The sequence below is a fragment of the Vulpes vulpes genome, chromosome 4, assembly GCF_048418805.1.
Source record: "Vulpes vulpes isolate BD-2025 chromosome 4, VulVul3, whole genome shotgun sequence".
Lineage (NCBI taxonomy): Eukaryota > Metazoa > Chordata > Mammalia > Carnivora > Canidae > Vulpes > Vulpes vulpes.
The window spans coordinates 80,434,084-80,499,721 of record NC_132783.1 but is presented as its reverse complement, the minus strand read 5'-3'; the positions used below and the strand labels follow the sequence as shown (position 1 = coordinate 80,499,721).

The following is a 65,638-nucleotide window of genomic DNA, read 5'->3' as shown; positions in this document are numbered from 1 at the left end:
TCAGAGAGGTTAGTGGCTTTTTCAATGCTGAAGAGCTAGGCATGGAGAGCTGGGGTTCACACCCAGGGGCTCCTGCCCCATTGAAAAGGCCATTGTCACCTCTCAAGGCGTGGGGGCAGGCCTGCAGCTCATCCATCTTGGGTCCTTTGCTGTGCATTGCATGGTGTCCTGCAGATAGAGGCATCCAGAGATTTTCAGTGTTGGAATGACTTTGTCTCTAGTAGGGCAGAGAGGAAGGTAGGAGCGAGCTGACACTTTTTGCAGCCTGAGCTACGTTTCCCCACCACGATCAGTGGCATGACGTGGCACTCTCCTCCAGGACCTCACGTGGCTGGGTGCAGCTGCGTGGAGACCATAACTTCTCCTCGTGACCTCATTTCACCAGAACCCTTTCCCACCCGACACAACCATCCTCATCACGGCAGCTAACAATTGCTTGGAGCCAAGTTTGTGTCAGGTCCCACGTGGAGCCCCATAAGGTGGATGCTAGCATGTTACATGAGATGGAGGTGAAGACAGTAACTCATCCATAGTCCCATGACTGAAAAGGAGGAGAAGAGGACTACTGGGATTTGAACCCAGGGTTGCTGAAAGTCAGCTCATGCTTAAAGCTGCGGGGGGGTTAGCCTGCCTCTCCTCGGGCAGGTGCCCTGGATACCACTGCTCCTGAAGCTGGACGAGTGCTTCTCCCAACTGATGGCACAGCACTGCCCAGACCATTTCCCGCGGTGCAGGGGTCAGAGTTGGAAAAGCTCATCCTGAACGAGATAAGACGAGGTATAACGGACACATAACTTATTTCATGGAACCTTCCTCTCCAGCCTAGCAGGCGGGCTCAGGCACATTCAGTTTACAGTGGCAGAGCAGATAGACAAGTGAAGGATCTGGCTGGCAGGGCTGCCCACTGCCCCTTCACCACGGGGCCAAACAGCTGTCAGAACACAGCTCTGGGGGAAGCTCAGAAGACAAGGCCACCAGCCATGCCGGAGAGAGTCCCGGGAGATGTCTCAGAGGTGGTGACACAAAATGGGGCAGAGGAGGAGAAAGGGGGCAGCACAGCATCGAGGGGGATTGGGTGTCAGAGTCCAGCTGAGCCGGCTTTGGCCTTGTGGATGTGGGTCCTGGCAGGGCCGGCACTATTGCTGCCAGCCCGGAGGTAGCAGAGGGCCCCACACACGGGATCTCAGCCCCGAGCAGTGTCATATCCTTATTGGTGATGAATGCCAATTTGTTACAGAGCCCAGCCTGAAGGGCTCCTCCCACTTCCTCTAATCCAACAACATCCTCTATTCAGCCTTATGATTAAATAATGTTTTATCTTGAAATATTTCAGACACTCAAAGAGCTATAAACACGATGTCTTATTGGGCAAATAAAAAGGCATGAAGGATTGATACATGTTACAGCCTGGATGAACCTTGAAAACATTACACTAAATCCATAGAACCAGAGAGTAGGTTAGTGGTCGTCTGGGGCTGGGAGGGTTTATGGAGGGACACAGGGGTGATGGCTAAAAGGTGGCGGTTTCCTTTTGGGGTGATGAAATGTTCTAAACTTGATTGTGGTGATGGTTGCACGGCTCCGTGAGCAGATCGGAAACCACTGAATTGTACACTTTAAAGGGACAGACTGTACATGCAAGTGATATCTCAGTGAAACTGTTACCAAGAGATAGCACCAACCTGGCATACCTACCATCCAGCTTAAAAGTTACCAATACAAAAAAAAAAAAAAATAAAAGTTACCAATACAGGGGCGCCTGGGTGACTCCGTGGGTTAAGCATCTGACCCTGATTTCAGCTTGGGTGGTGATCTCGGGATAGTGAGATCGAACCCAGGGTTGGGCTCTGCACTCAGCGTGGGGAGGGGTCTGCTTGAGATTCTTTCTCCCCCTCCCCTGCTCCTCTCCACTCAGGCACATTCGCTAAATAAATAAATAAAATCTTTAAAAAAAAATCAGAGTCTCCAATATAGCCAGACCCTCAGGGATCCCGGCCTCGCCTTGTCCCTCCTCCCTCCAGAATGTGATGTTTCTCACTCCCACACATTTCTCTGTACACTTTTTACTTAGCCCTATATGCCCTGAATAATGTGGTCTGTTGGGTTTTTTTTTACATGTTTTTTTGACTTTATAGGGGTGAATTATATTGTACATATTTCTCTTGCAATTTGCTTTCTTCCCCTCGACAGGATGAGATTGATCTGTGCTATGGCTTGGCCAGGATGTCAAGTTCATGCACACTCCCCGTGTGCGGTATTTCATTGGTGAAACTACCGCAGTTTCACATCCCACGATGTGTCTCCTCCACTCGGCTGCGGACAAATATTTAGGTTTTCTTTGCCCTTTCCCCAAAGTGCGGACGGTGCCCCAGGGAACACCCTTTCCTCCCATATGCACGAGTGAGTGTTTCGGAAGAGGCGGCTCTGTCGGGACCCTCCCACACTTCGCCAAATACTGCCCCACTATTCCTCAAAGTCATTAAACCTCTCTTTACACGTGAGGAAACTGAGGCCCAGGGACAGGACGGTGACCTGCTCACACTCCCTCCGGGTCCGGGACCGATTCCCAGTCCACAGCTCTTCTGGCCACAGCACACTGCCTTTCCAAAAGCCTCCATTTCCTTATTTTTATTTCTCTGCAAATCCCAGCGACCACCCAGCGGAGCCTTATCAGAGCCGATCTAGGAGAAACACATTATCAGTGTTGTCCAGGAGGGCTGGGGATCTATCTGGCAGTGCTTTTGGGAGGAAAAGGAAGAAATGAACTTTGGAGAATGCCCCAGGCAGCAGAGAGGGCAGCCCTGGGAGCAGAGGCCCTTCCCATGCGGGCTCCCCGCGCCCCCACCCCCCTTCCTTACCTCTGTAAGGTAACAGCCAGCCTCCCACCAGGCGAGCCGCTTGCTTCCCTGAAACAGAGCCACAAAGGCCTGCGCTTGCAGTCCAGGGTCTGAGCTTTACTGACTGGCTGTCTGATTTCTAAAGTACAACATCCTGGCTCCCTTTACCTACCGCCTCGGCTCTAGCACATGGGTGTCACTTGGGAGACTGCTGGGCATGCAGAAGGGACGCTGGCAGGAGGGGAGGTCTGAGGGGGCAGCAGGCCACATTAGGGATTGGGACCTTCAATCTAAGGGCAAATAAAAGGACGAAGTGCTTTAAGCAGGGCTGTGCATTTGTTTTTCAAAGACCATTCAGGCTTCTGGATGAAGAAGGGATGGATCCAAAGAGGCCAGTTAGGGGCTCCTGCAGTAAGGTGAGAGATGGTGACAGCTCAAACAGGTGTGTGGGGTGGAGAGGCTGGAGGCAATCAGCTGGTGGGATCAGGGGGCTTGGTGGTGGGTGGGATATGAGGGAAAAGGCAGGGATTGGGCTGATTCCCAGGCTCCAGCCTAGGTGCTAGGTCTGTGCGGCGGTGGCGCCATTCCCCAGGACTGGGGATGCTGCCAGGTTTGGGAGAAAGACGCTGGCTTCAGCTGTGTGCACTTTGAGGATGGGTGGCTTGTGACACATCTAGGGGGAGATGTTGCAGAGGCTGCCTGGTGTGATTCAGAGGTGGGGAAAGTTCTCCCTGCCTGGAAACCCACAAAGGCTCCTCTTGCTATATAAGAGCCTTGCTGAGTTTTGTTGTCAAGCACCTGCAGAGTCTAAATCAATTGGTCAGTGATCACAGCCAAAGAGAAACCTTCACAGGTGTGTACATCCTGGTCTGTTTTCACTTCCCATTTGCAGACAAATTACTTGTCCCAGTAGGTGGTTTAGCCTGGATTATACACTGAGTGTGCACAAGGCATTATGTTAGCACGGTAACCAAATAGCAGAACCAAGGGACAAGGCTCTGGTAGGAGTAAAGGATGGAAGGAGCTTCAGGGATGCTGTAGCAGGCCTGGACGGGTTAAGAGTTTGTCAGGTAGAAACAGAACAAAGACATCGGAACAGCATGAGCGGATGTGGACGGGTGAGACACTAGTGTAGGGGCAGGGCAGGTGAGTGGTCCAGTTTTAACTGAAAGAAAAGGAATACAGCATAATAGGAGACTGGTCAGAGCCTAGGCTTGAGAGACAATGGCCTTATCACCCGGGGGGGCTGTGTGTGAGCACTAGGGAGCCATGGATGGTTTTTGAGCCGTTGAGTGGAATTGATAGGATCCTGTGAGGATGGAGCATGTGAGGGAAGGAGAAGGAGGCATTGATGCTGCCACTGGGTAGGAGCCTGGGTGTCTGGGAGGTCAGATGGGCCATGAGACGGGACTGCAAAGGCCTGAGGACGTGGGGGTGGCAGAGAGGGAAGGAAGCTGACCCAGCACAAAAGCCTGGCTGAAGCAGAAATGGGGAGCTGGAATCCAACAGGAGGGTCTCTTATCAGGCTGGCCCTCAGGGAGTGCTCTGAAGATTAGCCAGGAATGACTCAGAATTAACCCATTAGTTATTTGCATATAGAGCAGAGTTTACCCCAAAACAGTTATTTCTTTAGTGTAAATGTTCAGCCTCACATAACCATCAGCTCTGCAATCTTTTTCTCTGTTAATGATACCTGAGGACAGTTTAGTCTAAACTCTCCCTTTTCTGGGTTAGCTGAGTCTCGAATGAGGAGATCCACAGGGGAGGGGGGCCGTGGGTCTGCTCTGCTGCGGTCCAAGAGAGGTGAGGGGGGGCCCAGGCAAGGATGGAAGCTCCGGCCAGGGTCCCTGCCCACGAAAATGCCCCGAGACTGGTGGGGGTGGGGGTTGGGTCTGCCACCAGGGCAAACAGGACAAGGCTAGACAGAGAAAGGGCTTCGGAACATGCGGACACCAACTCTTAGCACCTGTGGAAAACAACCAGGCCCAGGGAGGCAGCTCTGACTTGAACACCAATCGCCAACCTTCGTCGCCGGAAGGGGCTTCTCTGCCGCTGAGCCACCCTCCGCATCCGCATCGTTGCTAGTTATTTGCTCTAGGATACAGGTTGGGTCAGTCACATCCCTGCTCCCCAATCTTCTCCGACACCACATCACCCCCCAAGGGGTAACAAAGCCAGTGCCTAGGTGTTAGTGCTGGCCATTCCTGCCCCCACGATGACCACATCTTCCACGGAGCCAGGACGGAGGCTCAGCATCTGCTGCACCCTCAGGATGAAAAGCGTTTCCCTCTCTGAAGGGGGAGACGTGGAGCTCCTCGGCCTCGCCCTTTGCTGACTTTCCCCACCCTCATTTCAGATCATGGCTCCTGTGCTCCAGCTTCCTTCAAGGGCTTACCATTCCCAAACATTCTGCTTTTTTCTTGTTCTCAGAGCCTCTGTCCACGCGGGTGCCCCAGCCTGGAGTGACCTCCATGCTGCCCCCCCCCCCCCCCAGCAAGAGGCTTGTGCCCCACAGAAGAACCTCTGCTTGGCCTCCCCTGGGACCTGGGAACCATGGACTAAGTGCTGGCCAGTGGCATACGAGCAGAAGGGATGCATGTCGGGATTTTCTTTTCCCAACATGCTAGTTTTGCTCTGAAGGGCATATAACCCCCCAGCCTCTTCGTCTTCCATGCGAGCAAGGGATGGTGCGAACAAGGCAATGGGCAGCGTCGTGCCACATGACGAGGATGGCAAGGCTGCCTTCCCAGCCCGGCACCACTGTCCTCTGACCTGCTCAGGACGAGATTTCCCCTCTGCCTTGTCGGAGTCTCTCGCTGGGAGCTCTGGTGTTACGGTGGTGAATCTCTAGCCATCTGCCCTCCTGCCAACATCTAGCCCCCCCCCCGCACCCCCGTGAGGTTCTCTCTGAGTCCCAAGCTCCTCCGGGGTCCCTGGCACTTTGTACACCTCTCATGAGCACAAAACAGTGGATGGCCATGGTCTCTCCCACAAGCAGGCCTGAGGGCAACTTCTCTCCCGATCATCCATCTTCTCTGCCGGACCTGGCTGAGGTGCTAACGCACACACCCCATAGCACCCCCTCAGCCCTGCTTCCGCAGTCCAAACCTCTTGGCCTAGTGCTCAACTAATGACTCTGGCCTACTCTTTCCCCTCGGAGATGAGGCCCTGAGTGTGAACCACCTACCCCAGCAGCTCAGCGCACCGGCTCCTCTCGTGTGAAAGCCCTCTCGCTGCCCGCCCTGCCCAGCCCCAGGGTGGCGGGCCTGAAGGAGCTGCTTCCTTGCTGGCTGGAGCCTACACTGTCCCCCGCCTCATTTGTTACTCAGAATAGGGACTGGGATGGGAGTTTCCCTAATCTTTGTGTTCTTCTCAAGTGGCCCGGGAAGTCTCACGGTGTCCGAGGCCCTCCTCCTGTCCCACCAGGCCGTGTGCTTTGCAAAGGACCCACGTTCACTCCTCCCAACTTCTGGTGGCTGCGACTGTCCTAGTGAGGCCCACCCTTCAGCATCCTGGCCCAGGCCTGCAAGTCCATCACAACCCTGGGAACCACTGCCTGTGGCCCCGGAGCGGCCAGATCTAAGCTAGTGCATGGCTATTTTGGGACAGGGAGGATCCTGGGAGGATGCTGGTGAGGTCAGAGTAGGAAGGGAAGGAGGTGGGTTTTCTGCCCATGATTATGTATCTCGAGCCCTCTGGAGTCCATCCAGGGGCCCAAGGCTGCCCTAGGAAGAACACACCCGGGGCTCCACCTTAGCCAAGCCAGCCACAGAGGCGGACTGGGGGCAGGCATGGGCTCAAGATTCTAGGCTCGGATCCCAGTGGCCACGGTCAGCAGAAAGAGTGTGTGTTTATGTGTTGTGTCCCAACAGCGGTGGCTTCGGCATCAGGCAAGATGCAGGGCAGTCTTGGGGTGGGGTGGGGTGGGGTATGTGGTGTGTGAAGGCGGGGGAGGTGTCAGAAACCAACCAGAGGGCAGCCGGAGGACCCGGGGAAAAATCCAGTCGCTCGGCAATGATAACTGATGGCAATTTATTAGAGATGCATTGAGCATCTACTATGTTATCAGATGCTGGCAAAACAAAAATGATAATACTCTGACTTTGTGGGTAGCACTCTCTAGTTGTATAAGTCCTTCTGCAAATATCAGGAACCTCAAAGTGGTTCATAAAGTGGTTTATAAACTCTGACCTTAAGGAAATAATCTGAGGTGCATCATTTAGGCCCAAGCATGAGAGTGGCCTTCCACTCCTGAGTTTGGAGATTTGCAACTATTTTAGAACATCAAAAATCCACTCTGCCTGTTTGGAGTGTTCTGGGAAAGGTCATCCATCAGTATAGAGTGCTCGGTACTGGTCCTGGCACACATCAGGGACTCGGTTAGGGGCTGTGGCCGTAAGTGCGGCCACGTGGTGGGCCGTCCTCAGTGCGGAAGGTGGCCAGAACCCTTAGGTTGGCCCAAAGGGGCAGGTGCAGGGACCTTCCCAACAGGACCTAGCCTGTCCTAGCAGATGTGTTGTACTCCGTGATTCCATCCATAGTCTGAGATGCCTCTATGTGGCCCTTCCAGTCCCTTCCTGCTGCCTCTCCAAAAAGCTGGGAGAGCATCTTAGACTTCTTCTGATTTTTGTCTCAATTTTAGGTTCTCTTATTAAACTCTCCTGGTGCTGGGAAACCTGAGTCGCTTAGTGGTCAAGTGTCCACTTTTGGCTCAGGGTGTGATCCTGGAGTCCTGGGATCAAGTCCCACATTGGGCTCCCTGCAGGGAACCTGCTTCTTCCTCTACCTGTGTTTCTCTCTGTGTGTGTCTCTCATGAATAAATAAATAAAATCTTTAAAAAATAAAAAATAAATTCTCCTGGTGCTACCCACCTGGCGCTGATCTATCATTTGAGCCAAACTGCCCTCTGGGTGATTCTTTAACACCTGGGACACTCCTCCCCGGAGCTCTTGCTCTCTCCTCCCATCTCCTGCCAGCTGCGTCCTGTCCCCACTGGTGGCTCCTCCCCACAGAGGACCTGTGTTGTCTTTGCTCCTTCCCACTGCATCCCTCCTTCCCACCACTTCTGAGCTGCACACCATGGCTTCAGGGCTTCCTCCTCCCTGTCTCAGACCCCTGGGTTGCCCACAGACTTCTAGAAGTGAAGGGAGATGAAGCAGCTTTGGAACCATCCTCCTTTCCACCACATGCCTCCCCGGCCCCCAGCCTCCCAGGACCGCCCGAGCCAGACTCTCCTCAGTGCAAACTTGACGCTTGTTGGTTAGACACCCACTTGGAAGAGGGACAGAACACATGAAGCCCAATCAGGAAGGAGAGGGAGAGGCAAGCCTCTGCCCTACCATAAGTGCGTGTCCTGCACGCCAGGACGTGGTGTTGGATCGGGATTTTTGTACATCCTTAAGTACAAGAGGAAGTGAGGAAATAATGGTAATAGCGCTTCCTAGGAATCAGGAATGGTACTAAGTGCTTTCCATGACTATCTCACTGGATCTCCACACTACACCTGCAAGGTGGCTATTATCTCCCCCTTTCCACACCAGGAAACTGAGGCAGACAGGTTACATCATTCCCTAATTATTCTGGTAATACATCAGAGCTGGACCTCAAGCCTCTATTTTCTGTGGCTCCTAATGGCCTGCCCTTCAGCAACCTTCTAGACTTTGAGCAAAAGATAATGGCAGTTTGGCTGAGAGCTATGGGGCGGTCTTATCTGAGGCGTGGGCTGCCCTAGAAGCCCTGATCCTGCAGGTGCTCTGCCAAGGCCCCACCACCCTTCCCTCACCCTCATCCCATCTCATTAACCTCAGCATTCTTCTCCCAAAAGCTTTCCCAGATGCCAGGGCTCAATCTCCTGGGCCCCGAGGGAGGGAGGAAGCTTCCCAGGACTCGGACACCCTTTTAATTAACCCGGTGACCCTCTCCCAACGGGCCAGCGGAATCCCATCATGGCCCCACCGTTTCCCGTGGCAGCACCCTGAACTGTCACTCCCACCCCAGCTCCCTCACTCTTCTGAGAATGTGGGCCCTCTGTTTCCCATATGCGCACCACCCATTGGCTTCCATTCCTGGCCTGCGGACCCTGGGTGAGGACCACCAGGGTCCTGTGGGTGTCCTGCCAGTGTCCCCTGCCCACAGAGGCTCTCAAGGGGCCTCCTTGGAGTTGGCAGTGGCCCTCTGTGATTACTCCGAAGTGCCCCCCTCCCCAAGTCCTTTCTGGGAACTTCCTTCCTCACCCCCAAAGACGGACAGCCCACCCATTCCAGTTACTCATGGGAATGGGGAGACTTGCCTCATAGGTTACCCATAATGGTCAGCAACCTACAAAAGTCCCCACGAGCTATGACTTGACACCATTATTAACAGTGGACAGTGCCGTTGAACCCAACACCCAGCAGGACGCCCAGCACAGAGCAGGAGCTCTGGGTGAGAAGCAGAGGAAAGTACTCGAACAGGCATCTTCACTAGTGATCTGGTCCATGGCAAAGTGGAATCTCAGTCCAGATGACCCCCCACGTCCCCTTGCAGCTTTAGCTTGCGCGTGTGTGTATGCGTACAGCCCGGGGGCCGTGCAGCGAACGCACAGCACCCCGAGCCATCTAGCTAGGGCAGGCAGGTTTTACAAGGGTGGACTAATCCATTTGTCCGTGTAACACTTTTAAACACCTACCATGTGTTGGGAGTTGCGGGGCCCAACAATAAACTTGAGAAACCAGGTCCCTGCCCTTACAGGTTTACATTTTCTTCAACCCTACATAATACTTAAAGATTTTCTGAACATGGCCATGCGCATCATCATATACCATTTCACAACCTGGCGCACACACCCTCATAGAAGAATTGACAAATTAATGAATACTTGAATGAGTGAATGACAAGTGGGGGGATGGGCATGCCAAGCCACTAGTAGAGGGAAGGTAAGCATCATAGATTTTGTCATTCCCGCCTTTCACATGAGAAGCAGCGCTCTGAGCAGGGGTGGCTACAGCACACCCACTAAGAGGGTCTCTGGTGTGTGTCCCCATCCTAGGCACCTACTCGCAGGGCTCCTTACCTGGCGGGCAGTGACATCCTGGAGACGTCTTCGGGAAGGCCTCCCGGCGCCTCCGAGAGTGGAGCTTCCATTTCTGCAAAAAGGAGACAGAGAAGAGGAGTCATGGAATCGTAAGGCCAAGCCCTGGGAAGGGTCTGCGGGTGGTGGGGACGGAGAGGGGGGAGGGGGCTGCCTGGGGGCTGGCAGGGGGACTGTTTCTGGATCAAAGACTGGCCACGGGCGTCTGTGTAATAAGAAGCAGATGGAGAAGGTCCCATCTAGGGAATCTCAGTGTCTGATGTCTTCGGAGTGCTCTTAAAGAAATTAACCCCAACCCCAGGGCCCTATAAACCAGTTGTGGCCTTCCTGCACCCCACAATCATGGGCACAATGACCTGTTTTTCTCGGCTCTCTGCTAATTGTTTCCTGTCTAGGTCTGGGCTCCTGATTGATCCCAGCGTCAGGGACAGTGACTATTCTCCTGATGTCCCTCACAGCCAGGCACAGGCAGGTCTGGGTAAGGGTAGGGATGGGGGCTGAGGGCCGGCCACCTGCCTCTCTATCGAACCTCTTCTTTGCAAATCACTGGACCCATCAGGAAGGCCCTAAGGAAGCGTCAACAAGTAGACCGGAGCATCTCCTGCTTTCCAGGAGCTGCCATTATCCTGGTGGCGAACGGACAGACACACGGCTGTAAGCACCAGTGCCTGGGCCCCCTGCCTTTCAAAGGGCAGTGCACTGAGCCACCCAGGGAGGGCCACGCTGGCACGGGGGCTGCAAGGGACACTTCTGGGGAGAGGCTGCCTGGGTTCATAGGCAGTTCTCAGACCCTGGGCAGATTAAAGTCCCTGCCTCACTGGGCTAACGGGGGGATTGGAAAGGTGGATGCACAGAAGGAAAAGTGCCTGACACCGGGGAGGCACACAACAGATGTTAGCTCTTGTGATACTCGTGTTACAGGTGAGGAACCCGAGGTGCAAGGCGGGGGGAGGGGTGCAGGGAGACTAACCTGGCCAGGGTCAGATGTAGGTACAACACCTCACTCTCAGGTGCTAGAGTCACAATTAGAACCTGGGAGCTCTAGGGCCAAACTGGCCATTCGATAGATTATATTTGCTTCCTACGGTGATTTTCTTTTTCCATTGAATTTCTTTCCAGCAGTTTGAAGTGAGTGATTTCACAGGTAAACCCAGTCACGGTGGGGGGTGGGAGGGGGAGCGGTCCCTCGGCTCATGGTTATTGACCTCGACCAGAATGCTGAAGTCCCTGGCATGTGCAGCGGTTAGGAGGCCAGCTTCCCCCCACGTCCCCCCTCCCCACAAATATTTCTCCATCATTGTCCTCCTCTCTGGCAGAGCCTGAATTTATAGTGACACAGACCCTTGACATTTCAATGGCTTCTCAACAGCCATAAAGCTCTAGCACCAGGTACGTGCTGGGGTGCACCATCCAGGCCTTGCCAACGGGTCTCGCTTTCATTCACCACCATGATCCCGAGGAGAGCCCAGCAGGCAGGCAGCCAGTGTCTCCCTGGCCCCGTCAGCTCAGCTCACTGCCCCTGCTTCTCCCACTTTCCACCCTCCCAACCCCAGTGCTCCTCCCCCCACGTCCCTGTCTGCTGATGGCCCTGAGAAAAAAGCAAGCAGATGAGGTCTGCCAGGGGCTCCTGCACCAGGCAAAGAGGCCATGTGACCGCACCTGCCCCTTCTCTCTGCTCCTCCCACGTGAGGCCAGCCGTCCACCTGCGCACCAGGCCTTCCCCACAGGCCTGCAGCAGCAGTGGCCTCCTCTGGACTCCGTCCTCCTCTAGGCTCGCATCAGGCTCAGTCTTCTCTCTAAAAGGCCAGCTAGTGAATATTTCAGGCCATGCGAGCCACAGGGCGACACAACCCCTCAGCTCTACCATTGGGGTGAGAGGCAGCCGCAGAAAACATGAAAACCAGGGGCGCCTGGGTGGCTCAGTCGGTGAAGCGTCTGCCTTTGGCTCAGGTCATGATCTCGGGGTCCTGGGATCGAGCCCCATGTCGGGCTCCCTGCTCAGCGGGGAGCCTGCTTCTCCCTCTGCGTCTGCTGCGTCTGCCTGCCCCCCCACCCCCCCGCTCATGCTCTCTTGCTCTTTCTCTCTCAAATAAATGAATAAAATCTTAAAAAAAAAAAAAAGAAAGAAAGACAAGAAAAAACACAAACTGAACAAGCACAGCTGTGTTCCCATAAAGACGTATTTACACAAACAGGCTTCGGGGTGGGGGGTGTAGCGGCGGCTCACCCACTCCTGACAGAGTCATGGGCAAACACGCTGGTGATCCTCCCACCATGCAGGAGAAAGGAAAAGGAAAATCCTGTCTTGATCAGGCTCTCTCCCAGGCTGACTCCTCCCGTCTCTGCGGGAGCACTCCCGCCAGGCTCTTCCCAGCCCTTGGCCAAGTGCTACCCCCCAGGTCACGGGCAACCTCGGTGTCACTAAGCCCAGGGGACAGTCCCTCTCATCTCCGCCTGGTCCCTCCTTCTCCCTGACCCACTCTCTTCACTCGGCAGCCAGGAAGCCCCTGGCTCAGTTTCCCTCGCCTTCTCCCCTGGTTCCTTTTTATCCATGCAGAGGCCGCAGGGCCCAGCCTCACCACTCTCCTCCCTGCTCTGGCTCCCGGGGCCTCTCACCCTGCCTCATGTCTTCAGCACCTTCTGTACAGGACGATGCCACCCTTCCTGCACCTCTAACCTGGATCTTCCTCCACAACCAGATGCACGGAACCAGCTGCCAGCTTGACATCTCTGCTGATAGGATCTCAAAATTAGCTCGGCCAAACCAGGCCCCTCATGTTCTGTGCCCAGAACATGTTCTATGCCTCATGTTCTGTGCCCAGTCCCCCGGGCCTGCCCCCTCTTCTGTCTTCCTCGCCACTCTTCCATCTTGCTAGACCCTCGAGACCCTCCGTGATGCCTCCTTCTCTCTCATTCCACGCCCATTTGGTCAGCAACTCCCACTCTCTACTTTCTGGACACATCCAGAAAGTCTGACTCCTTCAGATCTGACTCCTTCCCACTACCCACCTCCCCATCACACCCAGTGCAAACCTGGTCATCTCTGGCCCAGTCACGGCCACAACCTTCTGATGGGTCCCCCTGCCTTTGCCCCACAGAACATTTCCACTACGACCGCCAGGGGGCCCACACAGGCCTCCTAGATGCTCCTGCACATGCCAGGCTTCCTCCTACCTCAGGGCCTTTGAATGTGCTGGCCTGGCTGCCCAGGGTGTTCTTTCCCTGGCTAACCACTGACTCGCTCTCAGGGAGGCCTCCTCTGCCCTGGTGCCTTCCTGCAATATACTTACTATCCCTCCTCCCTGTTTTACTTTTTTCCCTCTGGATTTTGTTTTGTTGGCTCATTTATCGTGCTTACTATCCACCCCGATCTCTAGAAGGTAAGCTCCACAAGGAGATGGATATTTTGGTCTGTTTTATTCACTGCCGTATCCCCAGTGCCTAGAACAAGCCTGGCTTATGGTAGGTGCTCAATGAATGGCAGTTGCTTACAGATCAGGAGATTTCACATAAAGGTCTGGATTTCTGGTTCCTCTTGTACAAGTGGGGGGTTCTGGGAACACCGGGCCATAGTGATGCCTGGGTGGTGCTGAGTGTTGGCTGCCCCTTTTAAGTGGGCATGTACTTCCCTGGGCCACCACAGTACCATCCCCCTGGCCAGCTTCACCTACTGGGGCCACCAGCCTGGCCCCCTTAGGTGTCTGAGTTTGAGACTCCTGGTGAGACATGCCAGGCTGGGGCTCAGGGGTGGGTGGAAAACCTTCTAAGGCCCCTGCTGCGGACCCCTAGCCGCCTTCCTGCTCCACCCCTGCTGGCGGCCGGGGCCTCCTGGAATGCCCCACACGGCCAGAGCCGAAACAGCACCCGCCTGCTCTTCGCAGCTATTAAAATGCCTGTATCAGTATCAAAGAGAAAATGCCAGGCGGCTACTCACTTCCCCCAGAGAATGCAGAGAGGCCTGGCCTTGGGTTTCGGGGCCACTCCCTCCCTGTGCTTGGTCCTGGGGCTCTTAAAGGGCTCATGCTCTACCTGGGTCTCTGTAGTATGTGGGTGGGCCAAGTCCCGTTGTGGAGGATGGAGTCCAGAGCAGGTGAGCTCTGTACTCCACACTGTGACCTTGACCCCGGTACCTCCCTTCTGGGACAATCTGTAAAATGGGGCTGTTGCCCGACCGCCCCCCCCCCCCCCCCCCCCCCCCCCCCGCCAACTGCCTAAGTGTTGCTGTAGAAAGGGCCTTGGAAACCATAAAGCATTTACCAGGAGGAATTATACAATAAGTTAATGTTAATAATAGCTACACATATTGAGCAGCATATGTCAGGGACTGTGCTAAGTATTTTGGTGGAAAATGTCCTTTAATAAGTAATTTTTTAAAGAATTTTATTTGGGTTGCCTGAGTGGCTCAGTTGGCTAAGCATCTGACTCAGCTCAGTTCTTGATCACAGGGTCACAAGTTCAAGACCCATGTTGTTGGGCTCCATGCTCCATGTGGAGACTACTTAAAAAAAAAAAAAATTTTATTTATTTATTCATGAGGGACACAGAGAGAGGCAGAGACACAGGCAGAGGGAGAAGCAGGCTTCCTGTGGGGAGCCCGATGTGGGACTCGATCCCGGGATCCAGGGATCACAGCCTAAGCCGAAGGCAGACACTCAACCACTGAGCACCCAGGTGCCCCTAATAATTAATTTTCGATATTAGCATATGACTCCTATTAGAACCCACCTGCCTTTGGTGACTGTGGTAGGACTCTATCTTAGGTTAGCACAGATGGCCTCAAACTCTGCTGAGGCGTCCACTACACGCAGAGCATGGCTGTGTCAATATGGGCTTGCACTGCATTAGGGAGTGCCAGGACCTTGGGGTCTAGTTCCCAACCCTCCCACTGAGTATTGAGCAAGAGATACAATCCCTCTGGACTTCGATTTCATCATCTACAAAATGGGACTAATATTGGGTTATCCACTGGACGACACAGGATGGGATAAAATGAAATGAGATCAAAAAGCAAGAGAGAGTGTCCAGATGTGAAGAACAGTGAGCAGCTGCTATGCTAGCTTGTTTTTCATGGTGGTGGCCAGGCGAAGGCCACTTCTCTCTTGAGCTGGTGGCAGGACTGTCTCCCCACATCTGCCCCATGAGGCCTGCCAGGCCCCGGGCACTGCTGCAGAGAGGTGGTCAAATTTTCTGCTATGGCCCTGTTCCTGGGAAACTCTGAACCCCTTTCCTGGGAAGAGGGAGGGTGAGTGAGGGTCCTGCCCGCAGCCCACCCTTTGACCTTGATGACTAGAAGTGAAAGAAGGATCTACCCACTGCAATGACCCCCCTGAGCAAAGCTCTAGTCCCTACGCCAGTGTCTGGTTACAATGCCTGGCACAGAGTGGTGCTTGATCCCATCTGCTAGAGCCCTTTTCATTACCCTGGGCCATCCTGCTCCTGGGCTGGCGCCCTGGTAGAGACTGAGCCAGTTTTTGGAGGGCAGGGCCTGGTCTGCTGTTTTGATCCACACTTGAACTGAATTAATCACTTTGAGGTCTGCCTCCCAGCACCCATCCCTGTGGTGCTAAGGGGGACGTGGGCTTGGGCCTGGGCTTCACCAGCATTTGGATAGATGGAGATGGGAGAGGAGGGCATTCTGGTGAGGAGCAAAGGCGCAGACACAGGACAGAAGCTGTGGGGAGCCGGCCCATGGGCCTAATCGCAGGGATGGAAGGAAGGGGCTGGCCCCACAGATGGGCTTTGTTGAGGGGTCAGGCCCATGGGCGGCTGCACGCCCCGGAGCACAGGCAGATCAGTGTGGGGAAATCAAAACGGAGGAAATTGAGACGCTCAACCCACATCCACCCAAACTGGACTCGCCCCTTCTGCTCTGGGGGCCAGGCGGGGGTGCCATGGAGTGTGTCTGGGGAGCTGTCTTCTTCTTCCCTCCACGATTCTCTTTGTGCAACAGACCTGGCATACGATCACAGACTCCCAGGACTATGAAACAGGGGCCCGAGGGGCCGCCAGATGCCACGGGCTCCCTCTGCCCCCCTCTTTCACCGGAACCACAGAGCAGTGTTGCTCCAGGCTCTACGGATCAGAAAAAGCCAGGGGAAGGAGGTGAATGCCCCTGTGTGAGCTTCCAGCCTTCATATGAGAAATTCCCTCCTTTCAGCTACTCTCTGCCTTGCTGCTGCCTCAGGGAGTCAGGCAGGGGGGCCCTGGAACTATGTAGATGTGAGGGGGAGCCAGGTGGTCATGGGGCCTATAGCCAAAGGTCAAGGGGCCTGGGATTGTCTCCGGGTCTGGTGCAGGATGAAGCAGGGTCCCCTACACAGAGCAGGAGGGGCCGAGGTGAGAGTGCTGGAGTGGAAGCCAGGAGCCTCTTCCCTCCTTCCCTCCTTTCAGCAAGTGGCTGTTAAGCATCCTCGCATGCCAGGGCCATGCAAATGCCAGGACACACGGGACCAGATTCAGGAGCTTACTCGCCAGGCCGGCGGACAACAGTCTACAAACTGCACACAGCAACGAGAACTCTGCAGCCACTGTCATCAGGCTCTGGGCGGGCAGGGGTGAGGCTGTCCAGGCTGGTTCATTGTGGGGAAGTGACGGCAGGGCTGAGACCTGAGGGTCACCAGCAACTAACCAAGGTGAGAGCCGAGGTGCAGGGAAACAGCTGAGCCCTGACACCGTAATGAGCTTCTTATGGACAGGCAGGGGTCCAGCATCGAGGAATCCACACAGCACTCGCAGCAACTCACTCATGAATGAGGAACCCGAGACAGAGAGAGCAGGGGCTGACTTGCAGCCAGGAGGGGCAGAGGCCGGGTCTGAACCAGGAAGCCCGGTCCCTGCACTGCAAACCTGTGATGGGCGCGAGGGGATGGCTCTGGCCCTTTCCAGAAGATTGCCGTACCTATTACTAGAAGGCCGGGCTCTGCTCAAAGCACTTGTTTTACCTTTTTAAATTCTAAGAACAACACTCAATCAGAGGGAGGCACTCTTTACTATCATCACCCCATTTTTTAGAGGTACAACCCAAGGCACAGAGAGGTTAAACAACTCGCCCAACATCACATGGCCAGTAACTTAGCAGAGTGGGACTTGAACCCAGCAATCTGGCTCCAGAGCCTGTGCTCCTAGGTCTGACTGGATAGGGCCGTGTGGCTGGACTCGGAACGTAAGGGAAGGGGAGCCATGAGGCAAGAGAGGGGGGCAAGGGCTGAGCCCTTCAGGCCTCCGGGACCGCATTAAGCAATTTGGTCTCTGGCCTGAGAACAATGGGAAGTTACTGAAGACTTATAATTAGGGGGTTGTGGTGATTGTATTTAGAGCTTTTAAAAGGATCACCCCGGCTGCTGTGCAGATGCTGAAAGGGATGGGGCAGGGTGAAGGGGAGCAGGTGTGTTAGGAGGCTCCTGCCACGGCCCAGGTGACTGTGGGCTGCCCCACTGGGGTAGGGCAAGCAGTGATGGAGAGAAGGGGACAGGTCTGCAGGCAGCGGGGCCTGGAGTAGGTGCAGCCAGAGGCCAATGCCTCCTCAAATGAAGGGGTGTTGGGGAGGGGAGGGCTTCCTGCATATTGAGTTTGAGGTGCTTTCAAGACATGCTGAAGGGGTGAGATGGTGGGTGTAGAGATGGGCCTGCTGCTCTGACAAGATGAAGAACACAGCCATTGCAGCCAGAACAGTCAGCTGCAGCAGGCAGTGAGCTCCCTGTCACTGTGGGTATGTAAGCCTGAGAACTAAGGGTATTGTCAGGGCGATTCCCGGGTATAGTTCATAGCTCCCTTTCTCCCAACACTCTGGTTCTAAAGAGTGGGGAGAGGCTGGAGGTGGCAGGACCATCCTCTGACCTCCCACACACACGGAGTCTCCCTCTGCCCTTAGGAAACTGCAAATGGCAGCTCATGGGGACCAAGCTCTTCCTGGAAGAGCCCTAGCTAATGCCCCTTGAACCAGCCCCCTCTCTGCACCCTTGTCCCCAGAGGTCCCCCCTCCCATCCTGCCCCACAGGCCACCTTGCCAGAGTGTGACCTGATGCGGAACACCTCGCAGTGATGGCTTAAGAGGCACCTTCCTGGGGCATCTGCAGCAGAACAAGCACCTGCAGGACTGCAGACCCCTGGACCCTGCAACAGCCTTCTTGGGGAAGATGTGTCCTCAGGGGGCCCTAAGGCCTCCCCGTAACTTAACAGAGAGGTGTGAGCCCCGTGCAGGAGGGTGGGGTGGACAGGAGAAGGGCTGAGTGAAGGGAGACCAAGGCTGGGCCAGGGCACTGGGAAGGCCAGAGGCTGGGGTGGGCGTGGGTGGGGAGGAGAGGAAGGGAGGCTGACAAGGCCCAGGCCGCGTGGACTCTAGCCATGTGGCTTCAGGAAGACCCACAACAGGCTCTAGCACAGGAGACAGGGGCTCCGTGTGCCCCTGGAAGGCTGTGCCCAGCCTCTCAGGCAGGCAGTTCCTCCTCTTCGTGTGTGGCTTGCCCTTTGAAGGGGAGCCCCTGCTGCCAGCAGCCTGATCCCCGCCCTTTCGGCCACCAAGAATTTTCTGCAGGGAGGCCCCCACCCTGGCGCAAGGGGCATTTGGTGTGCAGATGGGTGGGGGGGGCGTGTCCACAGAGAGCTGCTGCCAGGGTCTGCCGGCGGCACAGACGACACCCAAGAGAGCCAGGGACCCCTGTCTGCCCCAGCCTTCCCAGGCCCTCCTGAGATCCTGGCCTCAGTTTCCCTTGAAGAAGCCTGCTGACTTCCTTTATTTACCGAGGACTCAACAAGCTGCTTCTGAAAGGGACATCATGCAACTAAAAGACATGAGAAGATTCCTGAGACTTCTGAAACCTTCCTCCTGGAGGGCAAACCCTCAGTTGATTTTATTTTTCAAAACCAAAACAAACTCCAAACCCCAAACCCCAAACTCCAAATCCCAAACCAATCTCCTTCTTTAAGCTCCCTACACTTTCAATCTGTGCATTGTGTGGTAGCACTTTTACGGACACCTCATTGTGACCCTCATTCCTGCCAGCACCAGCTTCTCGGCACTGTCTGGGACCCAGGTGAGGGGTCTGGGTTCAGTCGTGTGGGATGCCCCTAAAGTCTGTCTCTCTCTGTCTCAGGGGCTTCCAGCCATGCTTGTTAAACACCCCACTACAAGACCCTACCCATGGCATTCACTTCGGGATTTAGGGGAGGGGGTCAGCCTCGGTGTGCTGCTCCCAGCTGACACTCTGTAACCAGGGCCAGGTCTTCGAGAGTGTGCAGATATGAGAGTAACTTTAAAGAGTCCAGTTGTGGATGCCTGGGTAGCTCAGTCAGTTAAGCATCTGCCTGAGGCCCAGGTCACAATCCTGGGGTCCTGGGATCGAGCCACGGTTCAAGCATCCTGCTCAGCGAGGAGTCTGCTTCTCTCTCTCCAACCTGCTCATGGTCTATCACTCCCCCGCCCCTCTCTCTCTCTGTCTCTCTCAAATAAATAAATACAAATCTTTAAAGAGTTCAGTTGCTCAGAGCTTCTACCAGTTTTTCTCCAAAAAGAGACATTCAGGCGGCTGCACGGACGGGCAGCTAGACACGTATTACACCATAAAGTGGCTGCAGGTAAGGGGAACAACGAATAAGCTAGGGCAGGGTGATAAACAGGAACTGGGATTGGCGCTTAAACAGGAACTTCTGCTGGAGGACTACCCGGTATCACGGGCTGAAACCCAGATTTGGTGCTAAGCTTTAAGTGCCCGAGAGACAAGACCGGATCCATCCCTCCTGGGAAGTCAAGCATTCTGGAAATCAAGGCTGGACGGGGATTTCCCTGACTCCTCCTCACCGAGGCCTGATGTCACAAGCAGTATCCTCTGTGTCATCTTACAGCAAAGATGGTAACGCAGGCCTGATGCCAAGTCAGTTTAGTCAACGCCACCCCTGAGGGAGCTGAACCAGACTGAACAGGTCCCTAGCCCCTGGTCTTCATGACCTGCCTCAGCTGACTTAGTAGGGTTTGGCACTTTATACAGATGGTGTATACTAGTGGCTTTAGAGTGCCAGCTCTGGGGCCAGACTGCTTGGGTTCAAGGCCTGCCTCTGCTACTCACTAGCTGTGTGACCTGGGGAAAGTCTCTTAACTTCTCTGGGCCTCCATTTGTCTCTTCTGTAGGAATATAAAACATAAAATTGAAAAAAATTATAAATCTTTAACCACTTCAGAGGATCATTTTGAGAATTAAATGAATTAAAAGAAAGAAAAAAAAAATAAATGAATTAAAAGATGGTAGAAATCTTTGAACAGTGCTCCACAAATACTAGCTAATAATAAAACTTATGGGCAAGGTACAACCCCGTCTTACCTCCTCCTCTGATGCTGAGACAGGAGGTCATGATTGTAGCTGCTAATAACTGAATGATTTCATTTAATCCCGCAACCACCTGTGAGGAGGATGTTGCGGTCCTCATTTTCCAGATCAGGACGCTGAAGCTCAGGTCACACAACCAGTGAGTGGCAGAGGTTCAAGTGACATCACATGCCCTGGACTTGCCCAATTCACTGTTTTGCCCAAACCAGGAATGTGCCGGGCAGCCTGGGCAGGTGAAGAGGAAGCTCCTGACTGTGGGGAGGAGAGGATGAGAGGGGACGGGAGGGGATGGACGCCCTCAGCTGCTCTGTCCAGGCGGGAACACTGAACCAGCCCCACTCTCCCAGCCTGCCCTAGGAGGCAGCCCTGACTTAGGAGGAGTTAATCATTTCCTCTTCTGCTGGTCGCTGTGAGACACCCACCTCCAGGGCGCACCCCTGAGCAGATGCTGAGCACACCGCAGGGTCTGGGGCTGGGGGTGTGAGTAGGGCAGCCAACTGAGACGGTTTCACCAGCCTCTAGCAGAGGGACCTTAAGCCAGCGACGAAGTACTAAGGGTGGTCTACACTCTGTGCTTATGCTCAGACCACATCCTGGAGGCAGTGAGCCCTTAACCCCACCATAGGATCATGTGTGATCCATTGCAGAGACAGGATATTTAAAGGCAATGGAGAGAATTGGCTGCACAGTGCACTTGGGGCCGAGCCACGGATGGCAAATAGATGCTCCCCGCACACTGACTCTAATAGACGGGGCGTGGCAGTCTGGAGTGCTGTGTTGAGAAGGATCCTGAGGCCCACCTAGGCTCACGGGGAATGTGTTCAGGGGTTAGGAATGACTGCCGTGGTTCTGGGACAAGAGAAGGCAGCACAGACCACGTCTACACTTACTTTGCAAGTTCTGCAGGAAGTCAGAGCAGGGAGAGAGCCCATTTTGGGTTGGAGTGGTCTGAGGAAGGCTTTCCAGAGGGCACGGGGCAAGCTGAAGATGATTAGGAGTAAGGAAAAAAAGACATCTTTCTGAGAGCGTCAAATGGTGAGACGTTACTCAAGGCAGACGGCATCTTGTCTCAGATGCTTTGACTTTCCCACCACCCTCCTAGGAGGGTTGGCGACTTAATGAGGTCCTCAGTCTGGTTCGGAGCTACCTGCTAGTTTTAAGATCTTTGGAGAACCTGTAAAACATTAACAACTCTCCCTGGTATTATCTGTAATAAATATCGCTCTGTATTTTTCTTTTAACTGAGAGTCACGAAATCGCTCTTGATCTCGAACACCAACTCTCACGAGTTAGTGGTCATTTCCTGGAGAAGTGTTGAGAAGGATTCTGAAGCCACACTCGAGCTCAATGGGAAAGTGTGCCGCAATTGATTAACAATGCCTGCTGAGGCCAGGGACCTGGGAGTGGAGAGCACGCCCGCAGTGTCTTTGCCACCACTTGATCAGACAATTAATTATAGTCTGGAAGGGAGAAGGTGTGGTGTGGAACCTGGTTTCGGAGCCTCCAGACCTGTTTTCTTATCTGTAAGAGAGGGGGCTGGGATTGAGAGGCTCTGAGGATCTTCCCTCCCTTAACTCCCACAAGACCGCTCATGCACTTACTGCATGCGGAGTCAGACACAGCAGCTGGCTGCATGGCTGGCTGCATGTGAGGGCACCTGGACTCAGGGTTTGTCTGATGACCGAGGCCCAGGCTGCTGTGATCTACAGGCTACACCCCCAGGAGCACATACGTCCCCTGGAAGACCCCGCTCCTGTCCTCTTTCCAGCATTTCAACCATAGGAGACTGAGATGGGACTCCCCCATCCGGAGCCCCAGTCTTGCAGACACTGCTTTGATCTCTCCCCTGAATGCTCCTCTGGAAAAAAAACACACAATAAAAGGCCCCTGTCTACACCCTATAAATGTGAGCCATTCCTGTTACAGTGGTTGGCAGTGTTATGTTTAGGGATGAGAGAGTCTGCCTGGGGTTCCTCAACATTTTAGCCTGGAAGTTTCACCCCCTACCCCCCACCCCGCCCCCGCACCACCATCAGGAAATTCCTAGAGGTGGAAAATGCCCTTAACACCCAAAGGATCGGATCATAGAGAGCAGAGTGGGAGGGTGGGGTGGTACAGTGACATTAGTCTTCTCATCTGTAAAATGGGACAATGAGAGCGTCAGTCCCTTAGGGAGGCTGTGAGGACGGAAAGAGGCCTCGCACACAGCACCGGCTGCTGTATGTACCACATAAACACGAGCCATTCCCATTGGGGGGCCGTTACTCCGACTGTCAGGGAAGGGGAATCTGCTTGGCACCCCCCAATGCCCAACAGCTGCTGACACCGTTGCTCCCGCTTGGCCTGGATTTGGCTATTTTAACCTCCAGTCCCTTCTCTTTCACGCACACCCTCTGCCCAGCCCCGGGTGACATCTGATTTCCTCCATTTGGGACATTCCAGTTTCTTTCTTTACAGCAAGCAAACCAAGCAACAGGCAGCTGGAGCGCTCATTAAGGGTCCCAGCCCAGGAGAGAGGCACCAACAGGGGAAGAGTTGGGGCCTGAGGTCTGGAAGCCACACTGCCAGCTCCCCACAAGCTGGCGCCCCGCCCCCATGCTCCTCTCTCCCCTCTGAGCCTCCCCTCGGTGGCCAGGCCCCTCAGATCCAGGCCTTCTGCCGGCATCTGCCTCTGGCCGGCCTCCTTTCCAGCTCCTCTCCCACTGGGTTCCCTCGGCCTGGCCTTCCGCCTGCTTCTCAGATTCGTCTCTGCCCAGCAGGCCGCATTCCCCGCTGGGATGGGTGGCGTGCACGTGCCCCTGGGTTCCTGCCTCCAGCCGACACCTGGGCTGTTCCTGCAGTTCTCACCAGGACAGCCCTGTTCAATGCCCTTCCTCACCTGCTCCAAGACAGCTTGCCTGCTCCAGAGCCCAGGGAGCCCTCTGGAAGCCCTCATATGGGCCTGGGACCGGGGCAGGGCCTTTGGTGGCAGCACTTCCTAGGGCATCCTCCCATCTGCCATCTCCCCAGACTCTCCCTGTGCGCACCCAAGAGGGGGTCAGAGAAGGAGCCTGAGGTTCGGGGGGATGGCGTGGCTTGTTGAAGGCCACACGGCTGCCAAAGCCCTGCTGGCATCCTGGGTTTGGGGTGCCTGCACTCACGGGGTGCCTGTGCGCCCTTTGGAGCAGGAATTGTCTGTATGTCCATGTCACGGAATCACGCTGCTAAGGAAACCACTTCCCCGGCTCTCCTCTGCCTTTTCTTCTCACCCCCCCTGGTCCCACTTCTCGGCCTCTCCCTGTCCGCACCTTTGCCCTTTGCTCAGACCTGGACGAACACACCTTTCCTGGCCCAGAAGTAGCTCACTCCTAGGGCAGAGCTGTCCCACAGAACTTTCTCTGATGATGTGTATGCTCTATATCTGCACTGCCCAACTGGTAGCCACTAGCCTTGGGCATCTCTTGAGCACCGACCTGAAATGTGGCTAGTGCGACAGATCAACTCAATTTTCAATTTTATTTGATTTTAGTTACTGTAATGAGTCACGGTAGAACTGTACTGGACGGTGCAGCCCTTAGAGTGTCCCTCCCTGAAGCCTGGGCCCGTAGGCCCCACCCAGGGGGTGCCTTCCAGGGCCATCTCCTCACAGAGGAGGCTGCCCACCACCTCCACCCACAGGACCAGACCTCCCTCTGGCTCCAGGGCCCACTGCTACTGCCCCCAGTGACCCCCCCTGCAGCCACCGTCCCCGTTCACCCCATTCTGTCCCTCCCTGCAGCCCAGTCCCAGCCTCAGCGCCCTGTGGCCTGTGCCAGCCTCTTGTCTGGCCTTCCTGCTCTGCCCTGCTCTCCCTCCCACTCCAGGGACACAGCCGCCCCCCCTCCAGCCCTTCCGTGGCTCCCCAGTGCTCTCACATAGACCTAATGGTCTCTAAGGGGCCCTGGCTCTCTCCAGCCAGACTTTCCACCTCTCAGTTCCCCAAAGCAAACCCCTCCCTCTGGCTTCCAACCTTCAGAAGCCGTTCCCTTTGCCCCTTGGAACAAGGCCCCTCCACTCATCCCCTTCTGCCTGGAAGTCTCAGAGTCTCCCTTTAAGACTTCGCTTGAAAATCACTTTCCCAGGAAGCCACTGCTGTCAGGTACGCTGCATGTTAATACGTTCCCCAGACCTCCTCTGCTCCCATCACCCTAGCATTTTTCATATGACATGGTCACTGCCTGGTGACCTATTTGTGCCCTATTTGCCTGTGAGTGTAGGAGAGCAGAAGCGTCCCCCCACCCCTCCACACATGCACACACAGTGCCTGAACCACAGCTGGCTCTCAGGAAGCGTTTGCCGACTGACTGACTGAGGATGGACAAAGGAAGGTGGCAGGACACAGTGAAGAGCACTGGAAGTGGGGCCAGGAACTTTGGCTCTAGTTCTGGATCTTGCCATGTGACCGGGGTAACCTACTGTCCCTCCATGGGCCTTAGTTTCCCCATCTGTCAGATGGGGGTCAGTTCAGATGCTCTGGCAGATGAGAGGTCTAGAAGTCAGCTGGTGCACAGGAAGCCACAGTTTGCAGAAGAGGAATCACACTGCCCAGTCCCCAGGCCCCGCGGGCATGAGACTTGACATGGCTAAGTCTCAGGGCGAGGAAGCCATGCTCTGGGGCATGCCCTGGCCAGCAGCAGGGGACAGGGAGGGGAGAGGATGGAGAGAGGCACTGAGCTGAGCTTCCAGGGTCAGATCCTTGCCCCTCAGCAGCCAGGGCCCCTGAGATAACATGGGGGGAGCCCTCACTGCCCCGACACCATCTCCACCACCCAGCCAGCCCTGCGTGCATTCTCAGACAGCTGACAGAGGCCGCTGGCTCAGGCAGTTGAGCCCAGACACTTCCCAGGGGACTTGTGGGTGGCCTGCCAGAGTCCTGGGTCCCCTGGGTCCTGGCAGGGCATGGGAATGAGCTGCTGGCAGCAGCCATGGGTGCACATCTGGTATCAGTAAACTTGCACTGGGGCCACCCTCTCTGGTCCTGTGACCTTCATCTCCTTGACCACACCAGAGACCTTCTTTGGCGACTCTCAGCCTTCGCCTGGTAGTGGAACCGCAGAGGAGCCGGCTGTAGGGAACTGGAGCGTCGTGCCAGAATGGCCATGACCCCAAGCTGGGTTCCAATGCTTGCCACCTGCCATTTCAGGAGCTCAGAGGGGTGAGGGTATTTGCTCCAGGTCACACAGCCTCTAAGTAGCAGTATAGGGATGAAACCACCTCCCTGCTCTTTACCGTTCCACACCACCTCCCAGTAAGTAAGAGGTCCCCTCCAGTTCCCCCACAGGGAAACCCTCCATGGCCAGCCCTTTCCAGGACCTCTTCCCAGACCACTGCAGCTGTCACCTGTGGGTGCTCTCCTTCATTTGAGCCCTGCATCCCTTGTGCCGTCCAGAGCCTCCTAAGTCACCAGGAGTCACCCTCCCACTGGCAGGCTCTTCCTCTGGTGGCACCAGTGAGCCTGCAGGTCCTAAGAGTGCCATGGCTAAGAAAGGCTAATGGCTTTTAACCCACTTAGGTTCAAGGACATTTCAGATTTCAGAAGGGGGTTAAACTCAGCGTCCTTTCCCCAGAAAAAACACACAAACATAAGATGATGGGGACCATGGATAAGAAACCCGGCTTAGAAACAAGAAGGTGTTTGAGCCCAAGGACTGCTGAACCAGGGAGAGCCACACTTGGGTCCCCTAGCGGCCTGGGGCAGTGGGCAGGGACCAGGACACCAGTCTGTCCCCCTCAGCCCCTTGGATGACTCACTCCCTCACCCGCTCTTCCCGGCTGAACGTGGCAATAAAAATCAGGCAGCGCTGATCCTCAAGGGATGGATGGGGAGGGCCGCGGGGGCCCGGCAAGGCTCAGCCCGGGCCACCGGGCACACATCCCGCCGCGTGGGCGCTGGGCGGCTCTCGCACCGCCTGGCGGGGCGCCGGGAGGGGGAAGTGGGGCCGGGCAGCCTCCGCGCGCCCTGCCTTCCTCCACCTGCCCCGCGCGCCAGGCGCTCTCAGCGCGGGGCGCTGGGGCGCGGGGGCGCGGGGATGCCACGCACGCCGCCGGGGTCCGCCGGGTCCCCCGAGCGCCCGGCAGGGCAGCGTCGGTCCCCGCCCCCCGCCCCCAGCCCCGCCGGCAGGCAGCTCCTGCGGGCCCCGCGCGCACCGCACCGCCTGGAGAGCAAGCGCCCGGCCGCGCCCGGCCGCGCCCGGGGCCGCGAGTTTGGAGGCTGCGCGAGGGGGCGCCGCGGGAGGGACGCAAGCCAGCAACAAAGAGCACAGACCTCGTCCAGCAGTTGGTTGACTCGTCCCAAAATAGCCGTCTCCATTTGCTGCTCCCCACGCTCCGCTTCCAGGCGCAGCACCCGGGCCTGCAGCTCGGCCGTCCGAAAGTGGGCGAGCAGGCTGAGCGCCAGCGAGCACAGGGCCAGCGCCAGCAGCCCGCACGCCCCCGCGCTGGGCAGCCGCGCGCAGCGCTCCGCCGGCGCCACCGCCTGCGCCCCCGTCGCGGGCGCGCCCGGCTCCCCCGGGCCGCGGGCACCCGCTGCGGCCGCCTTGCGGGCGCGCTCCGCTACCATGCCCCCGCGTCTTGAGAACCAATAAATAAATAAATAGAATAAATAAAGGCTGGAGCCGCTGCCCAGAGGCGCGATCCGAGCTGCGGGCAGGGGCGGGGGGGAAACGTCCCTTCCCTTTGCTCCCGGCAGAGGATGGAAAAATGAGCGGCAGGAGGGGGAGAGCCGGGAAAAACCCGCAGCCGGCGGCAATCGGGGTACACCCAGGTGCGCAGAAAGTTCCTCCGCAGAAGGGTCCAAGTCCAGGGAGGCTGGGGAACGGGGAGGCGCTCCCTCTCCGCCCGGTCTCCCCCTGCGAGCGTCTGCAGCGTCCCGGGGCCGCGCTGCGCCCTCCGTCCTGCTCGGGGTCTCGCGTCTCGGCGGCGCGCGGGTCTCAGTCCCGGGGCGGAGGGGCGCGCGCGGAGGGCCCCATGGGCAGAGGTGGGTCGTGGCCGCGGCCGAGGAGCGTTGGGGCCGATTCCGGCGCCTCTGTAACTTGACACACGAGCTGCGGCTGAACGGATCGGATGAGCAATCCGTGCTACTTCCCAAACTAATCTCTCCCACCCCCCTCCCTCCTCCTCCTCCTCCTCCCCTCCTCTCCTCCACCTCCTGCGGGGCCGACGGCTTGGATTTATTTATTTATGCAAACTCGCCCGGGGTGGGGGGCGTGGTGTGCTGGGCCCCGCCGCCCCTGCCGGCCGGCCCGGGAGCCCCTCTCCCGCGCTCCCTGTCCCCTTTGAAGTGACACTCGGGGTTATTTATAGGCAGGAAGGGGGTGTGGAGTGGAGCGGGGGCTTTACTTCTCGCCCTTTCTCCGGATTCACACCGAGGGCCCTCTCCGCCTTCCACCCAAGTCATGGGGCCAGGCATCACTCTGCTTTCTGAAAAGTTGTTGAAAGGCGGCCTTCGGGATCCTCCGAGGAGCCTGGCTGTCTTACTGTGGGGCACCTGGATGGATCTCCAGATCCTGAGCAGGACGATCTAAATCCCTTGGGTCACTATTGCTCCCACGTCCACGTGCCTCGGTCCCCCCCCCCCTCCCTCCCATCCCAAGCCAGTTTCACCCTGGGTTCTGAACCTCCTGAGTCCTGCAGCTGCCCCCACCCCCCAGCCTTTGGTGGGGCTCATTCCGCCCACCACATCTTTAACATCTTTCTCTGGGGTGAAAAGTCAGTCCTCCAGGGGGCAGTGGAACTGGCCTTCTGTTGTTTTCTTCAGGACCCAGACCTAAGGAGGAGACTAAAACTGAGCAGAAAGGTTCATTCCAAGGTACCTGAGAGTCAGGTCCTGATCCTTCCCCTTCCTGCCCGCCACTGATCTGAGACCCCTCCCAAGCCTCTGCTGTCAGAGCAGCCGCCCAAACACCCCAGGCATCAGAGGTAAGCAATGCTGACTCCCTCCCTGTGCAAGAGTCCTTTAGAGCTAACCTCGCTCCCTCCTGCTGTCATTTCTTTGGCTCCAGTAGAGAATAACTGGTGGTCAGAGGGCATTTTGTAGTTTCCTCTCTTGTCACCTCCCCCACTTTGAGTGATATTGTATCCCAAAAGAACTTATCTCCCTGCACCTCTTGACATTCCTGCAAATGAGGTGGTGGGATTGACTTCCCGGAGAAAGCCTGTGTCCCAGTGACAGTGGGCAGGGGGTAAAAGGCTGGCCTTGGGGATGTGAAATTGCAGGTGGGGGTGACAGGAGTGTTGCAATTCCGTTTTAGAAGAACATGTGTGCCAACTTCACATTGCATATTGACTTGGTGGGGCCTGATAGCTCATAGAGTATCGGAGCACACCTAACAGTGTAGCGTGGTGACAGTAGCGTGGTGACCCAGCGCTCATACGGAATCAAGGCTGTAGCGTTGTGGCTGGGTCACTCAGCCCCATGGGGGACCACGGGGATAGAAGGTGATGCTGCGGAAAGCGCCGGTGGCCAGGGGTTCCAGGTCAGTGCCAGCCCTAGCATTTCCTTCCTGTGGGGCACCCCGAGTTTCCCCACTCCTGTTGGAGGTCTCTCCACCGGGATGTGCAGACAACCCCGGGGCGAACACGCGCGTGTGGGTGACCAGCAGGGGGCGCCAGAGAATTTCTGCACTAAGATACCAGGGATTTGGATCCAGAGATTCAGGGGCTTGGATCCTCTACCTTCTCCCCCTTCCCACTCCCCTGGCTGGTAAGAATGGAGAGACTGAACTGCGGGGCTAGTTCCATTCCTCTTGCATTCCACAGGCTGATCTTTCCCCCTTTCTGGACGTTCGGAGCCCTCAGGAATGCCAGGGTGGTGAAACCCTTGATTTGGGGCTGGAGCATCCTCTGTGGCTGGAAACAAGGAGGAGGTCCAGGGCAAGACTGACCCCAGCATCACAAACGTCATGGCTGAGTCTTGGAGGCCTCCAGGGGACTCTAGAGCCCAAGAAACCTGAGTCTAAGTTGTGTCAAGCTTGGGGGAGTGCAGGTAAAGCGCTCAACACCCCACCTGGCACCCAGCAGGCCCTCAGCAATGGTACCTACTACTTCTTTAGGATTCAGGGTTGCTAGTGCCAGCCAACATGCAGCCACTTCTAGGCTCCGGGTTGGGAAACAGAAAGAAACGTCAGTTCCAAGAGGAAGCAAATGAGTCACAGCCTCCATTTCCCACGACTGAGAGCTGAGGGTAGCCACTGAGTGGGGGACCCTATCCCCAGATGTCCCTTCCCTTCTCTGTGCATGTTCTGGGAAATTCTGCTTTCTAGGGAAGCACTGCTCACCACAGGCACAGACTAACCGGGCTTATCTAGAATGCTCTTTCCACAGAAGTGGGGACTGGGACCCAGGGGCACGGGCTGAAAAGACTACTTTCCAGGAGCTCAGAATCCAGGGGAGAAGATCGGATGTGTTTAAAAACAACTGCCACATGAGGCCCAACAGTGAGAATGCACAGAACAGGGCACGGGCCACAGGAAAGTAATTTGGGGATTCCCAGGAAGAAGGGCAGGGATCCCGTGGCTCAAGAAGAATTTCTTGTTTGTAGCAAGAAGAAGGCTTTCAACGTTAACCCAAAGAGTGTGACCTTGCTCTGCGGCCACGCTTATACTCCCGGAGAAAAACAGATATGCTGGGTATTGGGATGGAAAGCTAAGAAAAAATGCCCCTATGCAGCTGGGCCATGCAGTTCCTAAAGTATTTTCTGTGTTTTTCTGCCTCCATGTATTTGCTCCTGCTAGACTCCCTGCCAGAAAGTCCCCCCTTCCCTCACCAGCCCTCTGCACCTGAAAGTCCTGTCATTCACTCCAAGGCCGATTTTAGTGCACAAACCCCACTCCTCTTCTCACTTGTTGGCTTTGACAGCATCGACCTCTCACTTCCTGAGACCCTTATCCCCCCGGCTTCTGGGACCCCGCTGTCTCACCTGCTCCTGTCTCTCCAGCTTGCTTTTTATTCCTTCCTAAAGATCCTTTTTCCTCTCCCTGGGTGGGTCAACAATGGTGGCAGTCGCAGAGCCTCCACTGGGCTGTGCTCCCCACAGCTCTTAACCTGACTGCACATCAGAAATCACCTGTAGAGGCCATGGGAGTCTGGACACCTGTGGTTTTATCTCCTGAACTTATTCTCACTTCTCTCCATAACTATGACTTGGTTTCCCCTGGGGGATCCCTTTACTCTCTTCTCTGTCCATGTGGCTCCGATGATATTGACCCCATGCCTGGCTCTTATCTTCTAAGATCGGGAAGGACCAGCTACAGGGGATTTCTTTTTTTTTTTTTTTAAAGATTTTATTATTTATTCATGAGAGACACAGAGAGAGAGGCAGAGACACAGGCAGAGGGAGAAGCGGGCTCCACGCAGGAAGCCTGATGTAGGACTCCATCTCAGAACTCCGGGATCATGCCCCAAGCCAAAGGCAGATGCTCAACTGCTGAACCACCCAGGCATCTACAAGGAGATTTCTAAGAGAGTACCAGCCAGAGCTGCAGGAGGCATCATGCCACAATCCATAGAGATCTTGCCTAAAAATGAAGCAAGCATGGAGACGAGCCGAGACTCAGAGAAACTGAGTCCCGAAGGTGTTATTTAAACTCTTGGATCGACTGTGCCTGAAGCTTGTCCATGCCTGCATTTTTCTATTACAGGAGTTGTTGCTGCTCAAGCTAGTTTGAGTTGGGTTTCTTCTCTCGAACGTAAAAGAGCTCAGAGTCACAGATAGGGGCTCCCCACCTTAGAGAGTCAGAAGCCCTTTGTGGTCAGGGTAGGGGCACAGGAAACTCCAGGCTCCCATCCTGTTTATAGAAGTTCCCTGACACTTTGGGATGTGTGTCTGTCCGAGATAGAAAGTCACTGTGCTGAGCACTTCGCTTGGGGCAGACGTGTCCCTCCCCAGCTTTGGTTTCAGTGTCAGCTCCCAGATGATGATGACTCTCCAGCACAAACCCCTAGCCCACTCCCAGCACTACTCACCCACCTCCAGCTGCTTCCTGGCAGCTCCATGAAGAGCTCCCCTCCACCCCAGCTCACCTCATACTCAGCGTCTCCTGTTCTTCCTCCCTGTCATTCCCCTGGCATGTGGCATTGGCATCATCCTGCAGCTCAGGCTGGGTGAGTGCCTTCTCCTCCTTCATTCATTTGGGACCAAGTCCTGTTGATTCCATCTGCTTAATTTCTTTCAGATCTGTTCCTCCTTTTGGATTCTTCTGCTCCCACAGGCTGTCCCATGCCTGACATCCAAACCAATCCAACTTTCTCATATAGTAGTGAGACCGAACCCAAGGAGGCCTGGCCCAGGGCCTGCAAGGATATCCCCCACGCACTACACACTCCCTGTTCCTTATTTCTCTCCCAGACTTTATGATCACTGGCATGGACAGTGCTTCTCCTGGCTCCATTTCTGACTCTTGCATGTAGTGAGCAAAAAGATAGAAGGGGCCTGGGCCCCTGGTAGCTTTGTGGGATTGAGTTGTCAGATAAGCCTAGACTTCTTGTGAAGAAGTAACCTGTCTCATTTGAGCCATTGTTATTCAGGCCTGTGTTGTGTAGCCTACGCCATGTCCTATGACCTGTGCTATACTCTCCCCTAGGCTGTGAGTTTCTAGAGAGCAGGGGTCAACTGTGGACTGTGTATATCTCTGAATGTTCAAGCGCTTGGTGCAGCATAAATGCCCAAGAACTGTTGTTTGAGTGAAGGTGTGAATGAATGGTCAGATGAATGAACTCTTGTTCCTGCCCTCTCCCAGCTGTATTGCTAAACTGTGCTTCTACTTCTTCTTATGTAAGAGAGGTTGATGGGCAAGGAAGGGAAAGGAGAACTGGGATGTATAAAGGCCTTCCCAGCTAAATAACCCATCTATCCAGCGAATATTTATGGAGTGCTTTCTATTGTCAGGCCCCAAGCTGGTGTTGGAGACACCCCTGGGCAATACGGCAGGCTCATGGTAGAGGTGCACAAGCACAGTGCTACAATGCAGGTCATGGGGGGTGCTTGGGGAGCACAGAAGAGGAGCCCCTACCCAGCTTGGGGAGGTGGAGCCTGAAGGATGAGCAGCTAGTCAGATAACTCAGTGTTGTGAGGGCTTGCCCAACGGAAGCAAAGGCCAAGGGGTAAGAAGTAGCATGGTGCTTTGGGGAAGCACCTGAAAATCACAGTGCAGAGGAGTGAGGGCTTAGGGTGAAGAGGTGGGCAAGTGCCAGGCAAGGTAAGAGGTTTGGACTTTGTCCTCAGGGCAAAGGGAAGCAGGGTGGGGGCTGTGCCCCTGTGCCTGGTATGGGAGCTACTGACCCAGCTCCCAAAGAGCATGAACTGAGCTCAGGCTCAGGGGAGAGAGAAGGTGAGCAAGGCAGTTCTCTTGGGCTCTGGCTGTCAATCCTTTGTATAAACTTCGACTGAAGTGTTTGCCCCGATTAGAGTACAGTAGCATGCAGTGTCTCTGGGGAGAACGCTTTGGGGTTTGGGGGCCAGCCCAGGGCCCCTGCTTGGAGCTGCAGATCAGACACTTGGAAATGTCTTTTCCTGAGTCCCCACTTCCTTCCCACACAGCCACGCCAATCAGTTCACCGGCTGTGGCTGCAGAGCAGGGGATGGGGGTCAAGGGGCAGGGGCTGCAGATGTGCGGGGGCGGGCTAGCCTGCCCAGGGGGCCCCCGGGAGCCTTGTTAACTAGGGCCAAAACAAACTCTCTCATTAAGTAGAGAGCAGAGCCAGGTGCAGAGGCTGCGCTGATGACATCGCCAGGGGCCCCTTCAAGCTGGCCGAATGGTTTGGAGGCATTTGGGCACATGTGCTTTCAGACCATGATCGACTGTGTGCATGTATGGGGGGAGCGTGACCCCCAGCTGCCATCTATCTAGGCTTCTCACTGCGTGTACTCGCCTTTGTCTTCTCTTGTGTTTTGGTGCATGTGATGTCATGCTCATTTCTGCTGACATGCACCAGAGGGCACGTGTAGTGCAGTGCAAATGCCGTGGCTGACCAGAGCTGCCCCACTGTGCCGATGGGTTGTCTCCAAGCCACTCACTCTCCGTGGGTGTGTGTGGGTGTGAACCTGTGCAGGTGCCCACAGAGGGGTGTGTGGTGATCTCTATGTGCACAATCAGCTTTGGTCCAGATGTGTGTACAGGAACATGTGTGTGCTTCTGAGCAATTGGGATCCCGGCCAGGTCTCGGAGTGAGAATGGCAGTAACGGAGGACAGTACTAGAGTCATCTATAGCTGCAGAACAAACCACTCCGAAATTTACTGCCTTCAACAGAGTGATTGACTATTGCTCAGGATTCTGTGAGTTGATAGGGTTCAGCCGAGTGGTTCTTCTGTTCCATGTGGTTGTGGTTGTGTGGTGGGAGCTTGCCACAAGCTCGGTTGGGGCTGCAACATTCTGCATGGCCTCTCCTTCTCCAGGAGCCACTCTAGGTGGCTTCTCATCATTCCAAAGTCTATCCTGATCTTCACAGCACTGTGGCTGTCTTTCAAAGGGAGTTCCAATAGGACAAGCCCCAGGGAGCAAGTGCTTATGATGACTCTGCTTGTATAATACTTGCTCATGTCCCTGTGACCAAAACAAGTCACATGGTCAAGGCCAAATTCGTGTGGGAGGGACCTACCCAAGAACTTGACCCAGGATGTGTGCTCCCTTGGAAGCCACAGATATAACTGTCTCCCCCAGTCCAAGAAGAATCCTTGGTAAACCTGTCTATAAGTTCATTTGACCCTAAAAAGTAGGATTGGGTGCAAATTGCATTAGCAAAGGCTATACACAGCTGTCCACCCTAGTGCCCAGACCCTTCCTAGACCAATAGCTGGAGGCCCCATACAGCCCACATCCCTCCGGTCTCAAATGGTCCAAGAATAACTTAGCAGACGTCTCCTACCTCTTCTTATTCTGTCACTAGGCACACATAACTCTGGGACCCTGGGAGGCTATTCTGAGTGGTTTTTAGGACCTGGCTGCTCTGTTTATTAGCAGTGTGACATTGGGCAAAAAAGTAGCCTCTCTGCACTTGGGTTTCAAATCTGAAATATGGGGATAACAAGTCCTATCTTGTAGGGCCATTGTGAGGATTGGATGCAGTGGTGCATGCTAAGTGCCATGTCAGCACTCAACATGAGACCATCATTTGCAACTATAATAACTGCAGAGATTTGGGGACATATGGCAAAGACACTTTCCCTCAAACCCTGTGTTCTTGTCACTAAGAAGGAGGGATGGTAGGCCACTGATCCATCAATCAGTCCACACTGATGACTGAGCTCCTAGTAGAAGCAAAACCCAAAGTAAGTGCTCACAGAGTTTGCAATCCCATGGGGCCTCTGTAGGGGTTTACGTGCAGTGCCAGGCAACATGAGCAGAAGGCCAAAAATACAGGCAGATGAGTGACTTGGGATTTGGGGAAGAGGAGATGGATAGAGACTTGGAATTGGCGTGAAGATGCAGGAAGGCTTCCTGGAAGAGGTGAGTCCTGAGCAGGGTTCTGGAGTATGGCAGGATCCGGATTTTAAAAAGGGCTGAGAGAATAGAGCAGAACTTCCAAATTTTTGTGGTTTCTTTTTGCCAGGGATGTATCATGTGATCACCTGACCTCCAACAGTCCCAACCATCTGTCTCTTTCATTCCCTTCTCCGATGGCAGGGGCAGGTTATGTTTGTCATACATACCAACACTCCCATTCCCACACCATGGGTAGACGTCACTAATCAAGTACAGAACACAACTACACACACACACACACACACACACACACACACACTACTTAGGCTTCTCAAAGGAGGAAGCTATTATCAGCCAGTCGAGGTTAGTACTTGGGGTGAAACCATTTTGCTGACTCAGGTCAAGCTGAAATAAAGCACCATCTTTGAAACCTCCAAACTCTGAGTCCTGGCCTCTCCGTTGTGCACACAGTGTCTACCTCTCTGGATCTCAGTCTCCCTCCAGGGGCAGGGGAATAGTAAGTCCTACTCAGAGGAACCTGGGAGCCTCAAATTAGATCACGTGTGTGAGGCTCTAATACAGTCAAAAATCCAGAAGAGATGATGATGATGGGCCTGCTGCAGACAGACATCAGAAACCATGAGCAAAGGCATCCATTCGCAAAAAGTTGCAGCTTTTTGGAGTAAGTAGAGGAGTGGGAATGAGGGGCAGAGCCCCTGAACTCTCAGCTGTGGACACAGGGCTTGGAATCTGGGCCTCAGCACAGAGAGGGTGGAAGGGCATCCCAAGCATGTGCTCAGAGGAGCAGCCCAGGTTTTGGGCTCTCCCTGATGGTGTGGGTGGGTGGGGACAGAGCTGTCAGAAAGGCAGGCAACCTTGGGTTAAGAGACAGATGTTTCTGGTTGATGACAGATGGGTAAGGAAGAGCACAGTTAGTTTACTGAAGCCAATCCCCGTTTCCCAGCATCTGGGAACTGCAAGTTATGGTGTCCTGTCTCCTTGCTCTCCTGTTCCCTGCCCTCTGCCCACCCCCACCCGCCACCACGGACGTCTTTGTCTTGACCCTGGAGCTCAGTTGTCGATTCTCCCCTTAGGAGGAACTCTCCTGGTTTTGGGGTGGGGAGGATCCCTGCCCCTTGCTCAGAAGAAACTTGATAAATTCCCTCAAGCCTTCACTAGCATATGGCACCTGCAGAAGCTGCACAGAGGGGTCAGGGTGTGGTCCAAGGTCACACAGCACATGAGTGTAGGGCCAGAACTGGGCCAGGATTCTTCTCCACCAGGCATCGCACAGCCTGCGAGTCCAAGCTTAACCCGGTGTCTGGACTGCAGCTAATCGCCAGTAAATCCAGAGGACACTTTGCCCTCCCTATGCTTTGCCCTCCCATTCCTTCTCCAGCAGTAGCTGCGAAAGCAAAACTGCTTGGAACATTTGTTCCTGCAAACCTCATTTACAAAGGCCTTTTTTTCCTAAAGATTGTTGTTTGTTAAGGTTATTTCTGAAGGTGGAGAGAGAAATGCCCTGTTTGTCTTTCCTCTATCAGGAAATGAGGGGTCTTGCTTTCTTTGAGCAATCCATTCCTGATAGGAGCTCGTGGCTGACAGTCGGGTCTGCTGTGGTTGCATGAACTTTAGTCTTCCTTCAGCTCTATAAGGCTCTGGGACAACATCTGGAAACAGATGTTTGCTTGGAGATGGAGCAGGAACAGGAGGCACTGGGCCAAAAGTAAGGCCCAGCTCCCAGGGCAGGGGGCAGATGTGTTGAAGGCTGTGGCAGGCTTGTGGGTGATGGGCTAGAGGTGGAGCCTGGCACATCTGAAGGAGTGGCTCCCCCTCTGGGTTGGGCATAGGCACCTGTCACGCTGGGCCTGCCCAGAGATTAGGGACAGTGCTGCAGAGGTGCTGGACTCTGTTTGCACAACTTCCCTTGTTGTTCCCATCCTGTGGCCAAGGACTAGGAGTAGAGCTCCTTGAACATGTCACCTTTCTTGTTTCCCAGAGATGGAAAATACCTGAAAGACTAGAGACTTCATCAAATTCAAATTTCTTGAGGCTCCAAACGTGAAGTTCAGGGCTCAGCACATTACAATTCTCAGGAAAAGAGTAGTAATGGTGGTGATAGTAGTGGTGGTGGTAGTGGTGGAGGTGATGGTGGAGGTGATGGTGGAGGTAGTGGTAGTGGTGGTGGTGGAGGTGATAGTGGTGATGGTGGTGGTGGTGGTGGTGGTGGAGGTGATAGTGGTGATGGTGGTGGTGGTGGTGGAGGTGGTGGTAGAGGTGATAGTGGTGATGGTAGAAGTGATGGTGGTGGTAGTGGTAGTGGTGGTGGTGGAGGTAATTGTGGTGATGGTGGTGGTAGAGGTGATGGTGGTAGTGATGGTGATAGTGGCAGTGGTGGTGATAGTGGTGATGGTGGTGGTACAGGTGATGGTGGTGGTAAAGGTGATGGTAATGGTGGTAGTGATGGTGGTGGTGGTAGAGGTGGTGGCAGAGGTGATAGTGGTGATGGTGGTAGTGGCAGAGGTGATAATGGTGATGGTGGTGGTAGAGGTGATGGTGGTGGTGATGGTAGAGGTGGTAGAGGTGGTGGTGGTGGTGATAGTGGTGATGGCGGTGGTAGAGGTGATGGCGATGATGGTGGTGGTCATGGAGGTGATGGTGGTGATGGTGGTGGTAGAGGTGATGGTGGTGATGGTGGTGGTAGAGGTGATGGCGGTGATGGTGGTGGTGGAGGTGATGGTGGTGATGGTGGTGGAGGTATGGTGGTAATGGTGGTAGTGATGGTGATGCTGGTGAAGATGGTGGTAGTAAACTGGGTAGGTGAATATGGATACAAACCAGGATACCCACCTGCTCACCACTTTTCTCTCAGTTGCAGTGTCTATGCTCAGCACATGACCAACCTGGATCGATTGCAAGAACACATGTATCTTGCCTTCGTGACTGGCCCAAAGGATGATTGAGTAGCACCAATCAGGGACTTTGCTCAGAATTTTCCAATCTGAGGTTGGAAAATGGAAATTCTTTTACTTTGGAGTCACTATGCAGTAAGGATGTAAATCCCTGGCTCACTTGGATAGGGGTCTGTCTGCAGAAGGAGAGAATTGAGCGAATGGCAGAGAGAAGCAGGAATAAGAAATGGAGAGAAGGAAAGCCTCCTTTTGGTGTTTGGATGTTTGAGTCCTCTGGGCATAGTCATCCCTGGAATGGTCTTGCCCTTTTGATTTTAGGTGTGTGAATTCCCATCTCTCTGTCTCTTGTATTTCTCTCTCTCTTTAAGCTACTTGACTTGGGTTTCTGTCACTTGCTACCAGAGGGCTCTGACTGACCATGAGCAGAAGGTGATTGTGGAGGTGTTAAGATGATTACATGAGAGGAAGCCTAACAGTGATGACAGTAGAGATGAAAATGAAAACAGCAAAGACAACATCAGTGTTGGAAGTGGCTATGGTGACAAACTGGTGGTGCCGACATCAGAGGTAGAGGTGAACGTGGCTTACATCAGATGGTGACACTGATGGAGATGACATTGGTGATGATAGCGGTGGTCATGTGATCAATCATGAGAATCATGGTGAAGATGCCAAGGCTTTACCAGCCTAATCTGAGTATATGTCTGAGAAACACAGGTCTAAAAGATCCAAAAAGCAACCTTAAAGAAAGGATGGGTGAAGGGGAGCACATTTTTCCAGAATGGCAGGTTCTGTCCTTTTTCTTTTTAAGATTTTATTTATTTATTCATGAGAAACAGAGAGAGAGGCAGAGACACAGGCAGAGGGAGAAGCAGGCTCCATGCAGGGAGCCCAATGCGGGACTCCATCCCGGGTCTCCAGGATCACACCCTCAGCTGAAGGTGGCACTGAATCGCTGAGCCACCCAGGTTGCCCCGTCCTTTTTCTTTTTCTTTTCTTTTTTTATTTTTTTGTCCCCTGTCCTTTTTCTTAACTCAATAAATCCTATCTGGGTTCGGATCTGGAGAGGAGGGTCGCAGGTGGTACCTCACAGAACTTCATAACTATGTTAGAACCTTTTGGAACAGAAAGGCCCAGGGTCCTTTTGAGAATGCCAGGTGCCTCCAGGACTCCAGACATCAGGCAAGATGAACTTGGGCTGGGATGGCAAACATTGAAGGACACTGCATCTGGTGTTGGACCATTTATAGTTTTTTTTTTCTCTTTTATTATTTATTTATTTTACATTTCTAAAAATTTAAATTCAATTTGCCAACATAGAGTATAATACCCAGTGCTCATCCCATCAAGTGCCATTCATAGTTTTTTTTTTTTAAGACAATATTCTTTTTTTTTTTTTTTAATTTTTTATTTATTTATGATAGTCACAGAGAGAGAGAGAGAGGCAGAGACACAGGCGGAGGGAGAAGCAGGCTCCATGCACCGGGAGCCCGATGTGGGATTCGATCCCGGGTCTCCAGGATCGCGCCCTGGGCCAAAGGCAGGCGCCAAACCGCTGCGCCACCCAGGGATCCCTTAATATGACATTTTTTAAAAGCAGTGTAGAAGAGTCCAAATTCCCAGTCTCAAGTATGACCTGAACAATTTTCTCTATTTCTTTGAGCATCAATTTCTTCATCTACAAAATGAAGATAATACCTACATCTTGTAATGTTGTAGAGAGGACTAGCAGTAATTTGGACACAATGCCTAGTACGCTATCTGGTGTGCAATAGGCACTTTATAAATACTATGTATACTGAGAACGTAAGTTGCATATCTAGAAAATAAGCTTATAAGGGATTAGGAGTTTTTGTTCAATTGTGCAGTGCTTTTCTTTTTCTTTTTTAAACAAGAAGGGATAAGTAAACCATCATTTGTATTCAATTACTACGCATCTGTCATTAATGTATGCACCATGGCCAAGTATCTATTTAAATTTAAATTTAAATTTTGATGGCTGAGAGTAAGTAATTGGAAAGGGAGAAAAGCATTTTCATTACATAACATATAACACACTGCACCTAAATTAAAAAGTAACTATTCTCTTGAGCATTAAATGGGAATATGCTAAAAGCACCAGGTTTTTAAAGAACGGTAAGGATTCCTGGCTTACTGTGAAAAATTCCCATTCACTTTTAAAGCTTTTAAAAAAAACTCCAAAATGGCTGACAGTAGGTAAAGAGAATATAAAAGCAGATGGTTCGGACAGCCTGAATACAAAAAAGCAGGTCTTAGCAAAACAGAAGCATTTGCCAGTTTGCCAACAGGGACAAAGTGAAGTTCTGTGGATCCCATGGACCAAGCAACCTGCTTTAGAGGGCTGTCTGGTGGTGCCATTTCCCATGTAGGGAGGAGCTCTGATGGAGCAGGGCTGGGTTATTGGGAAGATGCCACCTCTTCTTGGGTTTAGTTTCTTCTCCAAATAGAAGGCTCTTGCCAACAGTAGTGAGCTCTACTTTTTTGCCTGAGGCATAAGACTGTGGCTTTGGGGGTCAGACCTTGGGGTATGTAATACTCACTTCACCACTTTGGGCTGGTAACTACTCCTCTGAGACTTGATTTTCCTTCTTGTAAGGGGTAGACAATAACCCTTATTTCCCATGGTTATAGGGAGCATTCAGCGTGTAAAGCGCCTAGCCCAGTGCCTGGCATACAGTAAGCACTCAATAAATGTCTGCCGGTTCTTATACCGATATTTCAATTCCCTGGACTTCAGTTTTCTTCTTTGGCATTCTCCTCCTCACTCATGAGCAAGATTCCTGTGGCCCAAAAAGCCCAGGCCTAACTTTAATACAAGAGGGTCAGTACTGGCCCTGGAGCCATCGCCCTCACTGAGAAATTATAGATTCCTGTAGCTGTGCTTTTAAAAATAAACACATGCCATTTCCACAATGGAAAATTTTCTTTAAAAAATAAAGATAAAAAAGAAAGTACAACACTCTCCTGTCATTTCCCTTGGCCAAGCAGAACTTCAGAAAGATAAATGAAGCCTTTTGCACAGACGTAGCAGGTTCCAGGTCTGGCCCCGACCCTGACGTGGTTGGCGTTTTGTTGGAGGCTACAGCAGGCTCAGGAGGGAGCACCCATCCTCAGTGCCCCCAGGGGGCCTTTGAGGGGTTCTGCAGAGGTTATATCCTCTTTAGGGGGAGGAGGAATGGGTCACTCCTTTCTAGTTTTCTTCCCCTTCTCAGCAATGCCCCCTGCAGGCAGCCAGAGCCACTGCACTGGTGCACTCGTTCACCCTATCCAGTTAGCACCGGTGACCACGTGTCAGGAACCCCACATAGAAGCCTGGTCAGATGAAAATACTGGTCCCAGATCACCCAGCCAGTAAACGACAGAGCGAGAGCTAGAAGGAAGGCTCTGATACCCTGATCTAACTTCCTCCCCTACCTGCTGCCACTCTCTGACCTCTCGAAGCACCAACTCCACAAACTCTGACATCAATTTGTTGGTCTGGGTGTAGTAAGGAGACTTGAATCTGTAGTTAGAAGTCACAGGCTCTCTTGGGTAGCACTTTCCACCCTCCACATCCCCCCCTCTACAGGTTACTACCCGCCGGATTCTCTGATTCTCCGTCATCTTTTCTGCTGAAAGGGGAAAGGCGGCCCTACCACTTGGGGTTGTTGCTTGAAGGTCCCAGTACATAGCAAGGACTCAATACATATTTTCAAATGCACACTCAAGAAACCATCATTGTTTCACATGGAAGGATTTGGGGGTATGAATGGATCTTCCTATTCTGAATTTTCCACTTTTTTTTAGTAATGAACATATATTGCTTCTCTAAAAAAAGTGTTTTTAATAAAATGCAAACAAGATGTCTGTGCTTTCCCACTACATTTCCTTTCCTAGCACTATTATATGGACACTTCCCACTGGCTGGCCAGCCAGACTTGGAAGCAGCTCAAAAATATTTTGGTGAATCAGTTAGAATGCTTTGGGTTGCAAATAATAGACAGTCTCACCTATGGGGTAATGTAACCCATCCCAGAGAAGCTGGCCTGAGCCCCAGGGAGAGGTCACTTTTCTTTGTCAAGGGTAGGCACCTTGGAATGGGTTTACACCTAGAGTGGGGGGAGGCTTAGGGAATGTTGCACCCAAATTGAGCAGAACAATAAAGTTGACTCACATAATTGAAAAATCCATAGGTAGGTCTGAAGGTGATGCTTGATCTAGAGTTTAACAGTGTCACCAAGGACTCCGTTTCTTTCTTTCCTCTTTCCCTCCTTCCCTCCCTCCATTTCTTCCCCTCTCTCCTTCTCTCTCTTCTTCCTTCCCTCTATCCCTTTTTTTCTCCCTCTCTTCCTTTTCTCTTTCTCCCTTCCACCCCTACCCCTGCTTCTTCTGCTCTGGTGCCCTCAACTTCACTTTCCTTGTGGTCCTAAGATGCGTGCCCACAGCTCCTAGGGCTACATGCTTTCCCATTCATATCCTGCCAAAAGGAAAGAGCATCTTACCTTAGCATTATCAGCAAGAGTCCTGAGGTCCATTCTAACTGGACTAGCTCAGGTCACATGCTCATCTTTGACCAAGTCCCGGTGGGCAGGAGGATGGCAGGTGCTAACTCCAAGTGTGGAGCAAGGATGGAGTCCACTTTCCTGAATCACTATCCCCAAACAGGGCTACTAGGAGGAACAACTGGGTCCTGGGAGGCAAACAACATGTGTTCACATGGTTCATGGTCTGGATCCCACAACCTGTTTATCATTTTTTAAAAAACTAAATAATAGCAAACTAAGGTTTGTGATTCTCACAACTGATGTAGAGATGTGGGTGTTTCTAGGACTATTCTCTCACATAACAAGGATTATGGGCTGGCTATTGCTCCCTTCTCTCTTTAGTTGTATGATGGATACTTGTTTTTATTACAGCTCATGATATCTTTACCCTATGCATGACCAGCACCCCAGATTTCCTTTGGGCAACAATCTGTTTTTTCCCACTCTCTGTTCATGTGATTTGGATGGGATATGTGACCCAGATTGACCTGGTGGGACCATGTGACCTAGAATTAGCAGAGTAGCGCAGTGCCACCTTCTTGGCTTCAAGTGATTGGCTCAAAGATAGACAGATGACCCAACCTGGGCCAGCGATAGCTAGGCTGAGGAGCTGGTTTCCCACAATTAGGGGAGGAAAAGCTCCTTTTTTCTGTTGAGTTTGTAGCTAGGAGCATGTCTCCTGGTGCCAACAGCCATCTTACCACAACTTGGAGCCTGAGAACAAAAACAATGAGAAAATGGTAAGTCTAAGAAATGGAAGTGGACCACACCTGCTTCTTAGTGACAATTTGAAACCCTGGAACAAGCTGCACCTGAAGCTGGAGCTCTCTTGGATTTTTCAGGAATATGTTCCAAATCTTCTTTTTTTTTGCTCAAGGCTAATGTGTTGGGTTTTCTGTCACTGGGACCCCAAAGTGTCCTAACTGGTAGAGCACGTGTTTGACTTTCCCCACCCCTACCGACCTTGGGCTAAAAGCCTCTGGTTTATTTTGTGCAGAACCCAGACTTTCAATGAGGAAACTGTTTCCTTGCCAAACGCTTCCTTCTGGGGGTGTCGAAACATGAGGTTTGTTACAAAGAAAAAATATTTGTCTACAGTGGGTCAAAGTCATGTGGTCAGACCACCATTGCTGTGGTCACTACTGTGAAGTGTTGAAGAGAGAGGTACTCCAGAGGGAGCAGAAGAGAGGCAGGCACAGGCCACCCTGACAAAGGCATTGCTGGGGCAACTATAGGCCACTCCCTGGGGAAATTAAGCCTGGCTGTTAAGGAATGTTTCCCAAGAGAATGTGCCTGGCTTTGCTGCAAATTCCTACACAAGCCCTTCCTCAAATGGCTAAATAATCTGAAGAGCTTTGCTATGTATTTTTCATTCCACGTACTATTTGCTCTGCCTGCCTGTCCCAAGCAGCCAAGTTTAACCCGATGGAGACTTCCTTCTTGCAGAATTCAAGTTAATGGACTCTCATAACTAGAGGGACTGTGTGTCCATTGTCCCTCTGTGTAGTTTTGATTGTGTCCAATTTAGCAGATGTCCCCGAGCATCTTCCCCTGCCAGGACTGGGTTTGGTGGGGTCCTCCATGAGCACTGGTGTGAGTTAGATGCAACCCCTGTGCCTCAGAGAGCTCAAAGCCGGGGAAGGGAGGACATGTGGGCAGCAAGACCAGCTATTACGCCAGGCTGAAAGAAATAAGGGCACATGAGGGCTGGGGTTGAATCATGGGAATGTTTTTTTGGGGGGAGAGGGTGGATGCAGGCATGGCAGGATTCATAGCCTCTGCCTTGGCACTTACCCTGCAATGGTGGGAGAGCCTCATTCCAGGGAGAGCGGGGAGGCTCTCCAGGCCAAGGGAACAGTGGAGCAGAGACACAAATAATGTGAAGCCACATGTTCATCCTTCTTCCCATCGTCCTTAGGCTGTGTTTCTGCATCTAAAGCTCAAAGGAGGTTATGAAAATATCATGCCCAAGGGGTTAACTGTCAAAACTGAGACTTCACGGTCACATTATGGCTCCTATCCTTAATTAAGTTCTTGCTGTTTTGGCCAGGATTCTCCTTTCTTTGAGCCAATCTGACAAGCTCAAAGCAAAGCCAAGAATTGTATGTCTTATGGCATCATGGTGGTTTCTAAACCCAGACTACTGCATGAGAACCCACTGGCAGATATTATGGCTCCTACCTCTGTCTGTCACAAATTTGGCCACATGAGATCATGAGCTGGTGGTGGTGGTGGCGGTGGTGGTTACCATTTCTGCGCTGTAGGGGGTTGGCTTTTGAGCACAAAGGATTTGAGAAGAGGGAAGGACCGAATCTGCTTCCAAAAGGTGAAGATGGGGTAGGGATGGGAGCATGGGCTGAATGAAGATGTGGCCCAGAAAGAAGAAGGGGAGCTGAGAGGGTGGGGCAGATATCTGGGAGCCCTATCTGGAAGCATAGACCCTGACGATTTATTGGAGTTTAGTAGCCCTACTTTGGGGCTTGGGAACACCATTCAACTTCCCTGTGCCTCCCTTAGGAACGATAAAAACAATTGGGGGGTGCCTGGGTGGTTCTGTCGGTCAAGCATCTGACTCTTGGTTTTGGCTTGGATCATGTTTTCAGGGTCCCCACGTCCAGCACCACACTCAGTGGGGAGTCTGCTTGGGATTCTCTCTCTCCTTCTCCCTCTGCCCCTCCCCCCTCTCATGTGGTCTTTCTCAAATAATAAATAAAATCTTTAAAAAATAATTGGAACTTTTGACAGTGAGAAATGATGTATCAGTGATCAAATACTGCATAACAAATCGTGTAAAACTTAGTGGTTTAAGACAGCAAAAACTGATGATCTCTGACAGTGTCTGTGGTTCCAGAATTCAGGAGTGGCTTGGCTAGGCAGGTCTAACTTGGGGTCTCTGGTGAGGTCACAGTCAGATGTTGGTCGGGGTTGTACTCATCTGAAAGCTTGAGGATCCACTTCCAAGGTATTAATGGCTTTTGGTGGCAGTACTCAGCTCCTCTCCATGTGGCATCTCCATGAGGCTGCTACAGTATCCACATGGCATGGCTGCTGGCTTCCCCCAGTGTAAGGGATCCAAGAGACCAAGACGGAAGCTGTAGTGCCTTTTACGATCTACCCTTAGAAGTCACATACTGTCACTTCTGCTGTGTTCTATTTGCCTCACAAGTCAGTCCTAATTCCATGGGGGGAGGGGCCTATCAAAGGAATCGAGAGGCTAGCTGGCATGGTGTTCTCACCACCCTCATGATGCATGACCCCCCCACATGCAAAAGTAACTCACCCCTTCCCAGCACCCCTCAAAGCATCAGCTCAAAGTCCAGAATCTCATCATCTAAAGCAAATACAGGTGTGGTTAAGGCTCGTCGGGTATAGTTCTGCATTCAGTTTAGTTGATGATGAAGGGACTTGAGGAGCCAGGAGGGACCTGGAGTATGGTGGGGAGGGGAACAAAGGATGCAGTAATTATAGTCAAAGGAGCAAGGGAAGGGCTAGAGGGGGGAAAACACTGGTTGATATTTCAGAACATTAACCTGAGGTAAATGTCAAGGGTCCCCCGAAATTTGGAGAGGTTTGAGTGACCTGTAAAGGTGATGTCACTGGGCACAGACAGATCCAAAATGAGAATCTGGAACCTCTTTCTGATCCAAATACAGTATTTGGTCATGCTTAGGGATGGTGAGAAAACTTGTGTAACTGCCAGTTTGGTTGGACCATCCTGGGAGAGGAAGAACACAAGACTTTCCATCACTTGCCCACAAGCTGCCTGGCATGCTTCTAAGCACTTTGAGAACAAATCTGCTGGCCCAGGTCACAGCTGACTCTTGAGAAGCATTATTTTCTTGGAGGAAATTTGGAGAAGGTGGCTCTGGTGAGAGGTCAGAGAACATTGCCATATGAGATAGGGTGAAGAAACAAAGATTTCTTCTAGAAGAGAAACATCTCTGAAAGCTGTTGGGGAGTGGCGGGGAGGGGGAACACTTTTCTAGGACTCCCTTTGGGACTCAGGGAAGGCAGGGAGTTGGACTTCATATCTGCTGGAGGGAAGGCCTAAGGGTTTGTCTGAAGATGAAAGACTCTTCCTAAAGGTGGTGAGTTCCCCGTCAGTGTGATGATGAAGAGAGGATGGATGAACCTTTGAGAGTAAGACAGACCCTTGGATAGAACATCCAGTGAGACCTTGAAGGTGCCTTCCCACTACTCCCTACCCCAAGATGTCATGATTCTTCACTCCCACCGACTTCTGGTACCTTCCATTTTCATCCACTAATCCATACCTCGTGGTAAATAGATAGGTGCTGTCTGAAGACATCAGCAACTATGGAAAATGAGAGCTAGAACACAAAACTAGATCACAAGAGAGGGGCCTGCCTATGAGAGCAGGCTGTTTCTAAGCCTTCCTTCATATGTAAGCTATCACCCTGGTAATTGACATCATTGTTCACTCCCCGCTCGTTGTTCACCAAGACCTTGCCTCCCAGTCTTCCTGAGAAAATTGAGGCCATCAAGTATGAGTTCTCAATTCCCAGGCATCCTCACCCCCAGCCCTTGCACCAGCCAGACTCATCCTGTTTTCCTCATTGCAGTCTCAGAGGATGAGTTATCTTTCTGTTCAAAGCCAACCTCCCCACCTGTGTCTTTGACCTCTGATTCTCCTGCCTCTTCTGAGAGGCTACCCCATCAGTCATCCTTTCCTCTCTTGGATCTTTACATATTCCAGCCGCTGGCTGCTCCTCTTCTGCCTAAAAATATACTCAGGCCTCTCATATGCCAAAATCCCCTAAACCCTGCCGTATGCTTTGCTAGCTTCTGTCTAAATCTCTCCTCTCCCCTTCTCATCCAACCTTCTCGAAAAAGTAGTCCACACTGGCTGTTTTTCCATTACACAGTACCCATATCACACTTCAGTCCACTGCCAACTGGTCAATTGAAGTTGCCCTTAATTACTCTTCATATTTTAATGACCCCTGATTGATCAATCAAATGGACATTTCTTGATCCTTAACTATCAAACACTACTCTTCTGGAACTTTCTACCTTGGCCTCTGTGATGTCACCTCGTATCTCTTGCTGTCTTATCTCTTTCAAGAGCTCTATGGTAGCCTGTGTCCAAGATGGCCCCCAGAGAGTCCCACTGCCTGAAATTTATCTTGCAGAGTCACCTCTCCCATTGGACCAGAGTTGGACAGCATGACTAATAGAATACAACTGAAGTGATGCTCCCTTCAAGATTAGGTCACAAAAAACTGTGTGGCTTCCATTTTGGTCTTTCTCTCATTCTCTGTCTTGTCTCTCATTCTCTGTCTCATTCTCTGTCTCTCATTCTCTTGTCTTAACTTTGAAAAAATCCAGTGACCATATACTGAGGCCCCTCAGATAGCCTGTGGAGAAGCCCAGTTGGCAAGGAACTGAGGATCCAACCAACAGCCATATAATTGAGTCTTCCTGGAAGCAAATCCTCCAGCCCAAACCAAGGCTCTAGATAATGCAGATCTAGCCAACAGCTTGACTGCAGCCTCATGAGAAATCTTAAGTCAGAACCACCCAGCTAAGCTGTTCCCAGGTTCCTGACCCTCAGAAACTATGAGAAAATAAATGTTTGTTTCTTTAAGCTACAAAGTTTTAGGGAAACTTGCTACTCAGAAATTAATAAGAGTCCTTTTCTTTGACCCCATAATGGAACTCCATGAAATGTTGATGTTCTGTGGGATTCCACTCTGGATGACCTCATTTCATCAGCCCTGCTGGGGTGGGGCAAACACTATGGGTTGCCTATCTGGCAGTCAATTCCACACCCCCTACTTCTTTCCTGCTGGCAGACTCCATTTCCCATAATTGGTGTTGAAAACACCAGAGACTTGCTTTACCAGCCTCCCTTGCAGCTAGAGTATGGGTACAAGATCCAAGCTTAGGGACCTGAGGAATAGTCTGCTGTGTGCTCTGAGAAAGGTTTCTCTTCCTAATAAAAAGAGGGAAATTAACAAGAGGCTCTCCTCTAGCCTTACAGCTTTTAAATGTCATGTGAAGCATGATGCTTGGAGCTATAACATCTGCTATTCTGGGAAGTGCATTTTTCCCATTATTCTCCTTGGCTACATCGACAGCAAGCAGTGAAGAAGATGCCCTCCTTGGGGGCTAAGCAGTTTTATTAGTCTGTTTCCTCCCTGCAGAATTTTGCAAGCCCAAGAGTTCAACCATGAATAGTCATAGACATTTTAAGTCCAGGACTGTTGTTGTTATTGTTGTTTCCAGTACCAATCACATAAAGATGTAGCAATCTTTTTATTAGATTCTGGACAACATCATGTACCAATAGCCACATCATAAATTTTTATTCTAGATATTCATTTAAAATTTGCTGAATTTCTTTCCTCTCTTGTCCCCATTGGCCCCATTTCCTTGGAGTCATTAAGTTTGAGGGTAATTTGGTAAGTCGAGTTTGGCAGACTTAGAATAAAAGAGCCCTCCTTCCAGTCTCTTCCCCTGAGTCATATTGTCCAGTTCAAAAGTTGGCCTTTTAGTCTCTTCAGAGCTTCAACAATGGAGATGCAGCCATGCCATCCATTTGAGAGTTGCTGGGACTACGATTTTTCTCTGGCTGCATATAAGGGGATTATTGCCTCGTGATCAGTTTTAGCAATTTGATCGTGATGTGCCTTGGTGTGGTTTTCTTTGTGTTTATCCTGATTGAAATTCACTGAATTTCTTGAATCTGTGGGTTTTTATTTTTCATCAAAGTTGGAAACTAGTTGGTCATTAATTTTTTTCAAATACCCACACTCTTCTCCTGGGACTCTTACTACATGTGTGTATGACCACTTGTCCAACAGGTCATTGAAGCTCTGTTAATGCTTTTCTCAGATTTTTTTTCTCTGTGTGCTTCAATCTATCCTGTCTTCAGGTTTCATTGACCTTTTTTCTGTCATGTCTAATTTGCTTTGTAGTCCATCTGGTGAATTTTTCACTTCATATATTGTATGTGTTAGCATTCTCCAGAGAGAAAGCACCAACAGAATCTCTCTATATATAGATATCCATCAATCTAGAATGAGATTTATTAAAAGGAATTGGCTCACACAATTATGGATGCTGACAAGTCCTATGATCTGCCATCTGCAAGCTTGGAAAACCCACTGGCCTGAGAACCAGGAGTGCTGATAGTAGAAGCCTCAGTCCAAACACGGGAAAAGACCAATGTCTTAGCTTAAGCAGTCAGGTGGTGAGAGACAATTCAATGATTTTTCATCTTTTTGCTCTATTGGGGCTCTCAATGGATTGGATGATGCCCCACCCACCTTGGGGGGGGCAATCTGCTTTACTCAATTCATGAATTCAAATACTAATCTCTTCTGGAAACACACCCACACTAACATACACAGAAGTAATGTTTAGTGAGACATCCGACCACCTTCTGGCCTCTATAAAGTTGACACATAAAATTTACCCTCACCCTGTATTTTTCAGTTCTAAAGTTGCATTTGGTGTTTCTTAAAAATATGTTCATTTATTTTCTCATTATTTTCAAATTTTCCTTTACATACTTGAATCTATTTATAATGGCTATTTAAAATCTTGTCTGCTAATTTTATCATGTCTGTCATGGCTGAGTTCATTTTTTTTTTCTTTTGGTTGTGAGTGTCATTTCTTTCCCTCTTATATCTAGTGATTTTTGATTGGAAGATAAACATTTTGAACACTACCTTCTCGAGTGCTGAATTTTGCTATCATTCTTTAAAAAGTGTTGAGCTTTATTCTCACAGTTCACTTGGGGATCAGCTTGATCCTTTCAAAGCTTGTCTGTAAGCTTTATTAGGATGGGTCTGTAATATGTCTTCACTCTAGGGCTTGCTAATTTAGCTTTATTCCTTAGGTGTGACCTTTTGGCAGTTTCCACTAAATACCTTGGGTGCTTAATGAGGTTTCTCCACCTTGGTTGGCCTGAACCTGAACATCTCCCAACTCTGAGCCCAGACAGTTGTTTAGTTTACAACACCCTGGAAATTATTCTTTCTCTGAAGTTTGTTCTTGACCAAACTCACGGAGACTCATAGTAGATGTGCGGAGTGTAGTATTTAACCAAAGACTCCAAATGACTCCTATGCAACCTTCTGAAGGTCTTGCTCTGTATAGCTTCCTCCTCTCTAGTATTCTGCTCTGAAAATCCCAGCTGCATCTGTCAGAAAACAGAAAACTTCTGATCTCTGTCTTTCCAAAACAGTGAGATTTCTGTGCTCCACTAGGGCTTCCCCTCCCAAGCCCTGGTTTGGTAAATGCCTCTAGGCAGAAAGTTAGATTGATCATAGAGTTTATCTTATTTGTTTTCCTTCCCTCAAGGAATACAGTCTTGTTCTGATTGTTATCCGGTGTCTGGAAACAGATGTTTCATGTATTTTATCCATTTTTCTACTTGTTTATGGTGGGCAGGGGTTACTCCAGAATCTGTGACTCCATCATCGCCCAGAGCAGAAGTCCACACAGGGTAAGTTTTCATCAGCCTTGCTGACTGAAAGCATTTCTCAATTTTACATTTTACTATGTAGGGTTGAGAAACCGTTGCCTTTTCCAACCCCACAAGCACTAATTAGTGGACATTTAATTCCCTCTCATTCCTGCTAGTCAACCAGCCAGTTCTTTCCTGAGTCTATTCCTTTCTGTCTCCTGCCAATCACAGCCAAAGGCAAGCATCACATCACTAACCAAGTGTTTTCTATACTCTGTCCTGAGGGTTGCAAGTCCTTTGGATACCGCCTCTATCTTCATGTTATTGCAGGGCATGCAGTTACACATGATGGAAGTGGCAGAGCTAAAATACATAAAGATCTGGGTCCTTGATAACATACTGAGATGACAAAGGAGCCCGGGACTTATGAAGTGAAATAAATAGATGCTCTATTTGTCTTAGGCATCTTTAAATGTGCATTCTGTTCCCTGCAGCCTAGGGCTGATGGACATAGGTTGGTCCCACCTCCTTCCATGGTTTCTAAGCTCATGTCCTCAGGCCACTGTTGCCAGCGCAGATCTTCCCCCATAGGGGCAAGCTCAGACATCCACCTGCCTGTGGTCCTCTCCACAGGACAAAATGCCCTGCTCTTTAAACTCAACATCTAAAATTAATCTGATTTTCCTCTCCTAAACTGTCTTCCCTCAGGATTCTCATCTGCTTTGTAACGCCATCTGTAAGCCTGGCTGTCATTCTGGAATTCCCCTTTCCCTCTCCTGTTGATATCCATAAATCATCAGGTCCTACTAATTTTGTTCTCTAAGCATTTCTCAGATACATCCCCTCCTCTCCATTTTTCCTACTGCTACTGAGGACAGGCCCCTGGCATCTGTCTCCTGGGCTACTCCCAGCCACTCCCCTGTTTCCAGTACATCCTCTGCCTTCCATCTGTCTTTCTGAAACTTGAATTTATCTGTATCACTCTCTTGTTTGGGACCTTTTAATGCCCCTCCCCTTATTTATACGATGAAATACAAACCCTTATCAAGGCTCCAGGTTCTGGCCTCTGCTGACTTCTTCTGTCCCATCTTGCCACTCCCTGTCTTCATGTTACATCCCAGTAACACTAATTTGTGGCTGGTCTCCCTAGTCACCCTGCTTCTTCTCCGCTGTGAGATTTTGTGCATGCTGTGCCCTCTCTGAGATGCCCCCTGCCAATTCTACCTACCCCATCCCCCAGCTTTTTCCTTGCAAGCACCTGTTTATCCTACTGAGTAAGGAGTCCCCTTTTCCTTCATCTAGAATCTTCCCTGGTGACACGAACCTCCAATCTTGTACAGTTACCCTTTTCTGTGTCCCAGTAATCTTCATACACATCATTCCTACCATGCCTGCCACTTTGCTTTGTAACGTGGAAGTGTGTCTATCTCTTCCTCCAGACTGAGTACCTTGAAGACAGACACTTAGTCTTGAGCCCCCAGGCTGTGGCCTATAGGAGCTGGGCAATAAATGTTTAACAACTAAGTGAATCATTCAATAAATCCCTTACAGCAGGTCTCCTACAGACCATCTCTGTGGAATGCTTGGTGGTTAGCTCACTCAAGTAAGTAGATTAACTTAAAAATAATAAAACTGTGTTCCCTTAAAATCATTTTTCCACCAGCACTTTCCTTAATTAGTACAATCAGGAACAAGAGTGTATTTGTGGTGAAGTTTCCATAGCACTTCTCTCGGAAGGAGTATTATGTTTCCAGAAGCAAAGAATCATGGCTTAGGAAGAAAAAAAGATGTGAACAGAGATGGAATGGATCTGAGAAGCTGCTGGAAAGCTTTTCTAGGCCATGGAAATCAGGATGTGCCTTGAGCATCCATAAGGGGGAGTGACTGTGGATGTGGGCAACTTGGTGGGTGTCAGACTGTCCCTTTCTGCCAGTTGCCACACTTAACCAAAATTCCACCATTAGATAGTCACCCCTTTTGACTATCCATCACCTCTCTGGTGAAACTCTTACAAGCCAAACTTCCTGTGGAAGGAAGTCTCTCTCTCTCCTTACTTTCTTCTGCCTGGAAAGCTTTCACCTCCTCCTCTGTCTACCCTGGTTTTCCCTGTTTTTAAAATGTAGATTCAATCCCTTGCCTCCCACAAAGCCTCTCCAGATCTTTCTTTTAAGATTGTGAGTGCCTCAAGAACAGAAATCATTCAACGTCTCCTGGGTGCCTGTTACAGAGCCTAGCACATGGTAGATGTTGAATAGAGGAGGAGTGAATTACTCTGAACCCATTCATACAGTCATTTTTCCATCTTTGTGCCTACACCCTGGGGACTTCTATCAATGCTGGTTTTCTGGCACTCTGGTGATCACTTATGCCTCATGGAAGGTCTTCTTGTCTTCTAATGAGACATTCTTTTTGAGGTGGCTTTTTAAAAATAACACTTCCTGAATATAGGCTAGTTTTCTCACCTGGGCTCTCTCTGTGGGTAGGGACTGAGGGCCCCTTGTTTCCCAGCTTAGAGAAGATGGTGAGGAGAACACTTCTCTTCTGGCATATAGTATGTGGGATATCATTTGTACTCCTATTCTAGACCCCCAAAATCATGGGATACCTGCTTGTGGGTCCATTGGGGAAGGTGGTGAGAATTTTCATACAGGATCATCAGACAGGGGCTCAGCAAAGTTCAGTGGCCTGAGTGGCTGCTCCTCTTTGGCCTGATGATTAAAGAGAAGTCTTGGGTCAAATAGTATCCGCCTGTGTACACGTGATGGGAATTTCTTGCTCTTGGGTCAGCGGATGGAGACTCAGAGCCCTTGTGGCTCCTAGGCCCTCAAACATGACTCTTCCATGAGGGTCTCTTGCTAGGGTGGCTCACTTGACTCTTCTTGGGCCCCATTTCCACACTCTGGTCCCATACCTCATCTCATCTATACCTTTCCCCTCACCTCATCCCAGACTTTGAGGAAGACTCTCACACCTTCACCCTCCTGGTCTTAGACCTTATTTCTTTCAGGTTCTTTCACCTAATGACCCATTCAAGCTCCCAGCAACTGAGAAACCAGCTTCCTTTGCCTGATGATAGGGAGGGCTTCATATTCAAATCTCTAATCCTCAAATAAGGAAGGGAGAGGAAATATTTGTACCTAATCTTTTCCAGGGTGATGGAGAACAAGGGAGAAAAGAACAGCTTACCTTCCAGATTAAAGAAGCTGAGTCTTGGTGCAGCCACTGTGGAAAAACAGTATGGAGGCCCCTCAAAGAATTAAAAATAGAACTACTATGTGATCCAATGATCGTGCTTCTGGGCATATATCTGAAGGAGAAAAAAAAAAACACTATGTGGAAGAGAGATCTTCACCCGCACGTTCACTGCAGCATTGTTGACAATAGCCAACATGTGGATGCAGCCCACATGTCCACCAATAGATGAATGGATGAAGAAGACGAGGTATGTATATACACCAGAATATCATTCAGCCACAAAAAAGAAGGAAATCCTGCCATTTACAACAATGCGGGTAGACTCTGAGGGCATTATGCTAAGAGATAAGTCAGACAGAGAAAGACAAATATTGTATAATCTGACTTATTTGTGGATTATCTAAAAAAAAAAAAAAAAACCCTAGTCATAAAAAACCAAACTCAGAAAAAGTGATCAGATTTGTGGTGACCAGAGGCAGGGGGCTGAGGGGGGGTGGAAATTGGAGGAAGGTGGTCAAAGGGTACAAACTTCCAGCCGTAAGATAAATAAGTACTGGGGATACAATGTACAATGTGATGACTATTATTAAAAAAAAAAAAAAAGGCTGAATCATTCTTGTGTCGGATTGGATGATAAACCTCCATTCTCCACTCCTTTTGGCAGCCATGCCTTGTCATGGCCCCATTACAATTGAGTGTGTTTCTCTGCCTCTTTCCTCCAGGCTAAGCCATATGACAATGGCCTAGGGCAGAACTGAAAATGCACCTGCTCCTTAGGAGACCGCATGTGTTTCTGCTTCCCCCTTGTGCTTCTGTCACAACCATGTGGGGAACATGCCCTGGCTACCCCCTTGTCCTGAGAGGATAAGAAAGATAAGGAGTAGAACCTCTCCAACTTACCCACAGACCTGTGATGAGAGGTAGCGCAAGGCAGAGCCCTTGGTCTAGCCCAGCCTGGATATCCGCTGAGCCTCAGCCTATCTCCCTGAGCATAAAGGATTATTGTGTTAAGCCACTGAGTTTTGGGGTCTTTTGTTATACACCATCATTGTGGCAGTAACTAACCGATATAGATCTTTTGCTAGAAAGCCAGGGTAGACCAATAAGCACTTAGTATGAACGCTTAGTATTTCATTATCAGTTGAGCCTCGATAGCAGGCCTCAGAACAGAACGTGAGAACATCAGACCTGGAAGAGCCATTTAAGGAGCTCTGGATGGAGAAACAAGATCGAGTGGAGCCATGACTTGCCCAATATCACACAGGGAATCGTGGCTGATCTTGGGCAGCACACAGGGCCAGAGCTCCCCAACATAGTGAGCTGACTCCCTAGCTTCCTGTGGGCCAGCCCGATGGGCGTTGTGGCTTCATCCTGCTTCTTCCTTGGCCTCTCATGTGAGCTTCATGTCGTTGTGCTGGGATTTTGATGAATGGGAAGTGGCGGCGAGGGAGAAGAGGCAGGAAGAATGTCCAGCCAGAGACAAGACTCCGGATGCAAGCAGGGATGTTCCATCTGCACCCTGTCTCTCTCTGGTGCCAAATGCCCTGAGATGGGACCCCCAGCCCAGACCCCAGGCTGTGGGCCAGCTTTCACAGCCTGGTCTCAGGAGACACACTTGCTCTCAGGTGCTAGGGGCCAGATGACTGGCTCACCTGTCATCATTAACCTCTGGCCCCCCCTGAGGCCCCCTGCGAGCCCAGTACAGACAGCCACAGGGATGAGCCAGAGAGAGTCTGGGAAGGAGTGGGAACCAGGGTTCCAGGCGGGAGCCTGCTGTTCTTGCTGTTGTGTCCCAAGGCTGTCGCTCCAGCTCCAGGGCCTGGAGAGGCACCTCTGCATACTCCAGGCCCAGTGGCTCGGAGTGGGACCAGCTTCTGAGACTCTTGCTGGGGGACAGCCCATTAACCTCCCTGTGTGCAGTTGCTGGAAAAGGGAGCCCTGGGTCAGGCATTTCGGGGGCTCCCATGAGTTCACTCCACTAAAAAAGCTGAGCAAAAGAGAGCGAAAACTGTACCAGTTGGGGAATCAGAGACTGGGGTTTGGGCTTCAACTTTGCATCTCATCAGAACCCTATGTGACCTTAGGCAAGTCACTTCCCCTATCTGTCAAATGACTGTGTTGGAAGAACCGGCTTAGAGGGTGCCCTCAGCCCTACTATCCTGTGATAGTGTTGGGGTTGAAGTGGCTCCTCCATTCCTTTGGAATAATAATAGGAATAACGCACATTCATCACATCCTCAACATGTGCAAGACACTGAACCAAGCACTTGCATGTGGTAGCTCGGTTCAGGCTCACAGTGATCCTATGAGGCAGGTATTCTTACTTTCTCCATTTTACAGATGGGGAAACTGAGGCTCTTCAAGGCTCAGTCATTCATTTACATCCACCTTGCTCATTCATGCAGAGCTTGAGCCCGGGCTACCTGACTCCAGAGCTGTGCTTCCTGCCTCCCTGCTGCGTCTCTGCTGATAGATACAACTCTTCCCCTGGTCTTTCCTTCAAGATCGCCTCTTCCTCCCAAGGCCCTCTCCTTGTACACTTTCACAGTCAGAGAACTCTGGGATCCAGTCTGGAAGAGTCCAGGGTGCCTGAAAGAAATCCCTTCAACCACAGGGTGAATGCAATGTAACCATCACCCTCTCCGTGCTGCCTCTGCCACGAGGCCAGCCCTGCCCTGGTGCAGGTGCCAGGAGAAATGCAGGCCCTGCCGTCGGGATGAGGTACGGAAACTGGCCTGTGACCTAAGATTGACTCAGGGCAACCTGCTGCCTGCTTCTTTCCTGCACCACTGGGGCCTAACACAGTGCCTGGTGTGCAGGAGACACAGTGAGTGCTTGCTGATTGCACGCTGGGGTGATGGAGTCAGCAGCACGGGCTACCGCAGGTGGAGGCTCAGAGCTGCTCTGTTGCTGTCCCTGAGCTCCCATAACCTAGGAGGCAGGGAGGTGCCGAGACACAGAAGATGAAATATCTCTGGGCCTCCAACTCACTGGAGGTTAACACTCAGGGGTGCAGGGGGCACAAATCTACCCACCAGCACATACCCTCCCTGGAAAGTCCTCTGCTTACCTCTCCCTTGAGGCCACAGGCCCTTGCACTGATAGCCCCTTAATGAGCCAGCCACAGAGTCTGAAGGTTTGGGTGTGCAACACTAAAATGACTGCTCAGGAAAGAGGCACAGCATGGAGATGCTGACCCGTCTCTGGGGCTCCTGCCCTGAAACGCCCTGTGATTCCAAGGGCCGTGCTTGGTGGGGCTGGTGCAGAGACCAGCCCCCGCTCCGTGTGATGGCTGGAGTGGAGGCCTGAGTCACAGCATCAGCTCCGCTGCTGATGAGATGAATAGCCTCTCAGAGCTGCAGTGAGAGGTGGGCACAGTAAGCCTGGCCCCCACATCGCTCCCAGGGAGGCCCCAAACGCACATGTGACAAAATGTGGGAAAGTGCTTGGGAAAGTCTCGGGCTGCAGAAAGGCTGGAGAGTGGGGCGAGGGTTCTGAGGAGGGTTGCCCTGAGAGTCCTAATCCCTTGGGCAACCATGGAGCTTCCCTAAGCCCCAGTTCCCCTTCTTTTATTCACCAGTTCAGGGCCATCCGTGACCCTGGTACCCACGCAAGCAGAGGGCAGACTGCAGGACTGACCAGGGCTGATACTTTGCCTGCTGTGTGATCTTGGTCAGGTCATTTCCCATCTCCAAGCCTTAGGGCCTCTGGCCTTGCAGGTCAGTAATATCTCGAGCCTGGGAATCGGCCCGGCTGTGTCACACACAGCCTGCTGCAGGGGGCCGCAGGGGGCTGCAGGACGGCAGGAGGGGCAAGCCCACTGCACACCGGTAGATGTGACTCCACCCCAGCTCTGCCCTGCTCCAGCTGCTTCTCTAACCCATAGGCTGGGTCGTCCTGGCCTCACAAATGTGTCGTGAGGGTTACATGACATACCACAGCTGTGGGACTCGGCGTGTGCCGAGGAACAGGTACTTGGTAGGTGTGAGCTCTGCCTTTCTCAAAATTCACCATCCATGAGAAAATAGACTTTCTGAACTCCGATTTATCATGACCTTGCAAAGCTTTCATTTTATTCAGGGAGGTATTGGTCCCACCTGGAGGTACAAGGCTGCGAAGACTTTCTCCAGCAACTCATCCACCTTTTCTGGGTCTTTCCCTGTCACATGACTCTGTAGCCCCCATGAAAGTCATGTCCTTTCTCTTTGAAACCCAGCATTCTCATGCTCTTTCCCCCATCCTATCCAAACCCTGCCGTTGGAAATGGGCCAGAAGACTCATTTATATTAAAGTGTAAATGACTGACATGCCTGGGGTTTTGCCTCTTGTCAGGGGTTGCAGTGGGGAAGGAAGCAAAGCCATCTGTGGGCTGAGTGATTAGAAGGTCCTTGGGGCGTCAATGTACACATGAAAGAGTTATTTGTGGGTTGGAGGGACCTCCCCGGAGGGGGCCTAGGATTCTGCTAACACCAAGGCTCTTCTGCTCTTTGAGCAAATCGGTTCCACAGGGTGCCCGGGCTCTGGGGTCTTAGATCCTCTTTCTGGTAGCACATCTGGACCCCAAGAGGCAGCTGTTTCCGGGACTCCCAAGGACCCCCCACAGACCCCCCCCCCCCCGACTCCCAGCCGGACTCTCACCCCAGCTGGCCTTGCAGACCGTTTGTCCCTCTGCTCGGATCCCAGCTTCCAGGGAGACACACTCGTCCTGGGGTTTGGGAACAAGACGGCCTGATTCATGCCAGGCCTCTTTTGTTTACATTCCTCTGGTCTTTCTCCTCCTTAAAAAAGAAAAGAAAGGAGAAGGAAGGAAAAGAAGAGAAAAGAAAAAAGAAAAGGAAAGAAGAAAGGAAGCAAGGAAAGGAAGGGAGGGAGGGAGGAAGGGAAAAAAAAAAAAAAAGCTTTGGCCAAAAGAGTTTAAAATGGAGTTTTGCCTCTTTCTTTCTTCTCCTTCCTTTTTCCCCCAGCAGCAAGTGAGCAGACTCTGAAAGGAAAGGGTAGGGGTGCCTCTGGCTGTCGGAAGGGAGCCGCAGGCCAGCCGTGCCCAGGGCCTCCGACAGGCCCCAGCCTCCTGCCCTCCCAGGAGCGCGCTGCGGCTGGTTTAGAGGTGTGGACACGGCCCAGGGAGGTCACCTGCCCCCTGCCCCCAGCATTTTCACAACCTTCCTGCCACCTCTCACTTGTCATTCCCTGCTGCCTTAAAATCAGAGGAGGGAGAGGACAGCGAGCTTGGCGGTCCCCAGCACCGCCCCAGGTACCGGCCCATTTTCTTGCTGTCGTGCCCTGTTCTCTGAGCTCGTCTTGTAGGTTTACTGCTGTGTCACCACGGGACCGGGAGTTTCCTGAAAGAAGAAATGGGTCTTTCTGGTTCACGGGACTAGGTAGACGGAAGGAGCGGGGAGGAAGCCAGCTCACCCCATGCCCCTCAGCCTGTTGCTGCCGACACCTACCCTGGAAGTTCTGGTGTCCAGACCTCTCCCCACACATGTTCACACACACGTGCTTATGCACACACTCAGGTGAGCACACACATGTGCATGCGCACACACATATGCTTGTGCACACACACCCTCACACAGACTCCGATGAGCACACACACAAGCATGCACGCCCACAAGCACACACTGATGCACCTGCATGGAGACGGTCTCCCTTCCTCAGAACCTCTGGGCTGTGGAGGGGGCAGCAGGTTTCTCTGCACCTTGGGAACGACCCTGAGGCCAGAGCCCACTGTGCCAGGCCTTCGCCTGAGGAAGAGGAAGGCAAGTCCGTTGCGTCTCCCTTGGGCTCCCTTAGCTCAAGGACAGAGGTGCGGAGCCACCTGAGCTGCTGGGCACCCTCTTCTGAGAAGCTGACAGGCCGAAGGCCGAGCTAGTGTGGGGGGTGCATAAATCCACCCCACTTCGCAAACGGCAAGCCCTTGGCGCGGAGGCTGAGGATGTACCCAAACGTGGAGAGCTGGGGAAGGGCAGGCAGGAGCCAGGAAGTCTCCCTGGCGCTGTCAGCTCCCTGGCCTACCTCTTGCTGCCCTTGGCTGGGAGAATGACATTGTTCAGAGAAGAAAACAGGGTCTCTGCCAGAACCCGTCTGGCCCGGGCCCCCGGGAGCACCCCGCCAAGAGGTGTCTGGGCGGCTGCCAGCTTTCACCATGAGGGTGCTGGGGAGACTGCACACGCCCTGCCCCCTGCTCCCCGGCCCTGTTCCCAGCCGTCCTCTGTTCCCTCCCGGGCGGGTCCAACCACAGCCCGCTGTCCCGCGGTCCAGGGCCTCTACCTTAGCTCAGGCTCCCTGAGTGTCCATTGCACCAGGGAGAGATTTCAAATCTCCCCAATGGGAGTGAGAAGCGTGTTTTACCGACAGGGAAGCTGAGACTTAGGGATGTTATATCATGTCCAGAGCTAGGGAACGATGGGGTCAGGAGTCAAACCTGAGCTGGTGATGCCCCTGGGTCTGTCCTCCTCCTGCATAAATGCCCCTGCCCCTGGGACTTCACAGCAGACACTAACCTGAGACCTCACCAACCCGCCTTGACATGAGCTCACAGCCCTTGGACCCCATCCCAGCCACACTGGGCCCAGCAAACCTCTGTAACCTGCCTCTCACCCAACCAGACCCCAAGGTCCAGAGAGAGAATCTTTTCCTGCTATGTCTACAAAGTATACATTTCCTCTTTTTTATGCCCAGAAAAAACAAACAAACAAACATTGTTTAAGCAAATAGATTCTGACACACATAGCCCACCATTCCTGCCGAATCTCGTTCCTGCCGAATGCCACTAACGCCCTCCCCATAAGGCTTACTGGACGTGCCCCATGGAGAGGTCTAAGGCTAGGGTCTGGCACACACATGCTCTAGAAGTCACTCTATAAGTGTATCTCAGCGTCATCATCAGATGGCAAGGTGGTGCCGTGGAAAGGCCAAGCTTCCAATCCCAGCTTTCTCTGTCATGGCCTGGGTCTCAGTTTCCCCACTTTTAATGTGAGGCAGGTTCATTGGATGCTCCTGAGCACCCATTCAGTTCTATGTTTCAGCATGCTCTGAGCTGCCCAAGGCCTGACCTTCCCAGATAACACGTGTTCCAGGCCTTGCGAGCGAGCATCTGTTTTCCCACGTCAATGTTTTCCAGACACGCTTTCCTCATCTCCACGAAGTAGGGGGGAGGCGGGGCCCAGGAGTTCCTGCTGACAAACAAAACAGACAGATGCCCAGAGAGGTGATGTGACCTGCCTAAAGTCACACAGCAAACTCAACACCGGGACCGGGTTTCCTTTCATTGCCTTCCAAGGGACGTAGTGGCTCCTTTCAAATTGAGCAGTAGGAGAGGGAAGCATGGGGAGAGGAGCGAAATCGAGCTGGCGAAAGGGAGCAATGTTGGAGGGCTGAACAACATTCCTGTCCCCTCTCCCCATAAGACCTGCCAGCTGTTTGAAGTAATGAGAGAAAGACGGGCAGCAGGAGAAGCCCCCCGGGTCTGAAACCCAGCTTTCACCGCAAACAGTGAGCAGAGAGCGCCTAATGACTCCAAGCTGTCCTGGAACATTCCCTTGGCCCCAGGGAGCTGCCTTGGAGTCTGGCTGCTGTGCGCGGCAGCTGTGTGAGCTGCTTGCCGGCAGCGAGCCTGGCCACCAGCGACCACCGGTGACCGCAGCCACGGGGCCACTGGCAGGGGGCGCGGGGGGTGGAGTAGTTGGGTCTTTACTCCGCATGGGTCTCCAGAGTCCCTGAGTTAGCAAGGGACAGGGTGATGTGGCCAAGAGGGGTTAGGCCCCGGCTCCCCTCCTTTCCTTCGAGCTGAGAGAATGGACCCAGCCTAGGGTCAGAAGGACACTCAGGCCACGTCTCCCATCCCTGCCAGGGGGTGCCCAGGACCCAGGCAAGAAAAGCTCGGGCCGAGAAGAGCCAAAGGCTCCAGTCTGTGAATGCACCTCCCCCCCCTTTCCTCCCACCGGTGGCCGAGAGCTTAGGCCTCCGTGCTGACCCGAGCCCTGTCATTAATGAGCTGTGTGACCCTGGACAAGTTACTTAACCTCTGAGGCACATCCCTATCTCATAGGGTTCTTGTGAGGAGAAGTAAGTAAAGGCTTAAGACAGTCCTGGGCACTGGATAAATGGCTCTTGTTGGTCTTATTCCCACCAGCCGCCTACCCGGCCTGCTCTCCTCCACTTTAGCCCACCTTCCCTGGTCTTGCTGTCAACTCATTTCCTCCTGGCGTTGCAGAATGGGTGAAACTGAGGCCTGACTGGTTCAGACAGTAAAGGGACAACAAACCACCTTTGAATCAACCGTTTAGCATTCCCATTGACAGCATGTGGGGGATTGGCTGCAGGTGCCAGCTCCCTGGGTCCTTGTCCCACAAACAGGAGGATGACACCAAAACAAAAGGGGCCCGATGAGTGCAAGGGGAGCCGTGAGATACCCCGCTGCTGAGGAGCCCCTTCTAGACCCCCCCTGTGTAGGTTTATCATGTGCAGCTCCCCCGGAGGGCAGCACCCAGCCCCCAGGCCGCGGTGAGAACCGACCCGTGGCAGCCACCCCTGGGGGACAGGAAGGTGAGCAGGGCAAGGCCTCAGACTGACTCCCAGGAAAGGAGGGTTCCAGGAGGATCGCAAGTATCTCCGACACTTGAGCGACGGGTTTGAGCCTTCACAGATTCACAGTCGGCCATCTCCCTTGCTTCTCTGCAGCAGGGGGGCCGCGGGGAGCCCAGGTCCCTCTCAATGCCTGTGGCATTCCCGCGGATGACGATGGCAGCCAGCCTTCATCGGCTGCACTCCGCCAAGCCTTGTGCTGAGTGTTTTGTGTGTACGACTTAAATGGACTCAAACCACTCCTGAGATGCTGCTACTTTCATCATCTCATCATTCTCATCTCATAGAGGAGGAAACTGAGCCCCAGGAATGCTAAGTAACGTGCTCAAAACCAGTGGTAGACCTGGGATTCCAGGTCTGACCCCAGAGCCATGAACTTTTCCTTTGGCTTCTTTATACTGGTATCTGTTCTGCAGTATTTCACTACCATCTGTCTCCCCCGTGAGGTTATGAGGGTGATGCCAGCGGAGACCTGCTCTTCCTCCTTCACTGCTGTGTCGCCAGGAGCCTGGTGCGTGCAGGTGCTTGTAACAGAGGCTGCCAGTGCCCCCCCCCCCCGTAGCTCCCCATGCCTTCCAGCTCCTGTATCTCTTTGCCTGGGGCTTCTCTTTGGTTACTGGAGTTCACTCTGCCTGGAAGTAACCCTCAGCCACTGATGGACAGGAGCTAGAACCCCAGGAGCTTTTCCTTTGCCCTTTGGGGGAAAGACGACTCTGTGTCATGGGTTGTACCCTGGCTCCCAGAGTCCTCCAGCAAGAAGGAACCCCATTGACCATAGTGGTGACCTGCTGGAAACACACATTTTCTTTGTTTTTTCCTTTTTTAAGATTTTATTTATTTATTCATGAGAGACACAGAGAGAGGCAGAGACATAGGCAGAGGGAGAAGCAGGCTCCATGCAGGGAGCCTGATATGGGACTTGATCCCGGGCCTCCAGGATCACACCCTGGGCCAAAGGCAGGCACTAAACTGCTGAGCCACCCAGGGATCCTTTGGAAACACACATTTTCTTGGCTACTCCTGTTACCCATCCTACTTCCCCATTCAACTACCAACAAATCTCAAATAAACCTCACAAATAGGTTACTTATTTGTCCTTACAGCCTTATGTCAGAGTCAGCTTCTAGGGGAGCCCAGACCCAGACAGTGCTTCGTGTTTGTAGAAGACACTGGGGTTATAAAGAGGTAAACCACTATCCCGATAGTCCTCCACAGTTTTCATTGTTATGATAAACATTTATTTCTTTTGCCATTGCATTAAAAATATATTTATTTAGGGGTGCCTGGTTGGCTCAGTCACTAAAGCATGTGACTCTTGATCTTGGGGTTGGAAGTTCAAGACCCACATTGGGTGTAGAGATTACTTAAAAATAAAAAATAAAATAAAATATTAAATATTTAGAAAACTGTAAACCCACATTGGAAAGACAAACTCAAGCCACAGAGGAGGAGAAGCCCTTTCTTGCCCAGTGGAGCAAGCCCTGGATGACCAAGCCATGGGTGTGTGCACGGGAAAGAGGATAGCACAACTGCCTGGGAGCGGCAGGAGTGGTCAGGGAGAGCTTCCTGGAGGAGGGAGCCTGAGATCTGGGCCTTGAGGATGGTTTGGAAGGAAATAGATGGTGAATGGAGCTGTCATGTGTCATTGAGTGTGAGCTCCCTCTCCAGCCAGAGGCAAAGGAGGGTTGGGGTGCTGGGAAGCCCAGCTCTGCTGTTATTGTTGGGCAATAACTCAGCCTCTCTGGGCCTCCCCTCCTCATCTGTACAGTGGGCATCACAACCATGCTTACCTCGGGGTGGAGGTGGTGGTGGGGTTGCCACAAGGATTAGACAAGATGATGTGGGCAAAGAGCCTGACGCGGAGCGTGTGACCAGGGTCCAACCACCGCTGGTGGGACCCTGGGACACTGAGTGCTCCTGTCTCACTCACCGTCTGCAACTGGACAGCCTGGGAGGTGCTGGGTTGGTGGCTGCAGAGGCACAGTGCCAGCTCCTCTCACTTCCCGCCTCTGCAGTCAGGCCCCTCAGGTGATCTCATGTGAAATAAGATTTGCACCTCAGCGCCTCTTGCTCCAAACCTTTAGGGCAGAACTGGGTGAAGGAACAGTGGGGAACATGGTTTATCAACTGTTAAGTACCTGAACTTTGGAGAGATTAGAGTGATGGCACCATTGACTCAAATTCAAGATGGGACTTCTCACAGCAGAGATCCTGTTTTGGAGCAGAAACTCCTAGAAGTTTCGAGCTGGAAATGTTTCTAGATAGAGTACTCTAGTTCAACACCCCCACATGTTCCATTTTAAGATGGTCAAACCAGCCCCGGCAGGGAGGACGATTTACCCAAGGCCTGACACAGCTGTGTCAAGACAAGAGACAGGGCAAGGACTTGAAGCAAGGACGCTGGTGGCCAGCCAGTTCAGGACACCTTGCTCCCCACCAAGCCTGCCAGGAGCACGGCCACCTTCGAAGCAACCCCCCTCCACCCCCCACTTCCGTCCTCCACTTCCCCTTCTCAGGCTGTGCCATCTGTCTGGCATTGCGGCCACTTCCTGCCCCCACCTTCAACCCACCCGAGCTCTGCATCCGCACCGCTCCCTCCGCTCCCACCTGGTGACTTGGCTGTGAGTGCTGATCTTGGAGAAGCAGCATTGGCATGGGTCTGTGTTTGTAAGATTCACCTCTGTTTACTCCTGTTTATCCAGTTGTGTCCTGTCTGCCCTTCTAGCCTGGAAGCCAGAGCTGCTCATCTGGCCTCTTGGTACATCACTCACTCCCTGTGGGCTCTGACCTCTGTCCACAGTGGGCATTGAGAGGCAGCCACCAGCTGGCCAACATGGTCCCTGGCCCCAGGCAGGGCACAGGGCTGCCACAGGTGGAGATGTGAGGATCCCCCAGAGAAAAGGGGACTATATTTCTGGAAACATAGGAACAATCATAAGTCTTTAAATACCAGTTTCCATTTATTGTCATGTACTCTATGCAGGGACTATGCTAAGTGCTTTTCATCTGCCTTCTTGCCAAAGGCTTACACCACTTCTCTGCTGGATGCGGTTATCATTGCTCCTATTTTTTGGGTGGAAAGGTTCAGAGAAGTTATATTTAGTTACAGGTCGCACAACGCATGGGTGGTGAGCCAGGATTCAAACCAAGACGTTTTGGCTTCCAGTCCCCAGCTGATCAATATGTTACACTGCTTACTCTTCACATGACCCACAAACTGGAGCCCGCCTTCACACACTGCTGCAGAGGAAGAAGTTTTCACAGCCCTCGAGGGCTCCCCCAGAAATGGAGTCTGGCCATC

The 65,638-nt window shown here is 52.3% G+C and overlaps 1 protein-coding gene across 1 annotated transcript; it reads right to left on the bottom strand.

Moving 5' to 3' along the window:
• Positions 1-5,018: 5,018 nt before the first annotated feature.
• On the bottom strand, positions 5,019-27,326 carry LOC140598752 (collagen alpha-1(XIII) chain-like). The gene is made up of 3 exons (XM_072757280.1): positions 26,510-27,326; positions 9,890-9,962; positions 5,019-5,128 (listed from the first exon to the last, which is right to left on the bottom strand). The coding sequence occupies exons 1-3, from the start codon at positions 26,801-26,803 to the stop codon at positions 5,019-5,021; spliced, it is 477 nt and encodes a 158-aa protein (XP_072613381.1). The 5' UTR covers positions 26,804-27,326.
• Between the last annotated feature and the right edge of the window lie 38,312 nt (positions 27,327-65,638).

What these genes read in the sequence shown, in the direction of transcription:
- LOC140598752 (XM_072757280.1), bottom strand. Translation starts at nt 26,803, where the DNA reads ATGGTAGCGGAGCGCGCCCGCAAGGCGGCCGCAGCGGGTGCCCGCGGC. An exon ending in TCAACCAACTGCTGGACGAG is followed by an intron (nt 9,963 to 26,509) that starts GTCTGTGCTCTT and finishes TCCTTTTTGCAG; the next exon opens with AAATGGAAGCTCCACTCTCG. An exon ending in AGGATGTCACTGCCCGCCAG is followed by an intron (nt 5,129 to 9,889) that starts GTAAGGAGCCCT and finishes CTCCCCCTTCAG; the next exon opens with AGAGGGAAACGCTTTTCATC.